This window comes from Pelophylax lessonae (genome assembly GCF_965119305.1).
Source record: "Pelophylax lessonae genome assembly, chromosome: 7".
In the NCBI taxonomy this organism is placed as follows: Eukaryota; Metazoa; Chordata; class Amphibia; order Anura; family Ranidae; genus Pelophylax; species Pelophylax lessonae.
In genome coordinates, this window is record NC_138774.1 from 86001714 (window position 1) to 86062661 (window position 60948).

At 42.5% G+C, this 60948-nt stretch overlaps 2 protein-coding genes and 1 pseudogene across 3 annotated transcripts; all 3 read right to left on the bottom strand.

The window, feature by feature from the left end:
• Window positions 1-6075: 6075 nt before the first annotated feature.
• Window positions 6076-7038, bottom strand: LOC309560237 (olfactory receptor 8B8-like; the record flags this gene model as incomplete). The annotated part of the gene is made up of 1 exon (XM_082263813.1): window positions 6076-7038. Exon 1 carries the CDS (start codon window positions 7024-7026, stop codon window positions 6076-6078), a length of 951 nt encoding a protein of 316 aa, XP_082119939.1. The 5' UTR covers window positions 7027-7038.
• A 26964-nt stretch (window positions 7039-34002) lies between these two features.
• LOC309560236 (olfactory receptor 8G50-like) lies at window positions 34003-34965 on the bottom strand (the record flags this gene model as incomplete). Its single annotated transcript, XM_082263812.1, has 1 exon — window positions 34003-34965. Exon 1 carries the CDS (start codon window positions 34951-34953, stop codon window positions 34003-34005), a length of 951 nt encoding a protein of 316 aa, XP_082119938.1. The 5' UTR covers window positions 34954-34965.
• Window positions 34966-58940: 23975 nt separating this feature from the next.
• LOC309560850 (olfactory receptor 8G50-like) lies at window positions 58941-60401 on the bottom strand (annotated as a pseudogene). Its single transcript has 2 exons — window positions 60033-60401; window positions 58941-59490 (listed from the first exon to the last, which is right to left on the bottom strand). The product of its transcript is annotated as an olfactory receptor 8G50-like (transcript).
• Between the last annotated feature and the right edge of the window lie 547 nt (window positions 60402-60948).

Below are 60948 nucleotides of genomic sequence, written 5' to 3' on the forward strand. Positions count from 1 at the left end.
CAGGAGGTGAGAGCAGAGGTGGGACTTATTTTTCATTTTTGGGGCTGAGGTACATAATTCCATCCCGTATGCTGCTTTGCAGCTCAATTAGTCCCCGCTGGCTGCCCCTGCCCACTGCCTCCCCTGGCGGAATTATATTATAATGCTCCACTCAGTTCCTGCTCTCATCCTCAGATGCTGAGATTGACGTGAGGTGCCAGGGGCAGGCGGCTGACAGGGAAAAGCAGGAAGACTGTGTGGCTCAACAGTGGCTGCACACAGTGAGTGGTTATCTGGATAGAACCCTCACTATGTCCTATTGATAACTCAGAGCACAGCAGGTGCCAGCTTATAATCATCATCAGCATTATGCTGATAACACAGGTAGCACAGTCAGCAGATGCCCTATGGTTCTGTCACTGTGTTTCATATGACTGTTGGGTGCTGACTTTGCTAAATCATGGCTGTAATGTGTGTTACAGACAATAACACAGTACAGCCATAACAAAGTCAGCATCCAACAGCCATGTGACACTGTGCCAGAGCCATAGAGCACCTGCTGACTGTGCTACCTGTGTGATTATCATAATGCTGATGATCATAAGACACAGTAAGATCTGTCCATTTACACCTGCCTACCTCCATGTTTGTTTAGAAAAAAAATGAAAAAAGACTGTGTCCTTTTCTATTTTTTCAGACCTAAATGTGACAGATCAGTGGTAGCCTAATGTAAATGGACACTAAAAGTCCATTAACGTCTGGCCACCTATAGAGCCATCACAAGTCCACCCCTGTCCACTGTCATCTGCCCCATTCAGCTCCACCTATGATTAGTGAGGTGCTGATGAGATAGCTGAGGCAGGTTCAGACTAGGGTCCGAATACACCTGAGTTAATCCCTGAGTCCGAACACACCTGAGCTAATTAGTTGTTGTCAAACAAGTTCTAAAATAAGACATTTATGATGCTTTATAATGGGTGTAGTAGGTTTAGAAAATAATGGTAATGATTATTAAAGCAGTTGTAAAGGCAGAAGGTTTTTTTATCTCAATGCATTATATGCATTAGGATAAAAGGCCTTCTGTGTGCAGCAGCCTCCCTCATCCCCCCTAATACTTACCTGAGGTCCATCTCTGTCCAGAGATGTCCACAAGTGTCAGCTATACTCTTACTTCACGGGAAAGAACAACAATGTGTTTTACAGCTGATCAGGTAAGAAGACAGTTGAGGGGACTTAAGACAGGAAAATCAGCAGGCCCTGATTGTGTCAGGATGTGCACATCATCTGGGGGTCTCGTTCAAAGCGCCTTTAACCTTAGCCTAAGTGTCCAAACGGTCCTTGTGTTGCAGAAGAAATCTCGCCTTGTTTCTGTGCTGAAGATACCGCATTCTGGTGGCTCTAAGGTATACAGATCAACATCCCACATCATGAAGATGGAAAGACTTGTTTTACATCGATTACGGTCCAAGGTTAGTAAATATTTAGACCCATTGCAGTTTGCCTTCCAACCTAGATTAGGAGTTGAGGATGCTATCATCTTCCTGCTAAATCACATGTATGTACAGTACACCTGGATAAGCAGGCAAGTACAGTGAGGGTCATGTTTTTTTACTTCTCCAGTGCTTTTAATACCATCAGGCTGGCTGTTCTGGGTGAGAAGCTAACAGCGATGCAGGTTGATGTTTCCCTTGTGTCATGGCTTGTTGACTACCAAACTGGAAGACCACAGTATGTGCGTTTGCAGGATTGCATAGGGTGGTCATCAATATTGGGGTTCGACAGGGGACAGTTCTCTCTATTTTTCCTTTCATTATCTATACCACTGACTTCAGCTACCAGATAGAGCCCTGCCACCTTCAGGAGCTTTCTTTTTTTAAATCAAGAGAAAGATTTATTGAAAAAATCGCACACATATACAAACAGTGCAACGGGAACAGAAAAACAATAACAAGGTAAGGCACATAATATTTTACAGATCTCAGCCATCAATCCATTATGCAGTAGAAAGCAGAAAACAACCTGAACCTAAAATGGCAATCCTAGAGAGTAATCATACATCAAAGAGCAAAGCATATCCCCCAGACCAGACCACCAGAGGCCCACACCACCCCCAGCAATTAAAGCAACAGACGGTCGAGGATCAGGTCTGTAGGAGCCATCCCCAGAGAATTCAGCCAGACTCCCCAAACTTTTTTGGAACTTAGCCGGAGCACCCCTATGCAGGTAAATATACTTCTCCATGCGAAGGGTGGAGCCCAGTTGCTCCATCCACATCCTACATGTGGGAGGATCCCGATCAATCCAGTGTCTTAGAATAAGCAGCCGAGCCTGAAACAGAGCTTGTGCAGCTGCCTCGCGTAAATATCTATTGTCTATAATGTGATCCAGTATACCCAAGAAGCAGTGCTTGGGATCCAAAGGGATCACCAAGCCCAGAACTCTGTTTATAATGGAAGTCACAGATGTCCAGTACCGATGCAGTTTCGGGCATCTCCATAACAAGTGTATTAGATCCCCCACATCCCTCTCACATCTATTGCACATATTGTCTGGACGAATACCCATAGCATGCAATTTCACCGGGGTATGATGAACATAAAGGAGGATATACAACTGGGAAACCTGATGGGAAACGTTGAGCGAACATTTTCTAACCGACTCCAAGGCATCCTCCCACTGCTCGTCAGGAATCTCCCCCATATCCCCACTCCACTGGTCACGCGCCTTGCAAGGATACCTGTCCAGATATAAACCCAACAAGGCTGCGTAACAAGCAGCTATAAAACCTTTTGTGGAAGTATACTGCTCCATAGGGAAAAATACCGGTGTAGAGGACAAACTGGAATGGGACAAGGAGGGCTGAGCCCGCAATGCATGACGAAGCTGCAAGTAGTAGTACATCATAGTATTTGGCAGGGAGAATCTAAGTTGCAATTGCTCAAAGGACACTAGCGCCCCATTGAGCAAGATGTGTTTAATGTGGGATACCCCAAAGGGCAACCACCTTCCGGCCTGATCCAGTTTGTCCAATTCAAGGTACGTGCGATTATGCCAAATGGGGCTATAAGAAGTGTAGCCGGTGACCTGTTGTAGCTGCCTGGCCTTATCCCAGACTCTCTGAAGAAGTCTATAGGTAGTGTATAGTTTATTGGACTTAGCAAAGAGTTGAGCCTCCAGCCCCTCGGGAATTCTGTTCGCACCTGTGAAATGCCCCATTAGTGTCAGAGCAGGACCACCCCCTGTCCCAGCCATAGCACCAACCAAGTTCTGCAGCTGGAAGGCTAGATAGTAAATCCATGGATTGGGGAGAGAGAGGCCCCCCAAGTCTCTTGGTTTCTGCAATTGCTCAATCCGGATCTGGGCTGCCCACCCCTGCCATATGAGAGACCTAAACAACGTGTTGACCACCCAGAATATTTTCAGCGTAATATCTATGGGGGAATTGTGTAAGAAATACAGGAGCTGCGGCATCAGAACCATCTTAATCAGGTTCACCCTGCCGGCAACCGATAGCCACAGCTTTTTCCAAACCTTAGTCGTGTCACGGAACCTAGTCAGGAGCGGGTGTACATTTAGGTGACAATATTGGATCGGATCTGTGGAAACCACTATCCCCAAGTATTTAAAGTTAGTCACCACAGGAACTGGACATAGCGTTCCCAAGAGAGGATCCACAGCTTTATCCAGCGGCAACAGAGCCGACTTGGACCAATTTATGGTGATGCCAGAGAAGCGGCCAAAGTCTGCTATGGTGGCAATAGTAGCCTGCAGAGAAGCATCCGTATCCCCAAGCTTCAGGAGCTTTCTGATGACTCTGTGGTAGTGAAATGGATCAGGGATGGGGAAGAGATAATATAGGACTGTGTGGAGAACTTTGTAACATGGTGTGAAGATGGTCACATTTAGATACAGATGATTAAGACAAAGGAGCTGGTTGTGGACGTGAGCAGGAGGAAATCACCTGTATTCATCCAGGGAGTGGATTGGATGTAATAAAGAATTGCAAGTATCTGGGGATGTACAGTACATAGATAATAAACTGGAATGTAGTAAGAACACTGAAGTGTCAGACGATGCTGAAGATGTTTTTTATTTATGACTCTTTGGTGGCCAGTGCTCTTCTGTATGCAATGGCATGCTGGCTAAGAGTGGCCAACACCAACAGACTGATTTAAATACATAAATAAACTGATTCACAAGGCAAGTGATGTTGTTTGATTGGAGTTGGAGTCTTTAACAATAGTGTCAGAAAGGAGGATGTTGTCCAAAGTATGTTCAATCTTGGACAACCCTCCCACTCATCTCACAATACAGTACACTGGTCAATCTGAGCCGAACACAGTGATAGATTGTTACAACCACGATAAACCACAGAGCAAAACATTTAATGGCCTTCAAATTATATAGTTCTTTTCTGTGAGTGCTGGCGTTGGGGTTTTAATCGTAGCTTATGATCCAGATCTTTAAATGTAGTATGTTAAGTATTGGGCTAATTTATGTGTAACAATTTTTAGTTTAATATTTAGGGGAAGTAATGCAATATTTGTATTTGTGTAGCTTGATTTTGTGTTGTTTAGTCAATGCAGTGTTTTAATAGGATGGTATTTAGTACAGTGTAGTATTTATGTGTGGCTTTTAATTTGTTTTATTTTAATTAATGTTATTGTATATATTTGTTGTTAGTGGTGATTTGTGTTAAGTTTTTGTTTGTTATTGTGTTTTGCTTTGTTCTTCGTTGCTTTATATCCTATTATTTTCCCTTCAGGAATAGTAAAGTATTCTGAATCAGAATCTAAATCTTAAGCGTTAGGCAACTGTCAGGATTATTGGGGGATTAAATAATAAAAAAAAAATGGATTTGAAAAGCCATGTATATTCCATCTTATGCATATAAATTTTGAACAGTGCAGCTTCCATCTTGTTTGGAGGTGAATGAAAGTTCATATATGTTCTTTTGCAAAATGTCTCTTACGAGAGAGTCTAGAATTTTAATAGAAGATCTCTGTATCTATGTAGTCATAAATAAGTGGTACATGGACATCTCATCAGATAAGAGTCAATTAGCAAGACACCATACTAGTCACTGATGTCCAGACGTTAGTCTATCTGTATTTAACAATGGACAATAGTGTACTCTATCAGACATTTAAACTATAAGTTTTAAAGATACAATTTTAAGTGTAAATGAGCATACAGAAGTTAGGTTCAGACACAGTCTGTTAGACAGTATAATCACTATGCCAAAGTAACTTAGAATAGAGTTCTGTACCACTAGATCTGAATTAACTCATGAATCAGCAAAGTCAGCAATAAGCATAGCCAATAAGTAAAGGTCTTTGTGTACCAGCAGCAAAAGGGCCATCTTTAGTCCTAAATGTTCAGCTGGCTAGCATTGGAGCTCAATTGTGCCATTGGTGCACATGAGAATAGTCCCAGTAAAACCTGCAAGCAGCAATAATGCTACTAGATGGTTGTATGGTCAGTTCTTATAGGGCTCAGTCTCTCTAGCAGCAGGTAGTAAATCCCCACAGCAATAGCTCACTAGTCCCAGCGATATTACAGCTCACCATCCAGTTACACACAGTGATTAGTCCACCCAGGTGACTCTGTCTGTCAGCACCCTGAGACTCAGCACTCTGGATCTGGCTCAGGCCACCGATATGCAGCAGTGTTGGAACACACTGGACAGGAAAGTGTACTCTCAAGTCCCCCTCATGGCAAGAGGAACATGTGTCTTGTACAGCCAGAGAAAATGCAGCTTTTTATCCTTCTCCTGGCAATCTCTCTCTGGGAAATGCAGTTAAAAAGTTCTTGATTACAGTATATAACAGTTCCCAGAGTGCAGTTCTGTCTGACTCAGTCCATTAACCTCTTCCTGCTCAGCAGTTCTCACTGATACAGCCATTAGCCAGTTAGGCACCACATGGCAACAGTCACAGGGAGCATCTGCAGCCAGTTTTTCTCTCACTCTCCACCTCTAGCCAAACACCTGGGTACATTTGTGTATACTGTATGGCATGTGGTGCATTGGCTTATCTTAAGGGCTGTTTGAACTGTCATTTTTGAAAAGTCAGTAAAGTGTTATTACTATTGTTATTATGTGTTATTTTTCACATTTGAAAATGTCCTAAACTTTCTCTTAAAGGCTGATTTAACATCTTTATTCTTTAAACTGTAAATCAGAGGGTTCAATATTGGAACACCAGTCGTGTTAAAGAGGGAAGAAAGTTTATTAGAACCCAGTGTAATATATTCAACTGGTCTAAAATATTGGTAAGACAAGGTGCCATAAAGAAGAATGATGATTGTGAGATGTGAGGAACATGTGTAGAAGGCTTTCCACCTTCCGTTACTGGAACTTATTCTCAGTATGCTTCTTATAATAAAAATATAAGAAATAAAAGTAAGAGTAAATGGAACAAATGCTGAGAGGAACACTCCTTCAATTAGCACATAAAGTTGCAAAGCAGAAGTGTCACTGCAGGATAGCTTTATTAATGGTACCAGGTCACAGAAGAAATGGTTGACCTCCAATGATGTGTAACAGGTAATGGATGATATTTTCAAAGCACAAGGCATGATATCTAAGAAACCCAAAACCCAACAGACACCAGCCAGTCCACAGCAGACTTTGTGGTTCATAATTACATGGTAGCGTAAAGGGTTGCAGACAGCCACATAGCGGTCATAACCCATCGCTGTCAGAATTAGCACTTCATTACATGTGAATGATAAAAAGAAGAACATCTGCATCACACAACCAACAAATGAAACAGATTTATCTCCAGTGATGAATGTAAGAAGAGGTTTGTGAAGAGTTATTGTGGAACAGCAGACGTCAAGGATAGACAGATTGGCCAGGAAGAAATACATTGGAGTGTGAAGATGGCGATCTGTGGAGATCAGTAGAAATATGGTCATATTACCTCCTAGAATGATGAGATAAATCATCAGAACCAACAAAAAAATTGGAAGTTGTAATGCTGGCTCATCAGAAATCCCTTTAATGAGAAAATATGCCATCAATGTTTTGTTGGATTCTTCCATAGTATAGAAATTTCCAAAATTCTACAAATGAAAACAATTTATGATGTTAGTCTACTACAGTGTTTTTCAAACTTTTTCAGTCAAGGCACCCTTTAAAAACTATGGACAACCTCGAGTCACCCTTTAAAAATTATGAACAATCTTGAAACACCCCATTGGAAAATGTAAAAGCTATTCTAATAGTTTATCATTATGCAGCAACATCCACAAGTCCAAGTAAGACACCAAACATTAGAGGTGATTTATTCTTCAAAAGCAAATATACTTTTGCAAACTGGTACTGAATAGTATTCCAATGTTTTTCTTCTCCCTCAGTTTTTCTCCATAAGCTAATGTGACCCCCAACACTGATGGAGAGGGGCAGGGGAGGGTCAATCAAGGATGCTATGCAGATGACTGACATCCTCTTTATCAACTGATGATACCATTGATTGTTAGGACACCTGGTAGAAAGTTGTAATGGTGCACAATGAAAATCTGTGACTTTGTGTAACTAAAAAGGCAGCCTTCATACACACGCTGGCTTGTATCCAATTTTTGGGCAATTTTTAGGCATTTTGCCAAGGCACCTCTGAAAATGCCTCAAGGCATCTCAGGGTGCCTGGGCACCCTGGTTGAAAATGGCTGGTCTACTGTGCCATAATAAGCTGGCTATTTATAGCTGAACTACAGGCAAACATAAAAACACTGTCATGTACTGTGCTTGGAAGTGGACCCTTTGGGGCAAAAAGACTGTGCACTGTGCAAAGTCCCATTGGACGAAACTGGTCGGGGCGTAGCTTTTGGTGCTGATGTCATGCTGCTGCACAATTCCAGGTCAGCAGAGTCATTCTGATGTGAGTTTTTTGGGGTTGATTTACTAAAGGCAAAAAGACTGTGCACTGTGCAAAGTCCCATTGGACGAAACGGGTCAGGTGGAGATTTTGGTGCTGATGTCGTGCTGCTGCACAATTCCAGGTCAGCAGAGTCACTCTGATGTGAGTTTTATTGATTCACTATCCTTCAATTGTTTTATGTTCCTATGTTCCTTTTTATCATTAAATACTATACTATTGGAATCTTTTTCTGGCTCATGGTGAGCTTTGTTCATTTAAAGTTGGAGGCTTTCAGAGGAGATGTCCTTGATGTCCTTATGCTGCAGTGATTCCTGTGTGATCCTCATGCTGTTTTGGGCGTTTTTGCTGCTGTGATGGCAGCTACTTGCTTTGGTAAGTTTGCAATTTACTTTTTGGTGGTGAGAGATCACTGAAGCACTCCTGAAAAGAATTGCCTCATGACTGAGTACTAGAGCTGTTGTTTTGCAGTTTTCACATTATTTGACACTTTACTATGATCTTATCCTTATACTTTGGACTTTATTGGATATACCCATTATATGTTTTTTATTTTAAATGATTCATACACATTTATTCTTATTTTTTTGAGGTACTGCACTTTTATTTAGCACATTTTTAGGAAGGCACAGATATACTGCTCATTTGTGTAAGCAGCCCTTCATTGTCATTTTGTCACAGCAGGGATATCATTGTGTATATTATTCACTCTGCAAGTGCAATTGCTCCAGATCTTAGTAAATGAGGTAAGGCTTCACTTTGCAAAGAATACTCAATCACGTGCAAAAAAAAAAAAAAAAAATGGCATTTTTGCTTGCACATGATTGAATAAAAGTCAACATAGCTTCTGCTCATTTACTAAGCTCTGGAGCAACTGCACTTGCAGAGTGAAAATGCACTTTGTAAAGTGCACAGTCTATTTGCCTTTTGTAAATCAACCCCTTTGTGTCTCCCATGGGTGGTGCAGGCTCACCTACAGATGCGAGAGCCAACTGAAGTCCAGACTTTCCCAGGGAACTCTTCACAGGACTCCCAAATGGAGTAAACCCTGTACAAACAGAAGATGAGGACCCAAGTTATCAGTCAAACGTGCAGTCAAGAACAAAACAAAGGTCAGGGTTGGCAGCAGACAGACATAGCCAAAAAGCTGAGTCACAACTAGAGAATCAGCAGGGTAGCAGGAATCAGTGGTAAGGATAAGAGCATCAGGGTACCAAACACCAGATGCAGGAATGTACTGAACGAAGAAATAGGGTACAAGTTTGAAACAATTTTGTATGTATTTTCAATACATTACATTTTTTATATATATATATATATATATATATATATATATATATATATATATATATATATATATATTTTTTTTTTTTTTTTTTTTTTTTTGCTTTTTCATGGTTTTTTGATGATGTTAGTTATTTTTATGTTAGCACTAACGAGAGGCCTCCTCCTCTTCCCAATGATACAACTGCTGATATTCAGGTTAACACCTGTTGGAATAATTAATTGATCAATGGAGGGGTGGAGTTTCTTGTCGTTTGTGCACATAAATAAAAGTTATTTTGTATTTTATGTGTGTGCTTTGACCAAGGCTCATCACCAAAATGCATTAACTACTATTTTTTACTCACTGGGTAGGAAAATAAGGAATTTGAAGACATACAGGGTTGCTGGCTGTTTCTTTGCTTGGCGGCTAGTCTTATGGTGTTGGGGAAAACATTGCAGCCTGGGCACCCGACAAACATTTCCACCTGTACAATGATTCCACTGTTGTAAGTGATGCCCTTTTGTTGTCATTCAGAGGAAACACCAGGTTTCAAGAACACCAGGAACCTTTCTTGCTGCATCTTGCTCAAGCAAAAGCTTTATATATAATTTACATTTTCTACAAGTGCACATGGAATGTTCCAAATGATGAGTAGTATTTATTTAACCACTTTAACCGGTTGCCGACCGCCGCACAACTATATACTGCGGCGGTCAGCCCCGGCCAGGCAGAGTGACGTATGGCAGTGGTTCTCAATTCCGGTCCTCGGGACCCACTAACAGGCCAGATTTTAAGTATTACCTTGGGGGATGCAGACTAGAATACTGCAATCACTGAGCAGCAAATGAGATCACCTGTGATGTAATTTAGTTATCTTGCAAACCTGGCCTGTTGGTGGGTCCCGAGGACCGGAGTTGAGAACCACTGACGTATGGATACGTCACTCGCCTGTCACTGACTTGAGAGCCAATTGCGGGCGGGCGCGCGCCCGCCGCGGCTCGTTCACTGACAAGTCAGTGCGTGTGACCGGCGGACCCGATGTCCGCCGCTCACACTACGATCGCTCCGGTGAAGGGAGAAAGGCGGAGCGGCTTATGTAAACAAGCCGCCCGTCATTCTCCCTGGTGTGAAAATGAAGATCAGACGGTTCTACTATGTAGGACCATTGATCTTTGTTTTTACACCAAAAGCAATGTCCCTAAACAGTTAGAAGCACGCCCCTAGGACACACTTAACCCCTCCCTGTCCAATACAGTTAACCCCTTCCCTGCCAGTGTAATTTTTGCAGTAACAGTGCATATGTATAGCACTGATTACTGCAGTAATGTCACTGGTAACCCCAAAAGTGTCAAAAATGTCAGTCAAGGGTCCGATCTGTCTGCCGCAATGTCGCAGTACCGAAAAAAAAATCGCAGATCGCTGCCATTACGCGTTAAAAAAAAAACACCACAAATGACAAAAATCTTTCCCTTTCTTAGTAAAAGCGATAACTTTTGCGCATACCAATCAAAATACGCTTTTTGCAATTTTTTTCACCAAACATATGTAGCATAAAACAAATTGGCCGAAAAAGTTAAAAAATTTTGATTTTTACATTTTTTTGGGGGAATTTCATATAAAAAAATGTGAAAAATATTGTTATTTTTGCAAAATTGACGCTATTTTTTTGTTTATAGCGCATGATCAAAAAATCGCACAGGTGATCAAATACCACCAAAAGAAAGCTCTGTTTGTGGGAAAAAAAGGACGTCAAATTCGTTTAGGTACAGCATCGCACGACCGCGCAATTGTCCGTTAAAGTCACGCAGTAAAAAATCGCAAAAAAGCCCCTGGTCTTTTAGCAGCCAAATCCTCCGGGGCTTAAGTGGTTAAGACCGGAAGATTTTGCTGCTTAATGACCAGGCCCTATTTTGCGATTCGCCACTGCGTTACTTTAACGGACAATTGCGTGGTCTTGCAAAGCTGTACCCAAATGAAATTGACGTCCTTTTTTCCCACAAGTAGAGCTGTCTTTTGGTGGTATTTGATCACCTGTGCAATTTTTTTTTTGCTTGGTTGGCTTTTTGGTTGGGCTTGTTAGATGACCATAGAGACATGTGATCCTATATAGCAGGATCGCATGGTCTCTGTGATCATCTCAGGGAGAAGACAGATGGCTGTGTTTACATCAGCCGTCCGTCCATCTCTGTCAGCGAAGGGGGATCGCGGGTGGCTGGCAGCCATTGGAGCAGCCTGTCAAACGCACTGGCTTCCTCCCAGGCGAGCGCCATACATGTATGGGACTTTGCCCGGGAGAGCCGACCTTCCGCCGTACATCTGCGGCGGCTGGTCGGCAAGTTGTTAAAGAGAATGTTACTCCAGCATTATATATTTCTGACATGTGTTTGATGTACTGTGTACTTTTGTTAAAAAAATATCCTCTTTGTATTTCTTCCTTTACGTAAAATATTTGATGATTCTGCCAGTCCCCCTGCTTTCCTTTTTCAAACTGACAATGCTAGGCAAGAGAGCACATCCATCCCAGCATGGCCAGTCTTCTAGATATCCTGGGAGCTCGGCTTTTCCGTACTCCAATTGTCAAGACTTCTGCTGACACACCCCCCACCTCTGCACAGCCATGCCATTCCCTGGGAAGATCCGTGCTCTGCTGTTTCTCTAACACCACCTCTCTAAGTCCCTTATGTAGCTGAGAACAGAGATTATGTGATCATGTATTAAAAAAAGGAGTCTGTTTACAATGTTTTTATATACAATATATACATATTGTAAATGTTTGAAAGATACATTTAGCAGATAAATCTGCTGGAGCTAGGTAAGTGACAACAGGAGCCTGGGAAGCCAAAGCTGCGCCACTAATGGTGGGTCAATCCAGCTGGGAATGACCCATAACAAACCTCCTTTAACCCAGGTATATATGTGTTCAAAATCAACAGTACCCACATTTGTATTTTAATGCACAATTTAAATGGTGTCCTGTGTGTTTAAATAACAGTGGTATAGTGGGTTTATCTGTTTTTTTTTTAAATTGCAGCAGCTGAGCATACTACCACTTTTTATAATTTGTACAGACTATTAAGGCTTGTACACACTTAATTTTCATAAAATCCTGTTTTCACTATTTTTAAATTCTTTATTGTGTCTTTGCAGATCTCCTTTTCGCCTTTTTCAGCCACTCCATGTGTATAGTACATGACTTGCTCCAGTGGTGGCTGCATGGCATTTTTCAGGTTGGGTTCCTGGATAGACAATGCCTATATAATGTGTGTTCAGATGACACTTTTAGTCTCAACAAAGGGTGCATGTGACAGGGTGACAATGCAGGACACAATAGGGAGACATTTGTCACCCTATAACAGGAAGTGCCTGAAGAAGACTCTTTATCAAGGCTTTTTTTTTCAGCGGGAATGCAGTTTCGGCACCTCCAGCACCTCAAGCACTAAATATATACGATGACAAAAAGTGCTGGGGTATGCTGGAGGGTCTACTCATGCTGGCTGCTAGGGGATCTATTGTCAATGGGGGTATCTACTATTGATGTTGCTGGGGGAACTATATTAGTGGGTGGTCAATTGTAGATGGGAGGGGGGGGGGGGTCTAGTGTTGATGTCTACTAGGAGATTTATTATTGCTGGGATGGATCTGTTGTAGCTTGGGGATGGGGGCTATTGTTGCTTGGGGGGTCTATTATTCCTGGGGAAGCTATAGTTGCTAGGTGGGATCCATTGTTGCCAGGGAGATTTGTTGTTGCTGAGGGGGTCTATTGATCCTGTGAGGGATCTATTTTTGCTGGGGAGGGGGGGGTGTATTGTCACTGGGGGTATGTATTGATGCTAATGGGGTGATCTATATTTTCTGGGGGTTAACTATTGATGGTAGCGATCTACTGTTGGGGGGGATCTAGTGTTGCTGGCTACTGGGAGATCTATTTTTGGTGGGTGGATCTATTATAGCCTTGGGGGAGGGCTATTGTTCCTGGGGGAGCTATAGCTGTTGGGAGGGATCTATTGTTGCTAGGGAAATCTATTGTTGCTGGGAGGGATCTATTTTTGGGGGTCTATTGTTGCTAGCTGCAATGGTTCTATTTTACTGCCTAATATATATTTGGTTCTGTATTCTCTAAAAGGGGCGGTACCAGGAGGTGGGTAAGGGATGGAAATAAGGGACTGTGTTTAGAGGTGCATAGGGGTGGAGACAAGGGGTGACTTGAATGGGGGGAGTACCTGCACCAATTCTCTAAGAAAAAAAAAAAAGCCCTGTTCTTTATGGTAGGAGCTGTAGGTATTATGTTTAATGAAAGCTGTTGATTTAAAAGTATTGAAAATCGCAGTTTAAAGGCCCGTACACACGTACCGATCGTCGGCATACAAACGTCGGTGGACGAAGGATCTGCCGATTGTACGCGTGTTAGTATGGTGCCTCCGACAGATGTCTGCGCACAATCCGCGGACAAAAGTCTTTCGTGCAAACATGAAAATATTTGTATGCCGACACCAGAACGGACGATTGTTCGCCTGTCAGTACACAATTCGGCCGACAGACCGCAGATTTGCAAGACTGGGCATGCTCAGAAAATAGAAAACACAGGGAAAGTTAACCATTACATGACATCACTTCTGCAGTCGGCGGACAAAATTCTTGTGCTGTCCTTGTGCTGTCTTTGCACTTTTCAGCAGACACCGACATCCCGGGGAGAAAAGAGGAACATTTGTAAGCCGACCATCGGTACGTGTGTACGGGGCTTTAGACTAAATTAGCATCAGCAAGCTTGCCTGAGATTTTAGTGACTGGGTATATATATCCTTCAAGAAAACTTGAAAACTTTTGCAGGTTTCCTTCTGAAAATGTTGGCTGCCTGACTGTGAATGGGATCAGTTTACATCAGGACTCAAAACAAGTATATAGATGAGCGGTTTTAGCTGTATTCTGACTTACCCAGCTGCCTAAATGATGTAGAGTTTTTACTGCCCTCCACCCAACTGTGGGAAAGAGTCCTTAACCAACGCTATCTACTGTAAATTTTGTAGTGTAGGACTACTGTAACTTGAAAGGATGAGATTACTTGGTGATTAGTATTTACTTTAATAGTGCCATGCTACTAATACACTAATCTTGAAGGGTAACTCCACTTTCATGGGAAAAAAATAGCAAATAAAAAAAAAAATATATAGCAAATACAATCGCAACACAATCATATTGTAATTGAATGTTATTAAAAATGACCTTTCCTTTTCAATCTGCAGCTCTGTAATGTTCTGTAAAATGCAATGCTAATGGCTACCTGGAGGCATTCTGTACACAGAATGCATACAGAACACAACCCAGAAACCTAATTTCTCCTTATGTGATTGGCTTACTGATTTTCCAAAAAGTCTGCACTAAGATACGAGTTTGATTTTTAGCATGCCCTGCAACAAAAATGTCATTTTTGGTGAGATCTTTCCAATAAGTAATCATGTCTAAAGGGATGCAGACCCTGCAATTTTCCTCATTAGAGCTATGCAAGTGCAGCAGCTGATTGATAATTATAAAACCACTCCCATTAGACTCACTGAGCACAGGGGCACAGAGAAACAAATAGTGATTTTTTCAGAATAACTAATTGTAGGAATCTGCAACAAAATTTGTTGTACATACATGTACATAAATCACCCAGAGTGGAATGTTTTTTTCCTCAACAAAAGTGGAGTTACTCTTTAAAGAAAATGTGAACCCAATCACTAACATCTCACATACACTTTAACACATACATGTAATTTCAAAAGTTAATTTGCAAATCTGAAATTTTCATTAACATAATATCTAATGGCCCTGCCTTGAAAGTCCTTCAGCTGTTTAGGCACTTTCTGTATAAGGGGTCTCTCAGTTGTGGTCTTGCATTGTCACCTTAACACACATCTCTGGTGGAGACCACATGTGGCTCTGCCGACAGACAACATGCAGACTAATGCCCCATACACACGTGCAGATTATCTGAAGACTTTTGTCTGCAGACTTACCAAAACCATATAATATGAGGTCAAACCTAAACACTTTCAATTTGTATGCAATCTGGCAGGCCCTTGCACTACATAGAAAAGGTAAATGTGAAGACAAAAGTCTTCAGATAATCTGCACGTGTGTATGGGGCATTATGCCTCGTACACGCGCACCGATTGTTGGCGGTGAATTTTCGGCCAACGTCCGATCGGCCGATTGTCGGCTTGTTAGTATGATGCTTCCGACAACCGACTGCGACTTTTCGGCCGAATAAAATCTGGTGTGCATGCTATAAAATTTTTGTTGGCCCTCAACAGAACGGCCGATTGTTCTTCAGTCAGTACAGATTTCGGCAGACAAAAATGTGATGAGCAAGACTGGGCATGCTCAGAGAAGAAAAAACACACGAAAAGTAAACCAGCACATGACATCACTTCTGCAGTTGGTTGTTGTTGGCCGACAAAATTCGTGTGCAGTCTAGAGCACATTTCAACCAACACAACAACACTGGACAAAAGACGGCCGATCGGTCGGCCAACAATCGTTGCGTGTGTACGAGGCTTTAAGCTGGATACACACTATCAAACTTTCAGATTTCCTTTTCTATGTAGTGCAAGGGCCTGCCAGATTGCATACAAATTGAAAGTGTTTAGGTTTGACCTCATATTATATGGTTTTGGTAAGTCTAAAGGAAAAAGTCTTCAGAAAATCTTATAGTGTGTATGGCCCATTAGTCTACAATTGTCACAAAGCAAGTCCAGTGCAATGATTTGCAGCCAATACTGAATCGAATACATAAAACAACATGGCAAATGTTCATGATATACAGTGCTTTGGCAGCTTAAATGCCATCCGGTTAGATGTACTTTAAATTCTCTATGATCTCTGACTAATTCCAATTCCTGGAGCCTTGCACAGCAGAGTGAGTTGAAATATGGGTGATGCACTCAGCAACTTACAGAAAACAGCTGGCAATGTTACCTAAACCAAGGTAATGTGCATGCACTTGCCTGACAAGTGACTGTATAAATAGATGTTTCATAAATCTGGGAATAGAGTAAATCCTAGCTGAATAAAAGCCCTTAGGAATGGTTTAGGTAGCATATAATTAGAGAAATTCTATCTGGGGAATGTCAGTCCCTAAGGCTTTAAAAAAAATGTTTTTTAGTCTACAAGAAACATGATATGTATTAATGTAGATTTTGCCAACTTATCTTTATATGCAGTATACATCATTACAGTAACACAGTTTTCTAAAAACCAATCTTATATTTATTAGTTAACATCAAATCAGCCAGTGGCTTCTTCCATCAGAACAATTGAGATGTCCACACCAGAATTTCTGGCTATACCTCAAGCCCCCAAATATGGTGTATCATCCATGTGTGCAGGGTGTGCGGGGCACACAGGTCCCAGGAAAGGAGGCCTACTGTGCTGTGACATGCACTGCCCACATGGATTATGAAAATATAAATCCATATCCCAAATTTTTCTGAGCCAAAAGTGGGTAAGGTATTGTTTATAGGCATCAGGAGCTTTGGAACTTTTTCCATCTTTCTTGTGGGTGGCAGCAGCCAGCCGCATTTGCAGATGCTAAGATTATAGTTCTGACTACCGCTCTCCACAGCAATTGTTTGGAAGTGGAGTGACTTGAGAGCAGACTTGTGAGAGCTGTAGCCAAGCAGGAAGCAGCCATGTCCCAGGCAAGCATCATGCTGAGGGGAGACGCACTGGATGTGGCCGACGTTCTTGCTCCTCACAGGCGGGAGTGATTGTCACTGTTGTCACAAGGAATAGTTGCCAATAGCTACAGCTGGAGAGCATTCGGCTTTCTCCTCCCTCCAGCCTGCAGGTTACAATAGTGAGTAGGTGCTGAGAATGAGAACTCTCCTCAGTCTCAGCACAGTGTTACTGTGGAGTGAGGGAAGACTGCTGTTCTTTCTCTCCCCTTGTCATGTGACAAGTCACATGACTGAAGAGAGGAAGAAGAGGCTGCCTCACACTGTGATCTGTGAGTACAAGGAGACAAGGGGGATGGAAATTAAGCTCCAGACCTTCCCTTTCCTCCTCAGACCCCCTTCTCCTCCTCAGGTCCTCCCTTCCCTCCTCAGAGCCCCCTTCTCCTCAGATCCCACTCTCTTCCCTTCAGACCTTCCGAGATCTCCCCTCTGTTATCTTCAGACCCCCAGACTTCCCCTTTCTCCTCCTCAGACTCCCCTCCTCCTCAGGTCCCCCAGACCTTCTTTTCCTTCTCAGACTACCCTCTCCTACTCAGATCCCCCCAGACCTCCCCTCTCTACTCCTCAGACCCCCCCCCCCTGTTTTCCTCAAAGCCTTCAGACCTTCCTCTCCTCCTCAGACCTCCCCTTTCCTCCTCAGACCTACTTTTTCTACTCCTCAAACCTCCCTCTCCTCCTCACACCCCCCAGACATCCCCTCTCTACTTCTCAGACCCTCTCACCTCCTCAGACCCCCCAGACCTCCCCTCTCTACTCATACCCCCCAGATCTCCCCTCTCTCCTCCTCACACCGCTAGACCTCCCCTATCTTCTCCTAAAACCCCCTCTCCTCCTCAGACTTCCCCCGACCTGCCTCTCCTCTTTAGACCCCACAGACCTCTCCTTACTCCTCAATCTTCCCTCTTCTCCTCAGACTCCCCAGACCTCCCCTCTCTACTTCCCCCTCTCCTCTTTAGACTCCCTAAACTTCCCCTCTCCTTCTCAGACCCCCTGTCTGCTCCTCAGAACCCTCAGACCTCCTCTTTCTTCTCCTCAGACCCCCCTCCATCTCTGACCCCATAGACCCCCCTAGCTCTTTAGATTCCACCAGACCCTCCGCAGGCCCCACTTTTACCCTCAGACCCACCCCATACCCCCCCTTTTCTCCTTAGTCACCCCTGACCTCCTTATGGTTCTTTTCCCCTCTGCCTGCTGCATTTTATTTTACAACATGGAAGCTAATGGAGGGCAATCTGTTTTTTTAGCTTCAAGGGATTGAATGTGAGACATCAGGGGTCTAAAAGAAAAAGAAAACCTATCATAACAATATCATATTACATATGAGAACTTTAGTTTTAGAGAAAAAATAAGAAAGCATAAAAAAATAGTTACACTTTGAAACCCTCCAAAAATATTTAAAGCCACCCTCCCCCTCTTCCTGCATATGCAATTGTAAAAAGGTAAACACACCTGTCGGGAGGAACCTACTTATGAAAGACTGTTGGTAGGGGACTCAATTATTAGAAGGACAGACAGTGTAATCTCTGACAAAGACCGTGTGCGCCGAACAGTCTGTTGTTTGCCGGGCGCTCGGGTTCGGCACATCGCGGATCGGGTGAACAGATTATTGGGTGGGGCTGGGGAAGACCCAGCTGTCATGGTACACGTGGGTACAAATGACATAGGCAGAGGGAGATGGAGAGTCCTAAACGATTTCAGGGACTTAGGCGCTAAGTTGAGGACTAGGACCTCCAAGGTAGTATTTTCCGAAATACTACCTGTACCTCGAGCCACACCAGAGAGGCAGAGGGAGATTAGGTAAGTTAACGAGTGGCTGAGGAGCTGGTGTAGTAAGGAGGGTTTCGGGTTCCTGGAGAACTGGGCCGACTTCTCAGTCGGCCACCGGCTCTTTGGTAGGGACGGATTGCACCTAAATGGGGAGGGTGCAGCCGTACTGGGTGAGAGGATGGCCACAAAGTTAGAGGGGCTTTTAAACTAGGTGACGGGGGGGAGGGTACAGATGTAGAATTAGCCAGTGGAAAGCAAGTTTCAGAGGGCAGAAATGGGGGCATTAGCGGTAGGGTGTTCGGAGCTCCTAAACCCAGGGTGGGTACGGGGAAAAATCAAGAGAGCAGCCTAAAAACATCAAACGAGGATATATGTAACCAGTCAAAATTAAGAGGTTTGTATACCAATGCCAGAAGCTTGGCCAACAAGATGGGAGAGCTGGAGCTGCTGATGTTTGAGGAGGACTTAGATTTTGTGGGGATAACTGAGACTTGGTTTGACAGCTCTCATGACTGGATGGCGACCATTCAGGCGTATTCCCTTTATCGCAGGGATAGAGAAGGTAAAAAAGGGGGAGGGGTATGTCTGTATATTAAGAACAGTATACAGGTAAATATGAGGGATGATATTAATAATGGAGCTATGGATGAGGCAGAATCCTTAAGCTCCATAAGTTATGGGTAGAGCTTCAAAGGGAAGGCACGGTGGGGAAGGTAATATTGGGCGTATGCTATAGGCCCCCCAACCAGAGGGAGGAGGGTGAGGCGGACCTCATGTTACAGATAGGATTGGCAGCAAGGATGGGAAATGTCATTATAATGGGGGACTTTAATTATCCGGATATAGACTGGGCAGAAGGAACCCTCAGCCAAGGCTAGGCAGTTCCTAAATGTTTTGCAGGACAATTTCATGGGTCAGATGGTGAATGCACCGACAAGAAACAATGCGGTACTTGACCTACTGATTACCAACAATACAGACCTGCTCACGGATATAGAAATACGGGACAACTTAGGGAACAGTGACCATAGGTCAATTGGTTTCAGTATTAATTACAGTTATAGGAAACACAAGGGTAATATAAGGACACTGAATTTCAAAAGAGCCAATTTCCCTAAACTGCGCTCGCTGCTAGAAAATATCAATTGGGATAGAACCCTGGGAACAAAGAACACAGAGGAAAAATGGGAGTGCTTCAAGAGCATACTTAACAAGGGGGTGGACCAGTGCATTCCACAGGGAAATAAATTTAAAAGAGCAAAACTAAACCCTGGGTGGCTAAACTCCAACATAAAAATGTATATTAGAGCTAAAGAAAAGGCCTTCAAAAAATACAAGACTGAGGGGTCATTGGCAGCATTTAAGCATTACAAAGAGTGTAATAAGAAATGTAAAGATGAAATTAGGGCGGCTAAAATAGAACACGAGAGACATATAGCGGAGGAGAGTAAAAAGAACCCCAAGAAGTTCTTTAAGTATATAAACAGTAGGAAAGCGAGGCCAGAGCACATTGGCCCCATAAAAGATGATAAAGGAAAAATGGCCACTGAGGACAGAGAAAAGGCGGAAGTCTTAAATAATTTCTTCTCTTCAGTCTTCACAAAGGAATCGGGGGGCTACACGAACCTTGCTTGTAAGGCCGAACTAAATAATACACCTCAGGAAGTGCCGCCATGGCTAACAGAGGATAGACTTAGAGCTAAACTAGAGAAACTTAACATAAATAAATCCCCGGGACCGGATGGCTTGCACCCGAGGGTTCTTAATGAGCTCAGCCAGGTGATTGCCAGACCATTATTCTTGATCTTTAAGGATAGTTTACAGACAGGTATGGTGCCAGCTGATTGGTAAAAAGCCAACGTGGTACCAATATTTAAAAAGGGGCCGAGATATATCCCGGGTAACTATAGGCCGGTCAGCCTAACATCAGTAGTCTGCAAAATTTTGGAGGGGATGTTAAGGGACCACATACAAGACTTTAGTAATGAAAACGGTATTATAAGTAGTAATCAGCACGGATTCATGAAAAATCATTCGTGCCAAACCAATATATTAACCTTCTACGATGAAGTGAGCTGCCACCTAGATAAAGGAAAGCCTGTGGATGTGGTGTATCTGGACTTTGCAAAGGCCTTTGACACCGTTCCCCACAAACGCTTACTGTACAAACTAAGGAAGGTAGGTATTGACCATAAGGTGAGTACCTGGATAGAGAACTGGCTCCAGGGGAGAGTACAGAGGGTGGTGATTAATGGGGAGTACTCGGATTGGGCGGATGTGGAAAGTGGGGTCCCCCAGGGTTCTGTCCTGGGACCAATCCTGTTTAATTTATTCATAAATGATCTGGAGGAGGGGATATCGAGTACAATCTCAGTATTTGCGGATGATACTAAATTAGGCATGCCAATATCTTCTATGCAGGATGTGGAAACCTTGCAAGCGGACCTGAACAAAATAACGGGGGGTGGGCAACTACATGGCAGATGAGATTTAATGTTGAAAAATGTAAAGTAATGCACTTGGGGGCCAGAAACCAGAAAGCAAGCTACTCACTAGGGGGGGGGGGAACCTCTGGGTGAGTCTAGGATGGAAAAGACCTTCGGGGTACTGGTAGACAACAGGCTTGGCAGTGGCATGCAATGCCAAGCCGCCGCAAGCAAAGCCAACAGAATACTGGGATGTATAAAAAAGGGGATTCACTCCAGAAATAAAGAGATTATTCTCCCGCTCTACAAGACTCTGGTCCGGCCACATTTGGAGTATGCTGTCCAGTTCTGGGCACCGGTCCTCAGGAAGGATGTGCTGGAACTGGAGAAAGTCCAGAGAAGGGCAACAAAAATAATTAGGGGAATGTAGGACATCAGCTATGAGGAAAGACTACAAGCACTGAACCTATTCTCTCTGGAGAAGAGACGATTGAGGGGGGATATGATATCAATGTACAAATACTGTACTGGCGACCCGAGCATAAGGAACAAACTATTCAGAGAAAGGGGATACAATAAGACACATGGCCACTCACTAAAACTTGAGGAAAGGCGGTTTAACCTTAAAGTGCGTAAGGGGTTCTTCTCCGCTGTAAGAGCGGTAAGGATGTGGAATTCTCTTCCACAAGCAGTCGTATCAGCAGGGAGCATTGATAGTTTCAAAAAACTATTAGATGGACACCTTAAAGACCACAACATACAGGGGTATACAATGTACGGTTAAAAGCAAACACACACACACATCATAGGTTGAACTGGATGGACTGATGTCTTTTTTCAACCTCACTAACTATGTAACTATGTAACTGTTGATCCTGCACACAGGCCCACTGATTTTATAAAATGCCTTACATTTTTTGTGCATTTTTTCATGCGTTAACAGAAGTCACTCATAGGGCAGCACATCCTCTTGAACAAATGCCACAAAAAAGCAACTGTACATTTTTGGAGTAGAGCCCACTTCCCACACTTGGGGTGGCATAAACATTTAATGGCAATGCAAGTGTGATGCATATTTGCAGTACGTTTCCAAAGCAGGTGGCAAAGTGTGCGCTTTCTGTGCAGTTTGCCTTGTAAACAGGAAATAGAATAGAAAAGATGACTCTTCCCAGCAGGGATACAGACAGGAGGTCTAAATCTTCCCTACGCTATCCAATATTAAAAATGAAATGTTGCCTTTACATACTGTAGAGAGGCAAGCCAGTGCCACTGTTTATTTTTGGAAAGGCAGGCATGCTGATTGCACAGGTGTGGGCTGGGTTCATAATAGTCCCGAGGTTAGAGCTCAGGACTCCCAGTTGGAGATGGCCCCACCCAACAGACCTGTGCCAGGGAATTAAGTGGACTTCCATCCTCTCTGGGTGTCAGAGAGACTGCATGGGGACAGCCAGAGCGTGCATGTATGCAGGAAGAAGAGGCAGATGTAGTCTGTGACTGAGCAACGAGTTGCTGATCCCGAGCAAGCTATGAGAGAGCTTGACTGAAAGAGACCGAAGGCCTAGGTATGAGGCCTGAAGCAGCCGTGTGGTAAGTGAGTAAGCCAGGAGACTGAAGCAGTGTGCAAGTTACAGTAATGGTGAAACCCCTGCATGGGAAATTGCTGTCTTTTAGTGAAACTTTTCCATTCCTTTAAATTAAAGTGGGTTTCCATGCTCCTAAAAATGCAGTTCTTCTGCACAACTTCTTGAAATGCCCACACCATTTGAGTGTAATCCCCTGATCTTTACAATACACTTAAGGCCCCTTTCACACAGGCGGACCGTTCAGATCCGCTTGTCCGTTTTTTTGGCATATCATGTATCTGTATGGGGCATCGGATGTCAGCGGAGACATGTCCGCTGACATCCGATCCATCAAATCTGGATGGATGTAAACCCTATTTTCCCTTTCGTCCAGTGGATGGGATATAATTAGAACGAACAGACGGTCCATTCCCATCCGGTTCCCCCATAGAGAAGAGCGGGACCTAACAGCTGTGTCTCCACACACAGCATGGAGAAACAGCTGCCATCCGCCTGCTAAGCGGGAGATTGGCAGATCGATCCCCCGCTGAGAAAAACGAAGTCCGCCTGACAGACTCCCTGTGTGAAAGGGGCCTAAGTCTTCAATTTCTTCACATCTGTGAAGTAGTATTGAACATTGTTAGTCACTGAGTGCAGCTGATGGAAGGGAGGATTGTGGCTACTAAAATTTAATTTGCAATCACATGAAAAGAGTAACCACATACTGTCCATCTCTCCTTCTGTTTTGCCAGGTGCAAGCATCAAGACAAGCATCATGACACTAATTTCATAAAATTCCTTTTCTAGGCAAAGGACAGCCTGAAAAAGTGGCATCTCCAGATAATGGGAGAGACCCCCAATAGTGTCAAGATGGGAAGGCTAATTTGTAAATTTAGATTTTTGGGAACCTTATTAAAAAAAAACACAGGTAAAGACACATGGGGTTGATTTACTAAAGGCAAATAGGCTGTTAACTTTGCCAGGGATTTTTCCCTTAGTTTAGTGAGTGTGGTATAAATTCACTTTGCAGGAATACCTTACCTTTCATTAAGCTCAGGTAAAATTCCCTTGCAAATGAAAAATTCCATTGCAAAGAAAGACTATTTGCCTTTACTAAATCAACCCCAATGACTGAGGAAAAAGGACAAAATTTAGCAATATGTTTTGTTGACTATCACATAAAAGGTGGCAGCTGTCTTGACCTAATATCGCTTCACCAAGCTAGGAGGGTTCATGTGCTAGTAGCTAAAAATGCCTCCAGGAGAGTATAAATAAAGCTACAGGCTTTCATGAATCATGGATACTTCAACGTGCTCTTATTTTTTATGAAGTATATTTATTTACATATTAAAGCGGAGTTTCGGCCTATTTTGCAACTTTAGTGATTCCTGGAGTGCTTGCTATGCTGATCAACAATTGGGCATTTTCAACTTTTTTCGGGGGTCCCTTACCTTATTTTCAGGGCATTTTTGATTGTACTTCCTCCTTCTCCCTCCTCTGTGGCCACGACCACCGACATCACTTCCGCCTTTGCATTGCATCCTGGGAGCTGTTTATCATCACTCCCAGGAGGCTGAAATCAGGAAAAACTCCCTGAACACTCCCTGGAATCAGGAAGAAGGACACAACAGATTACATTGTGGCTTCAGATGCCCAGGTCTAAGATGGCTGCGCCCAGACAGCGTTTTTAAAAGTAAGATTTTGACTAAAATCAAATACTATACACCTTGTAAGTATGAGAATAGCGGTTCTGTAAAGGGCGATGAATTAGTATTATAGGGGTAATTTAGTTAAAAAAGGTATTTGAGGCCGGAACTCCGCTTTAAGCTCACGGTTCTCTTTAAGCTATACTGAGTAGCACATGATAGTATAAATGGTTTCAATTACATTTGATGAGCACTAAGACTATTTAAAAAGTAATATTTACCTAGCAACAATTTCAAAGCAACAATTTAAAAATTAACAGTTTACCCAGAGTGCTGTAATTTCTGCAGATATTTGTTTTTTTCCCTCAATTTGACAGTAGCAGTGACAAAACTGGACATATTATCAGGGCGTGGTTCATATCCCCCTCTAGATATCACTATTGTTTGTATTTGGGACATGATCCATGTACATATTTGATATGAGATCCCTTAGGTATAATACCTTTTTTACTGGTGTTTCACATTTAATATTTACCTAGCAACAATTTCAAAGCAACAATTTTAAAATTAACATTTTTTTCCCACAGTGCTGTCATTTCTGCGGATATATGTTTTAAGTTGAGTTTTTTTTAACCTCAATTTGACAGCAGCAGTGACAATATTGGACATATTATTCAGGCGTGGTTCATATCCCCCTCTAGATATTACTATTGTTTGTATTTGGGACATGATCCATGTACATATTTGATATGAGATCCCTTAGGTATAATACCTTTTTTTACTGGTGTTTCACATTTGAATACTTTTTATATTAGCCTCTTTCTATCCATACCAAGAATCCCTTTGAAGTGGATCTTTACCACTGGGATGGACTGTCCGATCATGTAAATTGCCTGTCACAGTGATCACATGATTAGGCCAGCACCCAACCATTACTAGAAACTCTAGTCACTGTAAGAGATGGGCAGGACACTCCCCTGTTCGGAAGTTTTGGTGAGGAAAAGTTCTAACCTGAACGGAGAAGCCCATTGAAGTATATGGGAGCTGAACAGGAAAAATCAAAAGTGCCCATTTTGAACACTTATATGCAAGTATGGATGGGCAACATCTGAATTTGCTCACGATTGGAGGACGCCAGGAAGCTAGGTCGGCGATGGACAGAGCCCACAGGAATGCCACGGCGATGCCCCAGTGTTTGCTTGAATGCTTTTTGACAACGGATCTATCGTGAGTGTAATGTTTTTTTATATGCTCATTAAATGTTATCTTTTTAATGCACTATTGGAGCATTTTTTTCCTTTGCACATTATCAATGCCTTCCCTGCCTGTTGTCATCTGGAGTATCTGGGGATTACTTTATGTATTAACTGAAGATTTGATTTGGAATCCCACACAGCTTCCTTTTCTGTATGTGATTAGATGCCTGCTTGACGATTTATAATTTGGTAGTCCTGTTAATCCGGTAAGGAGATCCCTGTATCACCTGGGGTGTGAAGTGTGTTCATCCATCCTTTTAAGTCACCCCTGTCTCCTTGAATGACCTCTTGGCTTCTTTCTTCTGGAGTGCTGTTTCATGGGACTATTATTTATATAATCAATTTTTCTTATTTGAATTTATACATTTTGGCATTGATGATTTTAGCGCTACACTATTTGTATTAATACATTTTTTTGGAAGCTTGTATTTTTCCAAGTGCCAGCGGCTTCCCTCATTAGCGCAGTGTTACTTTTTCTGTTTCAACATCTGAATTTGCAGGGAGTTCGCCCCGACACACTCTGCAATGCTTCAATGCACTGAGTGCTGCACAGTGCACTCTGTACCTAAATGGGCAAAGCTTTGCCCAGTCAAGGCGCAGTGTAAGCTGGTTGTTAAGGAGCAGGGCCGGGAAGCTGGCCGCGGCATCCTTAAGAACCAATGGGTCATAAACTGTCAATGGGTCCCCCCCGACATGTGAGTTTTAAAAAAAAATGCCAGTAAAAAAATAAAGAAAAAAAACGTGTGGGTCCCCCCCCCCCCAGTCCATACCAGGCCCTTCTGGTCTGGTCTGGATTTGGAGAAGAACCCCACACCAAAAAAGCACCCCCCAAAATCCATACCAGAGCCTTACTTGAGCATGCAGCCTGGCAAGTCAGGAAAGGGGGGATGAGCCAGCAGCCCCCCTACCTGAATCATACCAGCCCACATTCCCCTTAACATGGTGGGGTGGGTGCTTTGGGGCCAGGGGGCTCTGCCCCCCACTGCAAAGCACCTTTTTCCCCCAAGGGCCTCTTCCCGACAACCTGGGCTGTGGTTGTCTGGTTGTCAGGGTCTGTGGGTAGAGGGCTTATAGGAATTTGGAAGCCCCCTTTAACCAGGCCCCCCCACTGTACCCGATACCCATTCACTAAAAAAGTGTACAAAAGCAAAAAAAAACACAAGAGACAGTTTTTGACAAGTCCTTTAGTAGAAAAAAAAAATGAATAAAATAGTGTTCCCTCCGAACCCGAAAAATAAAAAAAGGAGGCCTCCCTCTGTATGTCTGCTCCTGCCACATGGCCTTCCAGGAGGTGAGAGCGTTTTTCATTTTTTCTATTTTTTAGATCTGGCAGGCGGCGTGATTGACAATGGATTTACACCGAGGGACACTATTTATTTATCTTTTAACCTCCCTGGCGGTATGATTGTTTCCGATTTTAGTTGCTGACAGCGGTACAATTATTTTGCATGTAATTCTTAAGGACGAGAAGCCCAAACCAACTATTTACATATGATTTTTTTTTACTGTGCGTTCTTCTTTATAACATCCCGGGTATGATAAAGTTTGAAACACAAAATCATAAATTATAATATAATAAATAACTATAAATAAGACCAGTTATAGGTGGGGGAGGTGACCACTTTTTGCAATATTGTTTATATTGGTCAGGCAACGCACTGACACCTTTGCTGCCATTGTGCAATGTGCTGGGTGTTCAGTGTGACGCCTTTAAAGCGGTAGTATCCTGCTTTTTGACACTTTTACCTACAGGTAAGCCTTATTATTATACAAATAATATCTCCTAAACCGGCATGGTTTAGGAGATATTTACAGTGCATGCAGCCGCTCTCGCGAGCGGCGCATGCGCTCTGAAGGTCCGGGGGGACCTTCAATTAACTTGCCGGGAGCTTGCCGGAAAATCACTCCCGCGCGCATGCGATGCATACTAGCCCATTATGCCTTTGTCTTGCAGGTTTTTTTTTTTCCAAGGGTTTACAACCGCTTTAAGGAGGGGTGGGCTCCCTCCAGTCACCTGTCCTCCATCTACCCCATCAGAATACATATGCTCCCATTGTGGAGACTCTTTAAAGGTAGAGTTAGGGTCTGCAGATATCAGGGTGCCTTGTCGTGGCCTGCAGCTTACGCATGTATTTGCAAATGTGTGCAACTAAACCCCTGCTTTTAACGCATACTGTTAGACAGTTTAATTCGGTTGGTCGCTGGCTGGTTGGTAAGTAGTGACTGGAAATCCCCTTGCTTTTCTGCTCGCCCAGGTCTCCCATCTGACCGGAATACCCGGGCCTGCATGGCCGCTGAAGACCCGATCAAAGCTGCATTCGGCTCTGATCGGGTCTTCATGCAAAAACCCGGAAGTGATGTCATGACATCACTTCTCGAGTACTGGCGCCAGATTCGAAAAAATGGCAGCATTCAAAACAGCCAAATTTGGCGTTTTGAATGCTTTTAAGTGCAGAGGAGGGGTTTGGGTTCTTTCAGATTCCCAGATCCCATCAAAACAAGAGTATCTGTCAAGAAAAAAATATATATAATTTTTTTTCTAAATTACGAAAATATCGGCGCATATCGGCCGATACCGATATGCATTGGCCAAAATATTGGTATTGGTATTGGCAATGAAAAACCGATATCGGTCAATCACTAGTTACTGTACTACAATATAAAAGAGTTATTTCCCCCCTCTACCCTGTGCAGAATCACGTATATTGATTCTGAACATTTTTGCCTGCAGGGGATGCACGCGCTGCTGGCGGGCCACTTCTGCTGTGAATATTCACAGCAGAAGCCGGTCTGCACGTGCCTTGCACTCAGTGTCCTCCAATCGTCGGCAATACACAGAGAACTAAAATATGCCTATGTAAATAAGGCATTTCTCGGCTCTGATAGGGGGAAGGAATGGATTCCCCCTGTCAGAGTCCATTACTTCCCCTAATGAAAGCACCACACTGTACACACAAAAACACTGGCTAGGCACACAGTTAACCCTTTGATCGCCCTAGATGTTTAACCCCTTCCCAGCCAGTGTCATTAGTACAGAGAAAGTGCCTTTTTTTTTTGCACTGATCACTGCATTCCCGCATTCTGGTTCCCACAAAGTGTCAACAGTGTCAGTTAGTGTCCGATTGACGGCAGCAATATCGCAGCCCCCGCTATAAGTCTCTGATTGCCACCATTACTAGTATTAAAAAATCATGAAATAAAAACTCCATAAATATATCCCATAGTTTGTAGATGCTATAACGTTTGCATAAACCAATCAATGTACGCTTATTGGGATTTTTTAACCAAAAACATGTAGCAAAATACATATTGGCCTAAATTTATGAAGACATTTGATTTGTTACATTTTTTAAATATGTTTCATAGCAGAAAGTACAAAATATATATATTTTTTTTTTCAGAATTGTTGGTCTTTTTTTGTTTATAGCAAAAAAAAAAAAATAAAAAATGCAGTGGTGATCAAATACTCGCAAATGAAAGCTTGGTTTGTGTGAGAAAAAATGACATATATTTTATTTGATTACAGTGTTGCATGACCGCACAATTGTCAGTTAAAGTAACGCAGTGCCTTATTGCAAAACGTGGACTGGTCATGAAGGGGAGTAAATCGTCTAAAGGTGAGGTGGGTATACACCACACTTTTTTGAGTTTTTTTTCCAATTAATCGTTTAATCGAAAATAACTTCGAAGAAATTAGTTGCAGCCCTACCTCCACCCATGCCCCCCCCCCTCCTTAACTTTTTTTGTAGTAGAAAGAGGAGAGAATAAATAACAAAAAAGCATTCCTGATGTGGGACTGCTATTATTGCCTCTTGTTGAAGGAGGTCTCTTCATTTGAGAGTGTAAGGTTTCCTTCTTTTGAACACAGGATGGCAGTTTCATTGGCTGACAACAAAGTCGTGAATGCTTGTGAAACACCCAAGCATGATCTTGAAAGATAGTGTTTAAGACCCATCAATCTCTTTTATTGTCTGCCAACACTTGCTGAAACCTGAATAATCTGGCTTTGACCTGGTATATGTGAGCGAGCACACTTTCAAAAGGACTTCTGAGCCGTGCTGAGGAGGTGGCTTTCTTTGTTTTCTGAAACAATGGATCATTCCTCCTGGACCTGCGAGAATCTCTGCCAGGGCTATAGAATCTTGCCTCTTTGTCTTTGCCTTTGGGAGCAGCCTCCTATCTCGGGGTATAAACCCTGATTTGCCACCCATAGCTTTAGCTATTGTGGCATCCAATTTATTTCCAATCCAAGCCATAATCTGAGCCATCACTCTGTATAGGGATTTTATTATATCTATGGCCACTTCAGCCATAAAACTTGATGATAACTTGAGGTTATCAAATTAAGCTAGTATCTCAGTTTGACCATTAGCCCTAGTCATCTCTGATCTTTCAATCATTTTTAATACTTTTATAAATGATATAGAGTCTAGATTTCAAAGTACATCAGTCTTTACAGATGCAGAGGTAGAGACATCATTTTGCCCCTGTACGAATCATTATTAAGACCTAATTCAAAATATGCAGTTTAGTTTTGGGCACCAGTTCACAAAAAGGATTTTTGGCAAACTGGAGAAAGTAAATAAAATGGCAACCAAATTGTTAATAGGCATGATGGAGCTTAGCTATGATGACATATTAGATGAACTAAATTTTATTGTCTCTTGAGAAGAGGAGATTAAGGAGGAATATGGTCAACATGTATAAATATATATAGTAACAGGTCCATTTAGTGAACTTAGTGTACAGTTATTCACTTTAAGGTTATCAAATAGGACAATGGACCACTCTTTACTAGAGATGTCGCGTACATAAAATTTTATGTTCACGAATGGCGAACGCGAACTTCCGCAAATGTTCGCGAACTGGCAAACCGCAATAGACTTCAATAGGCAGGCGAATTTTAAAACCCACAGGGACTCTTTCTGGCCACAATAGTGATGGAAAAGTTGTTTCAAGGGGACTAACACCTGGACTGTGGCATGCCGGAGGGGGATCCATGGCAAAACTCCCATGGAAAATTACATAGTTGCCGCAGAGTCGGGTTTTAATCCATAAAGGGCATAAATCACCTAACATTCCTAAATTGTTTGGAATAACGTGCTTTAAAACATCCAGTGTGTGAATACGATCAGGTATGATGTTGTATCGATCAGGTAGTGTAAGGGTTACGCCCGCTTCACAGTGACAGACCAAACTCTGACAGACCAAACTCCCCTTTTAAGGCACCGCAAACAGTCCATTTGCAGTGGGCACAGTACAGTCCGTGGGCCTGACACTCACTGGCAGGCAACTGCGATTATATTACAGAGGAAAAATTCAATTAATTTTTTATCTGCAAGATGCTGTGCCATCCTATATGAGTGGTGGGCAGTGGGCACAGTACGGTCTGTGGGCCTGACACTCACTGGGAGGCAACTGCAATTATATTACAGAGAAAAAATGAAATTACTTTTTTATCTGCAAGGTGCTGTGCCACCCTAAATGAGTGGTGGGCAGTGGGCACAGTGCAGTCTGTGGACCTGACACTCATAGGCAGGCAACTGCAATTATATTACAGAGGAAAATTTTATTGAATTTTTTTATCTGCAAGGTGCTGTGCCACCCTATATGAATGGTGGGCACTGGCAGTGGGCACAGTACAGTCTGTGGACTTAACACTCATAGGCAGGCAACTGCAATTATATTACAGAGGAAAAATTAAATGAATTTTTTATCTGCAAGGTGCTGTGCCTCCCTATATGAGTGGTGGGCACTGGCAGTGGGCACAGTTCAGTCAGTGGGCCTGATACACACTGGCAGGCAACTGCAATTATATTAAAGGGTAAAAATTAAATGACTTTTTTATCTGCAAGGTACTGTGCCACCCGATATGAGTGGTTTGCACACAGTACAGTCTGTAATTATATAGAAAAAAAATAAATAAAAGCAGACTGATATACCAGCCCTAAAAAGGCCTTTTTGGGGTGCTGTCAGGATGCTGTCCTTACAGCAGGAGTGGACACAGAACACTGGCCTAGCTAATGATTTCCCTATTAATTCAGCAGCAGCAGCACTCTCCCTGCTCTAACTAACTGCAGCTTCAGAATGAATCTAAGATGGATGCTGTCCTTGCTTTTTTATAGGAGGTGGGAGGGTCTGGGAGGGAGGGTATGCTGATTGGCTGGAATGTGCCTACTGACTGTGAGGTACAGGGTCAAAGTTTGCTCAATGATGATGTATAGGGGGTGGACCGAACATCGCATATGTTCGCCCGCCGAGGCGAACGCGAACAAGCGATGTTCGCCGGGAACTGTTCGCCGGGTAATAGTTCGGGACATCTCTACTCTTTACGTCTGGAGGAAAGTAGATTTAACCTCCAAATATGGAAAGGCTTCTTCACAGTAAGAGCTGGTAAAATGTGGAATAGAATCCCTCAAGAGCTGGTTCTGGCCAGCTCAGTAAATTGTTTTAAAAAAGGATTTTCCTAAATGCACAAAATATAAATGGATAATAATATTTATAAGTAAAATTGATCCAGTAAATATCCAATTACCTCTTGGGGGGATCAGGAAATCATTGCACCCCCCCCCCCCCCCGCCGGAGCAAATTGGATCATACTTTATTGCTTTTTTTTTTTTTGGCTTTCTCTGGATCAAATGTGTGTAAAGGATTGTGTAAAAGGAGATTTTAAATTTAGGTGTGTTTTGTTGGTTTTTTTTGGGTTTGTTGTTTTTCTGTGGGTTGAACTGGATCGACTCTTTTTTCAACCAGATTAACTATGTAACTGTTATCTAGACTTCCAATGCTTTGGAAATGGTTGCCAAGGCTATTGAGCGCTTACAGGTCTTGTCCGCTTGTCAAATTGTTCTTTTTAAGGTCTAAATCAGCGCTTCTATACAGCACGTCTCTAAAAGTAATGGCATCCTCCAGAGGAAGCATCAGGTCTAGTCAACCTTATTAGTGTGGCAACAGCTACTACTAGAGTTTCCTCAACATTGTTCATATCCTCCTTTCTATAAGGATATAACTTAAAAAAGGGGGTCCCTTGGAGCTCACATCTAGAAGGAAACTGAAGGCTGAAAGACTGAAGCTGCTGATGGAGCTGAAGGTTGCATTTAGGATGCAAATTATTTTACTGTGTCCTGTTTCATCATTGAGACCACATCAAAACTGTCTGCTTCTTTATCTCTGGTCACTTCTTTGAAACAAGATTCTCAGGCTGTCTTCCCCAGGAGTGCTAAATTGGGACAGGTCCAGGTTGATGGTGATGGTAGGTAGACACAGAGCCATGCAGAGACTGATGCCCCATACACACGTGCAGATTATCTGCAGACTTTTGTCTGCAGACTTACCAAAACCATATAATATGAGGTCAAACCTAAACACTTTCAATTTGTATGCAATCCGGCAGGCCCTTGCACTACATAGAAAAGGTAAGTCTGCAGATAATCTGCACGTGTGTATGGGGCATGAGACATAGAGTGTGTGTTCCTCGAGTGACGATAATGGGGATCTTCTCTGGCTAGGGCCGGTATGACCTTTATCTTCTGGTGCCATAGTGCCTTGAACTTGAAACACTATAGAAAACACTAACATTCCAAAAATAAGAACAAGAAAATAAATTAAAAGATAAAAACCAATGAGAAACAATCCTGGTATTGGCAGATGCAGTCTCCTTACTTTCTCTGGAAGCGCTGATCTTTGGAAGGGTTTGATGTCTTGTTTTGCATGCTAAAAAATAAATCAACATACCAAGTAGGACTAGCACCAAGAAAAAACTGCTCCCAATTTGGGAGAGCAATATAAGTGAAGAGTTTACCTGGCAGTAAGAATAAACTACAGCAGTAGAGCAGGAGGGACACACCCAGTCGCCTCCTAGCAGGGCAGTGTGGAACTGAAAGAGCCGGCATTTTAAAATTGACAGTGAGGAGAAAACCCTTCCTCCCAAAGTCTCTAATTTGTCTGTAAGAGTGTGCATGCTCAGACGGCTTATCTGGCATCCAGTCATGTGATCCAGAGTGGAACGCACCTCCCAGCCTAATGATTGGTGCAGCACACATCCACCGTATGCTGCATGTTTCCAGAGGGCCTGTGCTTTACGTAAAGGAAGTAAACTGCTGCCAGAAAGAAGCATGCCATGTCCCCACTAGTTTTAGGGTTTACCCAGCTATACAAAAAAAACACCCTATTGATCAGCAGTGCAGCTCCATTAAACCAAACTTATTAGTGCAGATACAAGGACTGTGCCCAGCAAAACTTGGGGAGACTGCTAGGTTATAAATGCAGCAAGGTAGGAGACTGCACCTATGCGTGCAAATGAAAAGAAGGGAGGGGAAATCAAATTTATAGTTAGGATCCAATTAGTGCTAGGGGTGAGCAGGGCCTAGTTAGTTGTGGGCTGTTGGGGAACAATTTTTTGACTATAGAAGTATACAAATAAGACAGTGGGTCACATGCACAATACTTCATTTATTTTACTTTAAAAAGTTTTTAAAGAACCAAGTTTTTTTTTTTTTTTTTGTTTATTTTCTTTGTAATAGTCTGGACATTTTCTTTAACTTTCTCTTTAAAGCCGAATGGACGTCTTTATTTTTCAAGCTGTAAATCAGGGGATTTAATATTGGGAAACCTGTGGTATTAAACAGGGAAGAAAGTTTATTAGAACCCAGTGTAATATATTCAACTGGTCTGAAGTATTGGTAAGACAAGGTGCCATAAAGAAGGACGATGATTGTGAGATGTGAGGAACACGTGTAGAAAGCTTTCCACCTCCCGTTACTGGAACGTATTCTTAGTATGCTTCTTATAATGAAAACATATGATATAAAAGTGAGAACAAATGGAACAAACGATGCCAGAATCACTCCTTCAATAATCACATAAAGTTGCAAAGCAGAAGTGTCACTGCAAGATAGCTTAACTAATGGTATAAAGTCGCAGAAGAAATGGTTGATCTCTGATGATATGTAACAACTAATGGATGATACTTTCAAAGCACAAGGCATGATATCTAAGAAACCCAAAACCCAACAGACACCAGCCAGACCACAGCAGACTTTGTGGTTCATAATTACCTGGTAACGTAAAGGGTGGCAGATAGCCACAAAGCGGTCATAACCCATTGCTGTCAGAATTAGCAGCTCATTACATGTAAAAGATAAGAAGAAAACCATCTGCATCATACATCCAGCAAAGGAAACCAATTTATCTCCAGTAATAAATGTAAGAAGAGCTTTGTGAAGAGTTATTGTAGAACAAGAAACGTCAAGAATGGACAGGTTGGCCAGGAAGAAGTACATTGGAGTGTGAAGATGACGATCCATGCAGATCAATAAAAAAATGGTCATATTACCTCCAAGAATGAAAAGATAAATCAGCAAAACCAACAAAAAAATGGGAAGCTGTAATTCTGGGACATCAGAAATCCCTTTAATGATGAAATATGTCATTAGTGTTTTGTTGGATTCTTCCATATTATAGAGTTTTCCAAAGGGCTACAAATGAAAAAATGGCATCTATTTTAATAATGCAATATATACACTATTTAGTGATAGTCAGCTGTGGCATATCAGGATGACAATTTAAAGCACAACTGAGATAAATATACAAATGCCCTATAATTCAGTGGTACAATGTGAAAATCAATTTTAAATACAATTACTGGCAATATTTGTATCTATCTCTTTATTAGCTTTTAAAAATTGGACAAAAAGTATAACTCAGACTGAAAGAGAGGAAGGGCCGGCATTGTGAGCCAGTCAGAATTCACTATACTGCACAGAACTGCTGGTCTAAAGCTGGCTATACATTTTGTTTAACATTTTTTGTTTCAAGAACATTTGTTTGATTTTTCAATGATTAGTGGGGTCAAATCATTCGTTTTCAACCATAGTCAATTAGACATTTCTAAATTCGAAGGAACAGGATGACATTTTTTTTGAACAAATGAATTTCTAACAGTGTATGTGATTTTCCACAATCGAATGTTAAAAGTAAATGAAAATGTAAAGTACTTTTGAATGACAATCATCGAATGCACTGAACATACAATGTATCCGTAAGAATATAAATTTGAAAATCGACTTAAGTATGGTCAGGTTAACACTGTGAGCATGTTTTTGTGGGGATTGATGTGATGCTATTTGTCAGTGTTCTGCAACTTCTTCATTTTCCATTCATCAGGTGGGGGAAGAAAAAAATGATCACATGTGTTCTTTTATAGTAATAGAGAAAATTGTGGCAGGGATGTGTGGATTAAAAAAATACCGGTAACTGAACAGAATTATACATATTTTGGCGGGAACAAATAGGTCACATGTGTATTTTGTAATATTTTATTATTTTTTTTTAATGTTTCACTGTGCCTGTGTTCACCTTAGTATATATATATACCAAAAAGACCCTTACTACCCTAAGTGAATTTCTATGAGCCCCTAACAGCTTCTATCCTTTTCTGCTTCTGGCTGGGCCCATTCTCTGTGGTAACAATATTTTAGTTCAGTATGACTATCACTTGGGATGCCATCTTGCTTTTAATGACTTGTTTCCTGCTGTTCACTATCTCCCTGTGCCTCCTGATGAAGTGGGTCTGTTGGCCTGAGAAACCTGTTGAGACAGAATTCCCACATCAATCAATGAGTTATATAAAATGTTTGTTGCATATGAAGTTATAAGAAAAAAGATTGTGATATGGGTATTTTTTAAGTTTAGTGGTAGATGCGCTTTCCTCGTGAGTTCACGACAGTCTGGACTGCGGTTTAAGGGCTTTCTCGTCCACTTTTATTAAAAGTAACATTCAATACCTCAGTTGCCACTCAGGGAATTTCAGTTTCACACACCTGGCTCTCTTTCCAGGAGCACCCTTGCACTTATCTCTGATCTCTCAGAGCTGGCTCTCTGGGTTTTCCTGGCTTACTCAAACTTTAGTTACAGCACCAGCTGCATGGGCTAACTCTTAGCCTCTCAGAATGGGTTCTCTTGACACCCCAAGCTCTCACACTCCTGAGACTTACGGTCTCCATTTAGTCCTCCACACTAGCTAGTTGCTTTAGCTCTCCCAGTCCTGCAGACTCATTTAGCTCCCCAAGACCTGTGGGTAAGGAATCTCTCCCATGTGGATTTCTGTCTCCCAAGTGGAGAACTTCTGTTTCCTGGCAGGAACACAGGTCCCTCCTGGCTGGAGCACACAGCTCTCTCATGACATGGCCCCTAAACCATACCCAGACCATGCTTATAATGAGCGTGCACACCTGCGCATTCACACAGCCTGAAGGTCCCCTATAAGACCTGGACACAGAATTGGAGACTTCTTTCCACCAAAATCTCTTTGAAGTTTCAAAGCTCAATACCCTAATCTGGGATTACCAAACCCAAAGAAAATTGAAACCCATCTTCTCTGCACAGACACAATACACTGGAGCTTCGCACTCAGCCTGTGTGACTCTTGTATGCCTTTTTTCTATACTTGCACCATGGTAGGCCAAGTCACATTATGTATTGGGAATATTGTGGAGAGGAATATGGTATCAATTATGCACTTGTCACTGGTTTTATAAATGTGGATGTATATCTCCATTTAAAAAGATAGAAATTGTTCAATGGAATTTTAAATTACAGATATGTATCTACTTAAGGACATCCCCGCATACATTTTCTGTGGCAGGGCAGGCCTTAAGTGCAAATTCACCGGCCACCCGCGATCATTTGTAGAAATGACAGAACGGCGGTCTGCCAATGTAAACAAGGCAGACCGTCATTCTGTCAGACAGAAAGAAAGGGATCTTGCGTTCCTACTAATGAGGAACACAGATCTCTCTCTTCTTGCAGTCAGTCCATTTCCCACACAGTTAGAAAGCACTCCCTAGGAGCACACTTAACCCTTTGATCATCCCGATGTTACCCCTTTCCTGTCAGTGTCATTTATACAGTGACAGTGCATTTCCTTTAGCACTGATCACTGTATTAGTGTCACTGGTCCCCAAAAAGTGTCACTTAGAGTCAGATTTGTCTGCCGCAATGTCACAGACCTGCTAAAAATCGCTGATCACCACTATTACTAAAAAAAATCAATAACAAAAAAAGTCCATAAATCTATCCCATAGTTTGTAGATGCTATAACTTTTGCGCAAACCAATCAATATATGCTTTTTTGGATTTTTTATCCAAAAATTTGTAGCAGAATACAAATTGGCCTAAACTGATGAAGAAATTAGATTTTTTACATTTTTTATTGGATGTATTTTATAGCAGAAAGTAAAACATTTTTTTTTTTTTCCAAAATTGTCGTTCTTACTTTGATTATAGTGCAAAGAATAAAAATCGGTGATCAAATACCACCAAATGAAAGCTCTATTTGTGGGGAAAAAAAGGACGACAACCGCGCAATTTTCAGTTAAAGGTACGCAGTGTCGTATCGCAAAAAATGGCCTGGTCAGGAAGGGGGTAAAACCTTCTGGAGCTGAAGTGGTTAATGTACATAGCACCTCAAAGGTCTCATAATATTTAGTTAGGGTCTTTTTGGTACATATCTACGGTAAAGATGTCAGTACTAAATCTATCAAAAAGGTTACACTAATTTGCCCACTTCTTATTCTTTGAAAAAATCAGCTCAAGACTCAGCTAACTCAAGGTAAGATGTTCTTGACTGTTGTCTGCTACACTTCTCCATCTTGTCTTCACGTGTTTGCCATAAAATTACTGTTCAGTTGTGCAGTCTTTACTGAAGCAATTATCTTCAAACATCTGTTTGTGTCTTTTTTGCCCTAGAAAACTAGAGTGCACATATCTAAATTTCCTGACAAACTTTAAAAAGGCTAAGTTCCCCTTGAACTTACATATAGAAAATTGTAATTTTCCCAAAACGTGTGGCAAAATATAAAATATTCCATGGACCCAAAATGCCTCTCAGCAAATAGCTTGGGGTATCTACTTTCCAAAAAGAGGTCATTTGGGGGGTGTTTGAACTGTCCTATTTTTTTTTCTGCCCAATATTAGAAACTTATGCCACACATCACCCACTCTTCTAACCACTTGAAGACATAGCCTTTTCTGACACTTTTTGTTAATATAAAAAAAAAAAAAATTTCTACTAGAAAATTACTTTGAACCCCCAAACATTATATCGTTTTTTAAAGCAGAAGCCCTACTGAATAAAATGGTGGGTGTTTTTTTTTTGAAAGAGTATTTACGCAGAAATTTTCCAAACTCAATTTTTTTGGGGGAAAAAAATACCCTTTTTTTAAATTGAATGCACAAATACACTATATATTGCCCCATTGTTTGGTAAAATATAAAATATGGTCTTATGCTGAGTACATAGATTGCAAACATGACATGCTTTAAAATTGCGCACACCTGTGCAGCGGCGACAAACTACGTACATTTTAATAGTCTTTACAGGTTACCAATTTAAATTTACGGAGGAGGTCTACTGCAAGAATTACTGCCCTCAATCTGATGTTTAAGGCGATACCTCACATTCATGCTGTGATTGCTGTTTATTTAAATATCCCCTGTGATAGTAAGAAGTAGTGACAGGTACTCTTTTTTGAACAAAATTGGGGTCTATTAGATTCTAGATCTCTGCTATGCCTTAAAACATCTGACCACATCAAGATTGGTGTGATAAGATGCTTTCCCGATTTCCCAATTTTCCCAGTCTTCTGAAGTCATGAAATGCTCATAGCTTCTGGGTTCATTTGGCCATAGAGTTGATTGGAGCCATTCTGGTCTCCAATCAGCTCTATGGTCAGCTGATGGAACCACCGGCTGCAGTCTCGGGTTATTCGGTGGGACAGGAGAGCCCTAGGAAACTGTGGAAGGCGGTGGGAGGGGGAGTCCCAACCCACTGCTTGTAAAGCAGTCTAGCGGCTAATTAGCCACTAGGATTTCTTTTACATGAAAGCCGACCACTGACAGTAAAAAACGATACCAAGAATATGCCTAAATCTGCAGGCATCATCCTGGTATTACCACTCAAAGTCCAGCGACATACCAGTACATTGCTGATCCTTGTTGCGCATATACAGTGCCTTGCAAAAGTATTCAGCCCCCTTGAACTTTTCGACCTTTTGCCACATTTCAGGCTTCAAACATAAAGATATAAAACTGCAATTTTTTGTGAAGAATCAACAACAAGTGGGACACAATCATGAAGTGGAATTAAATTTATTGGATATTTTAAACTTTTTTAACAAATAAAAAACTGAAAAATTGGGCGTGAAAAATTATTCAGCCCCCTTAAGTTAATACTTTGTAGCGCCACCTTTTGCTGCGATTACTGCTGTAAGTCGCTTGGGGTTATGTCTCTATCAGTTTTACACATCGAGAGACTGAAATTTTTGCCCATTCCTCCTTGCAAAAACAGCTCAAGGTCAGTGAGGTTGGATGGAGAGCGTTTGTGAACAGCAGTTTTCAGTTCTTTCCACAGATTCTGGATTGGATTCAGGTCTGGACTTTGACTTGGCCATTCTAACACCTGGATATGTTTATTTGTGAACCATTCCATTGTAGATTTTGCTTTATGTTTTGGATCATTGTCTTGTTGGAAGACAAATCTCCGTCCCAGTCTCAGGTCTTTTGCAGACTCCATCAGGTTTTCTTCCAGAATGGTCCTGTATTTGGCTCCATCCATCTTCCCATCAATTTTAACAATCTTCCCTGTCCCTGCTGAAGAAAAGCAGGCCCAAACCATGATGCTGCCACCACCGTGTTTGACAGTGGGGATGGTGTGTTCAGGGTGATGAGCTGTGTTGCTTTTACGCCAAACATAACATTTTGCATTGTTGCCAAAAAGTTCGATTTTGGTTTCATCTGACCAGAGCACCTTCTTCCACATGTTTGGTGTGTCTCCCAGGTGGCTTGTGGCAAACTTTAAACAACACTTTAATGGATATCTAAGAAATGGCTTTCTTCTTGCCACTCTTCCATAAAGGCCAGATTTGTGCAGCATACGACTGATTGTTGTCCTATGGACAGAGTCTCCCACCTCAGCTGTAGATCTCTGCAGTTCATCCAGAGTGGTCATGGGCCTCTTGGCTGCATCTCTGATCAGTCTTCTCCTTGTATGAGCTGAAAGTTTAGAGGGACGGCCAGGTCTTCGTAGATTTGCAGTGGTCTGATACTCCTTCCATTTCAATATTATCGCTTGCACAGTACTCCTTGGGATGTTTAAAGCTTGGGAATTCTTTTTGTATCCAAATCCGGCTTTAAACTTAACTCAAAACAGTATCTCGGACCTGCCTGGTGTGTTCTTGTTCTTCATGATGCTCTCTGCACTTTAAACTGATCTCTGAGACTATCACAGTGCAGGTGCATTTATACGGAGACTTGATTACACACAGATGGATTCTATTTATCATTATTAGTCATTTAGGTCAACAATGGATCATTCAGAGATCCTCACTGAACTTCTGGAGAGAGTTTGCTGCACTGAAAGTAAAGGGGCTGAATAATTTTGCACGCCCAATTTTTCACTTTTTTATTTGTTAACGAAGTTTGAAATATTCAATAAATTTCGTTGCACTTCATGATTGTGTCCCACTTGTTGTTGATTCTTTACAAAAAATTACAGTTTTATATCTTTATGTTTGAAGCCTGAAATGTGGCAAAATGTCGCAAAGTTCAAGGGGGCTAAATACTTTCGCAAGGCACTGTATTGTAACCTGTAGGCTGAACGAAAAAAAAAGAACATAGCAGATTCCTCCATTCGCATCGATTGATGTGAATGAAGAAATCTCTGCCAAGAAAAGTGTTAAAAAATATATGGGGAAGCATAGGAGAGATCTGCGCTCTATGTTTATCCCTTCCCCTATGCATCGCCATATATGCTCTTTTTTTAACTGCGGTGGTGAAATCACCTCCTACAGCGCTGCAATCATTGATTTACTTATATGCTGAGCGCAAATGCTGTTGCTGTCAGAATAAACAAATCAGTGCTGCAGACGATGGGCGTACCTGCAAAGCAAACAATGGTTAACGATAAAACACAGTAACAATAAAACATTACAATATAATAGTATACAGTGCTGTAAAACAGTAGAATGGTGGTATCTGCAAAAAAAAAAACTATGGCTAACAATGAAAAACAGTAACAATAAAACATTCTAGTATAGCAGTATATTATAAAGTACAGTAAAACAGTAAGAACAGAAAATTAACTCAATAAAACGACAACTATTTTTGGCTTTTTTATTTTTTACATTTTTTTTAAAAAAAAATTTGCAACTTTTTATTTAACTGTAAAAAAACTTTACACGTTCCAGGCTAGAGTCTCTCAAAATGCGATAGCCATCTAACATCTTTCGAGACCCTGTGTGAAAGTGTGCCCTAGACTGTGCCGTGCTGTACCCTATACTAATACTCTACTAGTGTGTGGTAACTACGGAAACAGTCCCCGATGCAGAGAAACCAGGTTAGCCAGGACAGGACGGACAAAAAAAGTGGGTGTCACGCCTATATCCGCATTTTCTACAGACAGGACATCTTCTTTGGGGTGCTCTTTGGGAGAGGTATCAGGAAAGACATCTGGAAAATGCCTTCTATGCAGCCGGCTCACTGCATCTTGATTGTGAATTTGGGCCACAGCACCTTCTGGCTACAGAAAGGCTGTGATGATCTCTTCCTGGAATTTTAGGAAGGATCCACTTCTTCCTGACGTTTTTTATGGCACATGAGCGTTCAGCAGAGCCAATTGGAATAAGTATACAGACATTTTCTTGTACCAGCATCTGGCCTTACAGGCAGTTAGGTACGGTGCCATCTTCTGGTCCTTAAAGTCCGCCCCTCCTATTTAGGGTTGTATTCATGGACATAGAGGGGTTTCTCAACAACACCAGTCGCCATTGCAATTTGGACTGTTGTATCTGCGTGAATGGAGGACAGAACGAAAATATTCCGTGTGTCCCTCCACTTCACTGCAAGCAATTTATCAGACTTCAAGCAGGCTCTCTCCCCCAATCTAAGTCAGGAATCTACAAGCCGTTTTGGGGAAGCCCCCATGATTAGGTTGCATGGTGCCACATGTGCCAATTCCAGAATCAAAAAAGTGACTAAAAAGTGGCACGCTTGTGTAAAAATTGTCCATGTATAAATGGTACACCTTTCCGAATAAAGGTGACACTCAAATAATCTTGCTACTGCACTTATGTAGTCTGGGAAGTCGGGGGGCTCCACATTGCTATCTTTTCCCTCCAAAATCGGGAAACTACATGTATAGCCTGTTGCCCTGTCACATAGCTTATACATCTTGACCCCATATCTGGCACGCTTGCTGGAGAGAGAAACTGTTTGAAAACAAGGAGGCCAGAAAATTTAATCAGGGACTTATCAACACAGACAGTTTGTTGGGACGTATACAAGGCTGCAAACTTTTGGTTACAGTGATTTACGAGGGGCCGAATTTTGTGGACCTGGTCATAGCTATGGTCACCCTGACCTTCATTATTATTGGAATGCATGAACCACAAGATTTGCTCATATCTAGTCCTGGCCACGGCAGCAGAGAACATGGGCATATGATGAATTGGGTCAGTGGACCAATATGACAACAACTCTTTTTAGTAATGCCCATGATGAGGGATAGGCCCAGAAAGGTTTTAAATTGGGAAACAGTGATAAGTTTCCATGCAAATTCTCTGTCAAGGGTCAAATTTTTGGATTTACGGCATATGGATAAATTAATTGGCATATAGATTGCTTTGGTCCACAATAGATCTGTACTGATCCTCTGTGAAAAACAGCTCATGAAAACCAAGGGGAATTCCGGGTTGGCCAGTGAATGGGGGAAGTACGGGTGCTGCAGAAGTGGTGGGCTCCCAATCAAGATTTACAAGTGCATCAGGAAGGACACTATGAGCTCTACAGGCCTGTCTTTGAATTCTTGGTGGCTGTGAGACTTGTGCTAGCCACCACACCAGCTTGAACTGAACTTATGGGACTCACCACATCAAGTGTTACTGCAGTGCTGGTTTGACTATGACCAGAATGTACGAGGCTGCTGGTGCTTGCCAGTTCACCAGAAGGTTGAACTTCACTAGTACCGACACTCTGCTGCATACGAGAACCCTGCGATTGTTGCACCCCAGCAACAGAAGAACGGGGTCGGGTATGCCTAACCTTAGCAGGGACCACTTTTAGGCCTCTTCGCTAGTGTACCTCTGTATGGACATTTTGGCCAAAAAATTTAGAGGTACCTAGTGTGACTTACAGGTACAAAAAGCACCTGGTTGTCAAGGTGTAATGTTCTGGTACCTTTGGGTACCCTAATTACTCTTTCATAAGTGTATGCGCCCCACCATTCTCTTTTGGTAAGGTGCGCATACACCTTTAAGACTGATGCTGTCATCACTGAGCGCCGGACTGGATGGCTATTTAGATCGCCGGCTCTCACTCACATGTGTTCGTTCAAACTGCTTTGTGCCTTGATGCTAACCTGTCTTGAAGCTCTCATGCTTGCAAGCATACCTCGCTGTCGGAACCACGCTGCGCTGATCCCTGTATCCCGCTACTGGATCATCCGCTCTTGCCGAACCTCTCCTCTACTACATTGCTATTAGGGATAAGTACCCCACAGGGGAAACCTCTATAACTTTCATACTAAAGCTTACACTATCTAGCTCTACATACTAAGGACTATTACTACATCTGCATTATCTAAGATTGCTAGCTCTTGAGCCTACTACCACCTGTTCTTGCACTGGGTTGATCTCTCTTGTATGTCCACCTGCTACTCTGTCATCTGCTACCATACATGATTGCTAAACCTATCTGCATCCCATCTGCTACTATCTTACTTTCAAGAACATTTCCTTTCAAGTGTCTGTCATCTACCATCTCTACCCAACCTGTCTCTTCAGCCTATCATCACTGTGTTACTATATACATAAGTCACTCTAGGAAACATCTTATTGAGTGTGTGTATTTACTTGCTGAATTGAGATCATCCACACATGATGAGTCATTGAGAGTTGGGATTGGTGTCCCAGCGTTTCTCTACATGACTACTGAAGTGGAATATTTCTGCAGCTGAAAATCCACATCATACATAAAACGCAGGAGCGTTACAGATTGAACGAACCACAAATGGATTCAGCAGAAATAACCACTCAGATGACACAATTAAAACAGCAAGTAACTGCGTTAATACACGCACTTGCTGAATTAAAAGACAATCAGGCTCTGTCGCAGCAGGTAATTAGACTGACACAACTTACCACTGCTCAGTCCCCTGAACCCAAAATAAATCCTCCTTTGGTATTTACAGGCGATCGCAAAAAATTTCGCGAATTTGAAAAAGGCATGTGAGTTACTTTTCTTGCTAAAACCCCGTACCTACCTTACTGATCACATTACGGTTTGTACTATTATTTCTTACCTAACAGGCAATCCTCGGGCCTGGGCAGACTCTCTTTTTGAGAAAAGCGATCAGCTTCTCAACTCCTATGCCTTGTTCCTAGCAGAACTCACTAGCCTATATGATGATCCCAATAGGCAGAGTACTGCCGATCTTCAATTAAGATCCTTGAAACAAGGTGGGAGACCTGTAGAAGACTTTGTCGCAGAATTCAAGAGATGGACCCTTGATTCAGAATGGAATGATGCATCTCTGAAAACCCAATTTAGGCTTGGCCTATCAGAGGCCGTTAAAGACGAGCTCGCCCGAGCGGATCTGCCAAAAACCCTGGATGCATTGATACAACTCAGTATCACCATAGATAGAAGACTACGAGAAAGAAAGGCTGAGAAAATGGGAATGCCATTATCCAGTTCTTCTCAGATTTCGGCCGTTGACCCCGTTCCTATGAAGGTAGGAACCATATGCCCACCTCTATCAATTATGGAAAGAGCCAGAAGACGATCTGGTAATCTCTGCTTGTACTGTGCATCCCCGGATCACAAGATAAACATCTGTCCCCTAGTCTACAAAAAGAGGGGTGAGTGTTCACATGTCCTCCTGGGGGGATTGACAACTTCGGTCACTGGCCCTTATCTTTCTGTTTGCTTGGCATTGCAGTGGGACCAGAACAGGATTGCTACTAGGGCCATGATTGACACAGGATCTTGTAGAAATTATATTGACATACGTTTTGCTGCTTTAAATAAAGTTCCTATTATTTCTAAACTTAAACCTGTCTCAGTGAGTCTTATTAACGGTGTTCCTTTATCCTCTGGTCCGATCACTGATCAGACACAGGCACTCCTAGTCACTACTAACGGGTCTCATATGGAGACCACTACCTTCGATCTAATACCTTCACCCCACTTTCCTATTGTTTTGGGACTTCCCTGGTTGCACACACATCAACCAACCATAGATTGGAAGGAACGGACCCTGACCTTCCTCTCTTGCTATTGCGAGGGTACGTGTAACCTCCCGTCTTTCGGGAAGATCCTGTCTGTGGTAACAGATGAGATTGCACCACTATGTTATCAGGATCTCTCTGAGGTTTTTCTTGAGAAAAATGCTCAAGCACTACCTCCCCATCGAGACTATGATTGTAGCATTGATCTACTCCCAAATAGCAAATTGCCGTTCGGTCATATTTATCCTCTTTCACAGGATGAACTTTCCCATCTCAAAGACTATTTGGATGAGAATTTGGAAAAAGGTTTTATTAGACCTTCCACTTCTTCCACAGCAGCAGGACTCTTTTTTTGTCCGCAATAAGGACTCAGGTCTCAGGCCTATCATCGACTATAGGCAATTGAATGCTATTACAATAAAAGATCGCTATCCTCTACCGCTTATCCCTGAGCTCATTGAGCAGGTGCGTGGAGCTACCTATTTTTCAAAATTGGACCTGAAAGGAGCATACAATCTCATTCGAATCCGTGATGGACACGAGTGGAAGACTGCATTCAGAACCAGATACGGATTGTTCGAATATCTTGTAATGCCATTCGGGCTATGCAACGCCCCTGCAGTTTTTCAACGATTTATAAATGATATTTTCAGAGACTTACTAGATGTCTGTGTTGTGGTATATCTGGACGATATACTTATATATTCACGATCCCTGTCTGAACACATAAGACATGTAAGACTAGTATTATTGAGATTGCTTGCACACAACCTTTATGTGTAACTGAAAAAATGCTTGTTTCATAAAGAAGAGGTACTGTTTCTAGGCTACATCATATCCAAAAACAGGAATCGAGATGGACATGAGTAAGATATCCTGCATTCAGGATTGGCCTACACCAACCACACGCAAGGCGCTACAGCGATTCCTTGGATTTTCGAATTTCTACAGGAAGTTCATTAGAAACTTCTCTGCCATTGTGAGACCCCTCACACAGCTCACTAGCATTAAAAAAACCATTCAAATGGTCAGATGAAGCAAATAAAGCTTTTCAACTGTTAAAGACAAGGTTTACTTCTGCTCCCATACTACGCCATCCAGACCCATCCCTCCAATACATTCTGGAAGTAGATGCGTCAAACATGGCAGTAGGAGCAATACTCTCCCAACGACCAACTCACACTTCACCACTTCATCCAGTCGCCTTTTTTTCTAAATCCCTAAGCAGTCCCGAGATAAATTACCCCGTGGGTGAAAAGGAACTGCTTGCTATAAAATTGGCTCTGGAGAATTGGCGACATCTACTCGAAGGCACCCAATTACCAATACTTATATACACGGATCATAAAAATCTCCAATATCTTCAGACTAACAAAACTCTCTCGCACCGACAGGTACGATGGTCACTATTCTTTTTAAGGTTTAACTTCCTAGTGACCTACACACCTGCAGATAAGAACAAAAAGGCGGATGCACTATCACGACTAACTGAAGAAAACTACTTCGAAATCCCTTCCGTTCCTATAATACCTCACAAACGCATTATTGGAGTTGTCCGTTCCTTGAAGGAAGAGGTTTTGCATGGTATAAGTTTGGATTCACCCCCACCACAACTAAATACTGATGCAGAAGGCTTCCTCTACTACAACAACAAACTTTACATACCACCTACCATACGCACCAAGATCTTGGAATTATCGCATGATGTGCCTATGGCAGGACATATGGGTATGACAAAGACTCTTAATCTGATTACCAGGCAATTCTGGTGGCCTGACATGAAAACATCTATACAAAAATTCGTCTCTTCATGCAATGTCTGTGCCAGGTCCAAAATTGACACTACGAGACCATTCGGTCTACTATGCAGTCTACCAATACCCCAAACTCCATGGGAAGTTGTGTCCTTGGACTTTATAGTGGAATTGCCTCCTTCCAAAGGATTTAATACCATCTTAGTGTCAGTGGACCATCTGACAAAAATGGCACATTTCATTGCTATTCGCAGACTACCTTCGTCCAAACAAACGGCAGAACTCCTGATGAAACATGTCTTTAAGTTACATGGTATCCCAAAAACTCTTCTGTCTGACCGTGGATCACAATTTATTTCCAGGTTCTGGCAAGAACTATGTCACATACTACGGATCGAGCGGAAGCTCACTTCTCCTTACCATCCGCAGACCAACGGACAGACTGAAAGAGTCAACCAATGCATCGAGCAATATTTACGTTGTTACACTTCTTACCAACAGGATGATTGGGTGGATCTTCTCCCTCTGGCAGAATTTGCCTACAACAACGCAACCCACAGTACGACCAAGCAGAGTCCGTTCTACTTGAACTATGGGTTTCATCCCTCTATTCTTCCACCACGCATCCTTCCTTCAAATAACCCAGTAGCTTCAGACTATCTTACCCAAATAAAGGACTCTCTGGGTTTGCTTAATACTACCATTGCACACGCTCATAGTCAACAAAAGAAGTACTATGATCTTCGCAGAAGACCTTCTCCTCAGTACGCTATCGGGGACCTCGTTTGGCTCTCAACAAAAAATTTAAGACTGAAAATCCCTAGCAAAAAGCTTGGACCTCTGTTCTTGGGACCTTTCCCAATCAAGGAACTTATTGGAAAAGCTGCAGTACAGCTTACATTGCCAATAGACCTCAAAATACATCCCATTTTCCATGTGTCGCTACTGAAGCCCCATGTTCCTGACCAAGGAATAAGGCCTACTATCCCACCTCCTCCTCCTGTACAAGTTGAAGGTGGAGAAGAATACGAGATAAAAGAGATTCTGGATTCTCGTATCCACAGAGGAAGACTTCAGTACTTGGTTCGATGGAAGAACTATGGGCCCCAAGATGACACCTGGCTAAACACCTCTGACATACATGCCTCTAGATTAATCCGCAATTTTCATGCGAAGTACCCAGACAAACCAGCTCCAGAGGCCTTCAGGAGCCGGCCTTAAGGGGGGGGTACTGTAATGTTCTGGTACCTTTGGGTACCCTAATTACTCTTTCATAAGTGTATGCGCCCCACCATTCTCTTTTGGTAAGGTGCGCATACACCTTTAAGACTGATGCTGTCATCACTGAGCGCCGGACTGGATGGCTATTTAGATCGCCGGCTCTCACTCACATGTGTTCGTTCAAACTGCTTTGTGCCTTGATGCTAACCTGTCTTGAAGCTCACATGCTTGCAAGCATACCTCGCTGTCGGAACCACGCTGCGCTGATCCCTGTATCCCGCTACCGGATCATCCGCTCTTGCCGAACCTCTCCTCTACTACATTGCTATTAGGGATAAGTACCCCACAGGGGAAACCTCTATAACTTTCATACTAAAGCTTACACTATCTAGCTCTGCATACTAAGGACTATTACTACATCTGCATTATCTAAGATTGCTAGCTCTTGAGCCTACTACCACCTGTTCTTGCACTGGGTTGATCTCTCTTGTATGTCCACCTGCTACTCTGTCATCTGCTACCATACATGATTGCTAAACCTATCTGCATCCCATCTGCTACTATCTTACTTTCAAGAACATTTCCTTTCAAGTGTCTGTCATCTACCATCTCTACCCAACCTGTCTCTTCAGCCTATCATCACTGTGTTACTATATACATAAGTCACTCTAGGAAACATCTTATTGAGTGTGTGTATTTACTTGCTGAATTGAGATCATCCACACATGATGAGTCATTGAGAGTTGGGACTGGTGTCCCAGCGTTTCTCTACATGACTACTGAAGTGGAATATTTCTGCAGCTGAAAATCCACATCATACATAAAACGCAGGAGCGTTACACAAGGACTGTTTGAACCACTACCAAAAAATGTAACTGCCAGTGCTAGCGGAGAGTAGGCCTGTCTCTGCTAATGCTGCAGTTTAGTGTGCTGTATATTGGAAGTGACAGTAATCTGCTGATACTGCACTTCTTTGGGGCTGGGCGGAGGGGCTGAACGCAGGTGCTAGCAGGTGTCAGGGCTGATCCTGCTAACGCTGCATTTTGGGAACACTATACTAAACTATTGGGAACCCTAGTATAGTTCTGATCTGATCAAGGTTATTGATACGTTCAGACACTATACTAGTAATGGAGGTGTTTAGTGTGTGTGTGTGTCACTGACAATCAAGGGTAAAAATGTATTACTAAATATGCGGCGGGCAATCTGACGCTGTCCTGGATTGACGCTAACTAACATTAATACAAACTAATTTCCTGTGACACTAATACAGTGATCAGAAAAGATCTGTACACTATAATATTTACACTGTGACATGGCAATGAAGGGGTAAACTGGGGGTGATCAGGGGGTTAAATCTTTATTAGGGATATATGGCGGGTACCCTAAACCTATCTGGGACTGCCACTAAACTACCACTAACTGCCTATCACACTAACTTGTGTCACAAGTGACACTAATACAGTGATCAGTAAATCATCTGTATACTGTATGAAGTGACAATATGACAGGGAGTGAAAGAGTAACTGGGGAGTGATCAGGGGGTGACAAATGTGCCTATGTGTACTGGTGTCTGTGTAGTGCTTGTGTACTCACTGTCTGATGCTCTCTTCTCTCACGCTGGAACCGAAAATGGCTCTAGGAGAGAAGATTGCATAATTTCCTGTGCCTATGCTTATATTACACAGGCAAAGGACATTCTACATCAGGTTCAGACCAATAATTGTTGGCCTGAACCTGATGACTGATCGGTTCTGAACCCAATCAGCACATCACAGGGGCGGCAGGCGCTAATGCACCCTACCCCCATGTGCGATCGACGTACAGTTAGGTTGGTCGGCGCAGACGATCCACGTTGCCGCAGTAAAACTGCGGCGAGGGTCGGCATCTGGTAAAAAACGTTGATAAAAATACTTTAGAGCAGGCAGTTCAAAGGATGCCAGAAAATGGTCATATTTCCTCAAGAATGCTGAGATAAATCACCAGAACTACCAAGAATTTGAAGCTGTAATTCTGGGACATCAACAATCCCTTTAATGATTAAATATGTTATCACTGTTTTTCTTGATTGTTGCATCATATAAAATTCTCCAAAAAATATGAACAGAAAATGTACATTTACCCTAAGATAAAACAGTTACAGTAATGATCTGCTGTGCCAAATAAAACATGGAACTTCATCTGCGGATATTTGCCTTCCCTTGGTTTCTCTCCTCCCCCCCCCCCCCTCATCAACATGCTAATAAAATTTTTTGATAAAACCTTTTCATTTTCATTACATACCTTATTTTAAATCCAGTATTATGATTACTAGGTCTCTGGGCTTCTCTATGTAGAGCAGGCAGGTAGTGTGAGGAATATGAGGAATATGAGCATTAGAGAGGGTGACATTATATGTGTGATTAAATTCAAAAGAAAAAAAAGTCATAGCAAATACTAGTGCAGTGTATTGCATACGCTTTCACTCTTATTTGTGTAATTGTTACTTCCATTGTAATGTTCTTCGAATAGAGATGGACATGAAAATCTCCAACTCCTCTTTGCTGGAGCTTTACACCACAGAGAAAGCTATAAAATGGGTAATTCACTTGGGTTAGTATGAGTGAATGCACTTGGTGATCTTACCTAAATAGAAGAATTGTGCATGTGCTTGCCTGACAACAAATTCCCATATAAATAGTTGAGTCATAAATCTGGGAATATAATAAATCCAAGCTAATTAAAACCCTTGAGATCATCTTCACTAGAAGGAACAAATTCCAATTATAGATTTCCAACTATTATTTATATAATACTATTCATTAGCATTTTAATACATTGTTTACAACAAAACTCCAACCAAAATAAAAATATTTCAATAAATAACTCAATAGACAAAATCACAGCATCATCTTTGGCTTCAAAATCCATAAGATTTCCCCTGCAGTACATTTTTGCCTGTTAGATGTCCTCCAGTCTGATGGCAAGCATCATCCAACACACTTTTTTTCTGAGCCCAGGTTGTCCTAGACCCACCCCAGTCCGTGACTGGACAGTGAAAGCAGAAGCAGCACAGTGGTGGGCCACTTTTAACTCTGCACTTCCCTATCAGCATGCTTCTTGGCACCATAGGAAGTGATTGGCTCCTTGTACTGCATCTTCCTCCCATACTCCAGTCTTGTTGTACTCTGTATAAGGATTGGAAGTGCCCTCTTGGACTGTATGAACCAGTGTCCTCATTAATATTATTTCCCTATATTTCTGTTTTCCTGACAACTTTCTCTTTCTTGTATGAAAAGAAAGGAATGCCATGCTGGAGGGGAACTCACATTTACAGGTACATGGATTTCCAGCCCCCCCCCCCCTCCATTTTTTCCTTTTCAAACCTCTTGTCAGGGAAAGCATGTCTGTAGAATCTCTCTGCACACACATATGAGCATGTGCTGGCAACTGGCCTGGCAGATGTGCATAGTCGTAGGCATAGGCACAAACAAATGCACGCACATGCGCACTCACACATTAATGCACGCATCTGTCACTAATGCTGGCGCCAAGCTAACCTGGCTTATTTCTGACTTGCGTTTGTCTGCTACCTACCCCGACCTCGGCTTATCTTTGGATTCTGCTTCTGCCTCCTGTTTCTGCTTGATTGAACTCCCATTGCTGACTTGGCTTGTTACCCAGTAGAGTTGAGCGGACACCTGGATGTCCGTGTTCGGTGGGTCCGGCCGAACTTGAAAAAAAGTCCGGGTCCGTGACCCGGACTTTTTCCGAACTTGACCCGGACACCGAACCCCATTGAAGTCAACGGGGACCCGAACTTTCAAGCACTAAAATGGCTCTAAAAAACCAATGGAAAGGGCTAGAGTGCTGCAAATGGCAGCAAAATAAAGTTAAGAGCATGGCAAGTGCTCTGCAAACAAATGTGGATAGGGAAATAACTTAAAACAACCAAAAAAAACAGAAAAATGAAACAATTTTCTTCATCTGTGAAGGACGAGGCCCATATGGAGTAGGAGGGAGGTTGAGGTGGCGGCGGATGTGGCGGTGTAGGTGGAAGCGGCGGTGGAGGGGGACGAGGTAGCCAACACTGCTTTTTTTTAGTCATTTTAAATTAGGGTACACCCAAAAAGAGTGAGAAAGATCAAAAATATAACAATGGCTGGGTAAGGCAGGTATCCATCTCTATTCTTCACAAGGTACTGAAAAGTCCTGTGGGATCCATGCCTGGTTCATTTTAATGAATGTGAGCTTGTCCACATTGTCTCTGGACAGGCGGCTGCCCTTGTCTGTGATAACGCCCCCAGCCGTGCTAAATACACGTTCAGATAATACACTAGCTGCAGGGCACGCCAGCACCTCCAAAGCGTAAAGGGCAAGCTCAGGCCATGTGCCCAATTTTGGGACCCAGAAGTTGAAGGGGGCAGACCCGTCATTCACTACATGTAGGCATGTGCACACATACTGCTCCACCATGTTGGTCAAATGCTGCCTCCTGCTAAGACGTTCCATATGAGCTGCTGGTGCTGCTGTTTGTTGTGGCGTGCTGACAAAGCTTTTCCACATTTCGGCCATGCTAACCCTGCCTTCTGAGGTGTTGGCGGTGCCCTGGTTGCATTGGCGACCTCTTCCTCCTCCTCCTCTGCCTTGGCCTTGTGCTTCCACTGTGGCCCCGCTGTCAGGTGGGAATGCCAGCAGCATCGCGTCTACCAGCGTTCACTTGTACTCGCGCATCTTGCGATCACGCTCCAGTGAGTGAATTAAGGATGGTACGTTGTCCTTGTAACGGGGATCCAGCAGCGTGGCCACCCAGTAATCAGCACAAGTTAGAATGTGGGCAACTCGGCGGTCGTTGTGGAGACACTGCAGCATGTAATCGCTCATGTGTGCCAGGCTGCCCAGAGGCAACGAAAGGCTGTCCTCTGTGGGAGGTGTATCGTCTGTGTCTTCTGTATCCCCCCCAGCCACGCACCAGTGATGGCCATGAGCTGGCCTGGGTGCCACACTGCTGTGAACATGGTTCCATCTCCTTCTCCATCTCCTCCTCCTCCTCCTCCTCCTCATCCTCCAGAACTGTGCCCCTGCTGGACAATTGTGTACCTGGCGTTTGTGGGTGCAGGAACCCACCCTCGGAGCCACTTGTGAATGACTGCCCTAAAAGCCATGGAAATAATCCCTCTTCCTCTTCCTCCTCCTCTTCCTGTGCCACATCCTCTTCCATCATCGCCCGATGCGTTTTTTAAAGGAGGCATAGAAGTGGGATAGTTAATGCATATCACATATGAGGCGGTGATCGGGAAGGCCGAAGTTACGCTGCAGCTCTGACAGGCGAGCAGCAGGGTGAGAACGCCAAAAGTGCGCACAGACGGCCTGCACTTTCTGCAGCAGCTCTGACATATCGGGGTAATTTTGAAGGAACCTCTGCACCACCAAATTCAGAACATGCGCCAGGGAAGGGATGTGCATCAAACCAGCTAGGCCCAGAACTGCTATGAGATTTCGCCCGTTATCGCACACCACCATGCCGGGCTTGAGGCTCGCTGGCACCAACAACTCATCGGTCTGCTGTTCCATGCTCCTCCACAACTCATGCGCGGTGTGGGATTTTTCACCCAAACAGGCAAGTTTTAAAACTGCCTGCTGTCGTTTACCCCTGGCTGTGCTGAAGTTTGTGGTGAAGGTGTTACGCTGATCGAATGAGGAGGAGGTAGAGGATGAGGAAGAGGAGTAGGAGGAGTTAGGAACAGGAGGGAAACTGAAGCACCCTGCAATCCTCAGCAGTGGAAGGAGATGCGCCAAACAAATTTAAAAGATGGATCTCACACGTACCGATACAGACTATGCCGCAATTTAATTTTTTTTACCCCAAAAGGGTGTAAATTGAATATTGGAATAGAAAAAAGTATATAAAAAGGTGTATCTCACACGTACCGATACAGACTATGCCGCAATTTAATTTTTTTCACCCCAAAAGGGTGTATATTGAATAGCGGAATAGAAAAAAGTATACAAAATGGTGTATTTCACACGTACAAACACAGACTAGGCCCCGATTACAATTTTTTGTACCCTAAAGGGAGAATGAGGATGAGGAAGAGGAGTAAAAGTAGGAGGAGTTCGGAACAGGAGGCAAACTGAAGCACCCTGCAATCCTCGGCGGTGGAAGGAGATGCGCCAAACAAATTTAAAGGTGTATCTCACACGTACCGATATAGACTATGCCGCAATTTACATTTTTTTACCCCAAAACCGTGTATATTGAATAGCAGAATAGAAAAAAGTATATAAAAAGGTGTATCTCACACGTACCGATACAGACTATGCCGCAATTTAATTTTTTTCACCCCAAAAGGGTGTATATTGAATAGCGGAATAGAAAAAAGTATATAAAACGGTGTATCTCACACGTACAAACACAGACTAGGCCCCGATTACAATTTTTTATACCCTAAAGGGAGAATGAGGATGAGGAAGAGGAGTAAAAGTAGGGGGAGTTCGGAACAGGAGGAAAACTGAAGCGCCCTGCAATCCTCGGCGGTGGAAGGAGATGCGCCAAACAAATTTAAAGGTGTATCTCACACGTACCGATACAGACTATGCCACAATTTACATTTTTTTACCCCAAAAGGGTGTATATTGAATAGCGGAATAGAAAAAGGTATATAAAACGGTGTATCTCACACGTACAAACACAGACTAGGCCCCGATTACAATTTTTTGTACCCTAAAGGGAGGATGAGGATGAGGAAGAGGAGTAGGAGGAGTTCGGAACAGGAGGCAAACTGAAGCACCCCATAATCCTTGGCGGTGGAAGGAGATGCGCCAAACTAATTTAAAAGGTGTATCTCACACGTACCGATACAGACTATGCCGCAATTTAATTTTTTTCACCCCAAAAGGGTGTATATTGAATAGCGGAATAGAAAAGGGTATATAAAATGGTGTATCTCACACGTACAAACACAGACTAGGCCCCAATTACAATTTTTTGTACCCTAAAGGGAGGATGAGGATGAGGAAGAGGAGGAGTTAGGAACAGGAGGCAAACTGAAGCACCCTGCAATCCTCGGCGATGGAAGGAGATGCGCCAAACTAATTTAAAAGGTGTATCTCACATGTACCGATACAGACTATGCCGCAATTTAATTTTTTTTACCCCAAAAGGGTGTATATTGAATAGCGGAATAGAAAAAAGTATATAAAACGGTGTGTCTCACACGTACAAACACAGACTAGGCCCCGATTACAATTTTTTGTACCCTAGAGGGAGGATGAGGATGAGGAAAAGGAGTAAAAGTAGGAGGAGTTCGGAACAGGAGGCAAACTGAAGCGCCCTGCAATCCTCGGCGGTGCAATGAGATGCGCCAAACAAATTTAAAAGGTGTATCTCACACGTACCGATACAGACTATGCCGCAATTTAATTTTTTTTACCCCAAAAGGGTGTATATTGAATAACGGAATAGAAAAAAGTATATAAAAAGGTGTATCTCACACGTACCGATACAGCCTATGCCGCAATTTAATTTTTTTCACCCCAAAAGGGTGTATATTGAATAGCGGAATAGAAAAAAGTATATAAAACGGTGTATCTCACACGTACAAACACAGACTAGGCCCCGATTACAATTTTTTGTACCCTAAAGGGAGGATGAGGATGAGGAAGAGGAGTAGGAGGAGTTCGGAACAGGAGGCAAACTGAAGCGCCCTGCAATCCTCGGCGGTGGAAGGAGATGCGCCAAACAAATTTAAAAGGTGTATCTCACACGTACCGATACAGACTATGCCGCAATTTAATTTTTTTCACCCCAAAAGGGTGTATATTGAATAGCGGAATAGAAAAAAGTATATAAAACGGTGTATCTCACACGTACAAACACAGACTAGGCCCCGATTACAATTTTTTGTACCCTAAAGGGAGGATGAGGATGAGGATGAGGAAGAGGAGTAGGAGGAGTTCGGAACAGGAGGCAAACTGAAGCGCCCTGCAATCCTCGGCGGTGGAAGGAGATGCGCCAAACAAATTTAAAAGGTGTATCTCACACGTACCGATACAGACTATGCCGCAATTAAATTTTTTTCACCCCAAAAGGGTGTATATTGAATAGCAGAATAGAAAAAAGTATATAAAATTGCACATGTGAACACAGCAGTGTCTTATGTTTTATGTCACGGGTCAGCAGCAGGCTATGAAGGGAAAAAAAAAATTCCCCTTTAAATTTGTAAATTTAAGCCCTCAGTGGGCTCAAGTGAGGGCAAAAAGAATGCTCACTCCACCACCCCCCACACAGCAAAATTAATGTAGATCGCTAACGGACGATTGTTCTGTCCTGTGTCTCCTAATCTCTCCCTGCCTACTCTCTCCAGCCTGTCCCTAAAATGCTTTTCTATCTTTCACTGCCTACACTCCGACCTGTCCCTACATTCTTTTCAGCCATAATGTTTTTTTTTCCTGTCTCTGTCCCTAATCAGCAGCAGCCAGCACCATTGTGTGTGCTCTCTCCCTACACTAGAACAGACTGACGCGCACCGAACACGGATTTTAAACCCGAATATACAGTAAAGTTTTCGGGTCTGGGTAACAAAAATCCAATTATCCGGTACGGACTCGAATAATACAGTCCGTGTTTGCTCAACCCTATTACCCAGCCATCCTATTTGCCGTCTGTGCTTGATCTCCCCGACCGTTACTGACCGGTCTTGTCTGACCCTGCATCTTGCTCATCCAGCCTGCTACAGCTCTCAATCCAGCAAGCTATCATCTGGTTCCTGCTTCTAGCTGCTTACTACAGTCTCCTGCCATCCCAGCTCCATGCAAGCTCATCTACTACCAGCCTGCTCTGCTATATCCACCTGCTGACTGCTGCCACGTAGGCTACTGGACTAATTACTGGCACTCATACCTCGCCGTGCTCCTGTGACTGCTGTCTCACTACTAGTGACCCCTGAGCCAGAGCTGTACGAGAGGCCTTCCTCTACACGTCACACTCACTGACCAGGTATGTGACACCCCTACTTACCTGGTGGTGAGTTCTGCAGATTTCAGATACTAACCCACCCAGCAGATCCAGCATTGTCCAGCAGAGATCCTTTTCTCCTCTGAGAGCTGTAAGAGCTGTGGAAATGTGGAAAAGGCTCCCTCCAGAGGTGGTTCTGGCCAGCTTAGTAGATTGCTTATAAAAAGGCTTGGATTCTTTCCTAAATAAACATAATATAACTGGGTACTAACATTTATAGGTAAAGTTGATCCAGGAATATCCGATTGCCTCTCGGGGGATCAGGAAGGAATTTTTTTCCCCTGCTGGAGCAAATTGGATCATGCTTTGCTGTTTTTTTTTTTTTTTTTTGCCTCCCTCTGGATCAACTGTGGATATAGGATTGTGTATATGGGATTGTATGGTTGTGTTTTTTTTTTTTTTTATTGATTGAACTAAATGGACTTGTGTATTTTTTCAACCTGACTAACTATATAACTATGAGAGAGCAGGGTCCTGCGCCGTCATGTTTTGGTATGACATCGAGAGGCTGCCGGCTGTTCCAGGTTCAGCTGGTATACCTCCTGATGACACTCTGCTAGGCCTGCCCCCTTCATATTTTCAGAATGAAAGTCATTGCCTCCTGGGATGTCCCAGAAGGCAAGAGGAGAACAGTGCATGTCCTTCACCTAGACCAGGGATCTTCAAACTTTGTTCTCCAGTTGTTCAGGAACTACAATTCCCATCATGCCTAGTCATGTCTGTGAATGTCAGATTTTTACAATGCCTCATGGGACTTGTAGTTCTGCAACAGCTGGAGGGCCGTAGTTTGGAGATCCCTGACCTAGATGAATGATGTGCGAGGGGGGTGCAATAACACAATTTATTTATTAAACAAAAAGGGTAAACAAAGAAAAAAAAACGCTCATTCGAAGAAGAGGACTGTAGGAGGGGCGGGAAGGAGGAATCATGTTTTCGAGGGTTAAGAACCCCTTCAAGATCCTAATAGTGCAAGCGGGACCTAGACAGGCGTGTGCTCACATGGAGCTGTCAGGGAAAAATGTTTTGACTATAGAAGTATACAAATAAGACAGTGGATTATATACACAATATTTTAAATGTAACTAAAAGGTTAGTAAGAACCACATTTTATTTTTTCTTTCAGTTCGTTTATTTTAAGGTTAGCAATGAGCCACGTATTTTCCTTGTAATAGTCTGGACATTTTCTTTAACTATCTCTTCAAAGCTGAATGGACGTCTTTATTCTTCAAGCTGTAAATCAGGGGATTTAATATTGGGATACCTGTGGTATTAAAAAGGGAAGAAAGTTTATTAAAACCCAGTGTAATATATTCAACTGGTCTAAAGTATTGGTAAGAAATGGTGCCATAAAGAAGGGCGATGCTTGTGAGATGTGAGGAACACGTGTAGAAGACTTTCCACCTCCTGTTACTGGAACATATTCTTAGTATGCTTCTTGATGAAAACATATGATATAAAAGTGAGAACAAATGGAACAAAATCTGCCAGAATCACTCCTTCAATAATCACATAAAGTTGCAAAGCAGAAGTGTCACTGCAGGATAGCTTCATTATTGGTATAAAGTCACAAAATAAATGGTTGATCTCTATATGATATGTAACAACTAATGGATAATTCTTCCCAAGCACAAGGCATGATTTCTAAGAAACCCAAAACACAACAGACACCAGCCAGACCACAGCAGACTTTGTGGTTCATAATTACCTGGTAATATAAAGGGTGTGTCACACCTCCCGTAGCTGAGCCTAGTGTACAGCAGGTTCACCCTGGTGGAAGACACAGGCTAACCTGAGGTGAGGAATCTAAGCACCAATCGGTATTCACCAGAGCTTCTGATGGTGAAGATGGACTTCGCTGCTTGTTGGCACCAGGTCGCGGTCCTCAGGTTCGCCCCACCGTGAGGTGAGCGGAGAAATTGATAGGAATAGACAGGACTGTAGTCAAAGAAAGTCGTTCGCCAATGGGAATTGAGAGCCAGGATGGTCGTCAGCTAAAAGGGAAATCGAGAGCCAGGAAGGTCGTCAGCCAAAGCCAGGTTATACACGGAGGAACACAGAAACCAGTAGATAGCCAGCAGAGTTGCACCTAGAAGCACAAACACATGAGCAAAGGACAGCAAGCCAACAGGTGGTATATATATCCTGTGTGCAACGTCATCACTAAGTGACGCCCAGGAAGCAGCAGGAAGTGATGAAGCAATCAGAGTCTATAAAGACAACAGTCAGCACACGTCCAAGATGGCTGCAGACAGAAAGGCAAGGTAAGACCTTGACAGTGTGACGGATAGCCACATAGCGGTCATAACCCATTGAGGTCAGAATTAGCAGCTTATTACATGTAAAAGGTAAGAAGAAAAACATCTGCATCACACAACCAACAAAGGAAACCAATTTATCTCCAGTGATAAATGTAAGAAGAGCTTTGTGAAGAGTTATTGTAGAACAAAAAACATCAAGAATGGACAGGTTGGCCACGAAGAAGTACATTGGAGTGTGAAGATAGCAATCCATAAAAAAATGGTCATATTACCTCCAAGAATGAAGGCATAAATCAGCAGAACCAGCAAACAAATGGGAAGCTGTAATTCTTGGACATCAGAAATCCTTTTAATGATGAAATCTGTTTTTCGTTTTTTGTTGGATTCTTCCATATTATTGAATTTTCCAAAGTGCTACATATGAAAAAATGGCATCTATTTTATAATGCAATAAATATTTAGTGATAGTCAACTGTGCCATATCAAGTTGACAATTAAAAGCAAAACTGAGACTATAGAATATATATATAGAATATACAAATCCCCTCTAATTCAGTTGTACAACGCATAATTGTTAAAATCATTTTTAAATACAATTACTGTCAATATTTATATCTATCTCTATATTAGATATAGAAAATTCTACAAAAAGTATAAATCAGACAGAAAGAGGAAGAGCCAGGAGTGTGAGTCAGTCAGGATTCACTATACTGCCCAGAACTGTTGGTCTAAAGTTGGCTAAACACTAGTAGACTTTTTTTTAAATGTTTTTGTTTCAAGAACATTTGTTTGATTTTTTAATGATTAGCGGGGTCAAATCATTGTTCGTTTACCCCATAGTGACAAGAAAATTTGAAGAAGCAGGGTGGAATTTTTTTTTTTTTAACAAATTCACTTCTAACAGTTTATGTACTTTTCGTTAAGGAAATTACAATTATTC